The sequence below is a fragment of the Drosophila guanche genome, unplaced genomic scaffold (assembly GCF_900245975.1).
Source record: "Drosophila guanche unplaced genomic scaffold, DGUA_6, whole genome shotgun sequence".
Taxonomy (NCBI): Eukaryota; Metazoa; Arthropoda; class Insecta; order Diptera; family Drosophilidae; genus Drosophila; species Drosophila guanche.
The window spans coordinates 5323701-5375506 of record NW_022995748.1 but is presented as its reverse complement, the minus strand read 5'-3'; the positions used below and the strand labels follow the sequence as shown (position 1 = coordinate 5375506).

The 51806-nt window shown below is 41.7% G+C and overlaps 3 protein-coding genes across 6 annotated transcripts; 1 reads left to right on the top strand and 2 right to left on the bottom strand.

Annotated features, from left to right (window-relative positions):
- Positions 1-10521: 10521 nt before the first annotated feature.
- On the bottom strand, positions 10522-11480 carry LOC117584134. Its single transcript, XM_034272888.1, has one exon. It carries the CDS (start codon positions 11435-11437, stop codon positions 10559-10561), a length of 879 nt encoding a protein of 292 aa, XP_034128779.1. The 5' UTR covers positions 11438-11480; the 3' UTR covers positions 10522-10558.
- A 23259-nt stretch (positions 11481-34739) lies between these two features.
- LOC117584257 lies at positions 34740-35872 on the bottom strand. Its single transcript, XM_034273062.1, has 3 exons — positions 35721-35872; positions 35131-35660; positions 34740-35076 (listed from the first exon to the last, which is right to left on the bottom strand). Exons 1-3 carry the CDS (start codon positions 35825-35827, stop codon positions 34961-34963), a joined length of 753 nt encoding a protein of 250 aa, XP_034128953.1. The 5' UTR covers positions 35828-35872; the 3' UTR covers positions 34740-34960.
- Positions 35873-46644: 10772 nt separating this feature from the next.
- On the top strand, positions 46645-51429 carry LOC117584444 (proton channel OtopLc). Of its 4 annotated transcripts, none has more exons than XM_034273356.1 (6): positions 47751-47860; positions 48747-49193; positions 49286-49438; positions 49492-49709; positions 49769-50713; positions 50777-51429. In XM_034273356.1, the coding sequence occupies exons 1-6, from the start codon at positions 47751-47753 to the stop codon at positions 51292-51294; spliced, it is 2391 nt and encodes a 796-aa protein (XP_034129247.1). In that variant the 3' UTR covers positions 51295-51429. The 4 variants fall into 4 exon arrangements, with proteins under 4 accessions (XP_034129251.1, XP_034129247.1, XP_034129248.1 ...); XM_034273357.1 differs by lacking the exon at positions 47751-47860 and adding an exon at positions 48575-48681 and having other exon boundaries at positions 50777-51294; XM_034273359.1 differs by lacking the exon at positions 47751-47860 and adding an exon at positions 48608-48677 and having other exon boundaries at positions 50777-51294.
- The last annotated feature ends 377 nt before the right edge of the window (positions 51430-51806 follow it).

Sequence of the window (51806 nt, the reverse complement as noted above, 5' to 3'; positions counted from 1 at the left end):
CTGAGTATAAAGCTAACAAAATGGAGCAACATGTGAACAGAATGCATTTACAATAAAGCAATATCCATCGAGTGAGAGACAGAAAGCCCGAAAAAGTATTTACTCAGTTTTCGAAAGTGCATCAAAAGTTGAAAATAAACTTTTATTTGGACTTCGTTTGCATATCCGTTGCTTTGCTGAAGTTGCCTTAAAGTTTAGCTAAACTTTCCTCAGCAGCTGGACAGTATTTTTTCAACGTTGGGTCAGCTCGAAAACACGTTTATCATTGATGCGACATCAGAAACAACTATAAACACAACAAGCAGATGAAGTTAAAAGGATTAGGATGCATGTTTTCTTTGGTCACCATTGCTATCAGTCCACTGACAGGTTTTGTTGCTGGTAGCAAGAGCCTGCAAAAGTGGCCTTCCTCTGCATGGGTTTGTAATGAGTTGGTGGACTGTTTTTTGTGCTGAAGCCTTTCTTTTTAGCACTTCCTGCCACAAAATCAAGCTTCTCGCCATCTGTTTTCAGTTTGGTTCTTGTTCGGTTCTTTTTGTCATGTGCACATTCCGTTAAAAATGTATCCACTGGCTGGGCGTCTCTGACAGCTGCAAGAAGTATAACGAAAGAACAAAACAAAAGGAGCGAAAAGAAACGTAATACACACCACTGATGACGCACCGTTGTGTGCATTTTCCACGTAGCTTGGGCTGAATGCAGCCTGCTCTTTGGAGCTGTTTCATATCTGTGTTCTGCCGTCTGTTAAGTTTTTCGGCTTATATTTACTATGCGAGTATCTTCTTTTTTCTTAAAGAATTCGTTTTTTAGTTATCTTTAAATTATATAGAATTATAAATTACCATTATAAAATACCATATTTTTACATTTAAAATTGCATGGGCAGTATGTCCACTTATTTACCATAAACAAAGGCAATCTTTTATATTTAATCTCCAGTTGTATCCGTGCTTTGATATTTGTCATCATCGTCCCACACTATAAATCAGTGGTAAAGGCTAAGGAGCGCAACAGCCCGGAAGAACGTTGGCTCCTTGGGGTTACTGCTATAGTGGGAGGTGGGGCTCGTGGTTGCTTTTCATACAAGTTCATGAACAATTTGTGGTCATAAAGGGTATGTCTGTGGTTTTATTGCTGCCATTAATTTGAATTAATTAGCGGAGGATGGGCCTGCAGAAGGATGAATCAGAGCGAAATATTCAATTTTGTTAAATTTTAGATTAATTCAGGGAAACGTCTAAGAGTTTCTAATATCAACATCGGCCTCCTTTTTGCAAACGGATTTCTTTGATTTTAGTATCAAAATTAAAAGAGAAAATATTTGTGAGTATACACAGAAATTCATAAGAAGGTAATTTGACTGACATTGAAACTTAGAATTGTGCATGTCCGATCATGTCCGCGAACACCTACTACCCCACCTTCCACACATTCACGCACTCCCGCGTTTGCTTGCATATCTTGGCACTCCCTCGGCTTCGTTTTCTTGAAAACAGCAACAACACGAGGCTGGTCTCTCGCTACCTGCTCTCTAGAAATATGCAATTTTGGTTTCTTCGTTTTTGCTTCACTTCACCCAAGGTTCCAACGGTAAATATTACATTGAAGCAGGTAGCTACAAACCAACCTTGTGTTGTTGTTGCTTTGCGGAGAGGGTGAAATGAAATGCTTGCAATTGCGGGAGTGAGTGCGGGAGGGACAAGCAAAGCTCGCTCATGAAATGAAAAGAGGGATTCCAGAGGTTGCATATGTACATAGTTATGTACATATGGACATAAATAAATTCGAGGGCTGCATAGGCCCATTTTCAGTACACTTAAAGTCGCAGCCTGTGGGCTTTTTTCTGCGATGGACTTTAAATGCGTTTATAATTACTGAATGTGAATACTCGGCCCTGTTTAAATGTTTCAGTGAGAGGATTGTTGAGCGTGCGTGTTTCATGAGGTCAATTGCGACCACTGTGCCCTGGTTACCGATGCATACTTTATTGTTTGTTGCTGCTCTGCATCGTTTGGCCCAAAGGGACTAATTCGCAAGGCGGGACTATAGGAGAATCATGTTTGTTTTAATAGGCATTTACATGTTAAAAGCACCCAAAGGATGAGAGCCAGTCGGATGAACTAATTAATAGGAAATGACACAGAAAAATATGTGGGATCGAGGCATTTAAATTTAATATCCACTGAAAAGTCTGGATTATGAAAAAGGAAAGTAATCACTTCAAAAGTATATTTAATAGAAAATTAAAGTGAAACATAAAATTATAATAAAACATATCAGTAAAACACGAACTCCATTATACGGAAATATTTATTCAATCGTTGTATGCATCTGAAAATTCTATCATATGTGTATGTATGTACATATGTATGTGCGTACTCGTATTTATTGCTAGCGATTTCACTCCTCAGCGCATCCATTGAATGAAAAATAAATACATATTTTTTGAGAAGATAAATACTGTTAATGGGCCTTTTTTAAACGAATTGACTTTCCATTAAAATGATTTTTAACATCGCTGCTTGGCACATAATCATTTGTTTGGCCACTCTGCGGTTAATTACATTTAAAACATAAATAAATATAAATGACTGAATGAATTTTCAAACGAAAGCCAAGTGCGAACCCAAATTGCTTTTGGATGTTGATGCGGGTTCGGATGAGGCCCAGAATTTTATATGGTACTGGACTGAATAATTTGTTCTGAGATTGAGCTGAGAAACAATTGATTAAATGGGAAATAGTAGTGTTCGATTTTTGCTTTGGTTTTTTATTTATATCCCAAAATCCAACAATTTCCACAAATACTGGCATAACAGCCCAATCATTGGGTGTGCCCAATGCCGTTCTTTGGTGGCTACTCCGCATCGTTGTCGCCAGCAACATTCACACTGGAAGTGCCTGTCACACTCGCACCTAAGTCTATTGCTGTGGTAGCTCCTCCTTCGGATGCTGTTGATGTTCCTTCTCCACCTTTTGACGACTTGTCCTTAGCCTGCTTATCAGTCTTGAGATTGACCCTGTTTATTTAAGACCTTTGCCTTTTTCTGCCAATTCTGCCATGCAATCCTGTTGTTGGCACTTCACTTGCAATTTTCTCCACTGTAAACAAATCGAAATCCATAAATGAACATCATTTGTAGTTGTTATCTTGATAGGACCCGACCCTGCTCTGCCCTGACCTTCCCACCATTTGATTTTCTGTTTTGTTTTCCTTCTGGCTTTGTGGATTTTTGGTGCTGTAAAAGTTTATGGTGTTGTTTGTGTGAGTTTTATGTTTGTAATTTGTCGAAAAGCCTTAGATCGAATTTTATGTGCGACATTTGGTCTCTCGCTGATAACATATTAATTAGGATTTCAAAAGGCATCATGGGAATACCCTGGGGCGGGTTTATAGTCATTAAATGCTGTGTGACCCGACATAAAGGGGAATCTTTAAAGATTTTGGATATTCATTTACGACTCATTCATCTACCATGAGGAAAACCAACTTGGAAGGAAAGAAATTTATTTTCTGCTGATACTTTAAATGTCTTTTGGCAACACTTTTGGCATCGCCCAATGGGGAGAGTCATGAAAATTTCAGCAACCACTATAGAAATATATTTTCATATACAGACATCTCTGGTACACAATAGATTCAGACACGCCAACGCCCCAAAATTCTCCACAGCTACCATTTCGCATAGTTCTGTAAGCTCATTCAATTTCTATGCATTTTTTATGTGCAGTTGGAATTTTTATTCAATTTTTCTCTCGTTTCGCATTTCATTGTAAAGGGCAATACAATTTATGACCAAGGAAATGCAGCAACAATGAGGATTCTAAATTAAAGTAGTAAAGGTTTTGCTAATGCCAGAAGTACTTTTATGATCAAATTGTTTAAAGCTGATGAAGGAATTACACTATAATCTTCACAAGTACTAAAAATAAAAATGAGAATAAAAACATGCAGCTTCGTTATGAATTAAATACAAGCCAGAGGCATTTAAAGTGACAAAAATTAAGAGTAAGTAACTTTTTCCAACCATGTTTATAAATGGCAAAAGAAGCCAAATCCTACTGTTAAAATGTGCCGGCAACAAAGGGAAAAAGCGCACGAAAAAGAGTTAAGTGAAAAAACTCGGAATTCATTAACTAATTAAAAAGTTTTTCAATGAAAACTAGCTTTGCATGCCGCTGAATGCACGGCAACACGCTGTGGTCTATTGAAGGAGTGCTGGCAGATGGCAACTGGGCAAAAGGTCTGAGTGAGTAAATATGCCAGTTATATATGAGTTTGAGGAGGGGCAACTACAGAGAGACTTTGGTTTTTTGCTTTAATTCTTTTTTTCGAGAGGTAAACAAAACGGGAGAACTTCAACAATAGAGGCACAGATGAAGGACACACTTAATGGTTAGCTCAAATATGTTTTCTATTTAATACAAAATTCAACAAACCTATTGCCAAAAAATCAACATAATTCAACTGGATATCCATTAAGTCTTTCAATATTTCACTAGAAACTAACAGGCAAAAACCCAAACTACATATTTTGGGCTCCTCTACACACTAGACTGCATAAATATCTGCTGTCACGAACAAATATCACCAGGCATAGGGTCCAGCCTCCTCCAGCCTAAGAGAAAAGTATTGAAGAAAGAGAAAAAGCAAAGAGTCTTATGGAAAATAACTTTTTTTCATGGCTATGCTCTTCATATGTTCCAGATCCAGTGGCACATGATTCGTTATTGTTATTTATTTCTCTTTAGCCTTAAATCTTTTCGTAAAAGGAGTACTAACTTTCCATCCTATATAGAAATGTCATTTTAATTTAAGTCTTTCTGTAATAATTTTCAATTTGGGTTGACAAGAGAAATACATATCAGTGCAGCGCCTCAACTCCAATTAAAGTTTCACAGCACCATTTGCTAAGATATTATGACCGAGCCAAAGCCATTTCGCCGCCTTGCCACGTAGTTTGACCATAAAATTGTAGTCTGTTTTAATTTCTAGCATTTATTCCCCAAATTTATGTTGGCGCACGTTCCTCTGATTGTCGTTGGTTTTTGTCACGGTCTGAAACTGAGCGAAGTCTTTACGCAAATTGGTCTGAGAACTTGAAAAGTTCAAAAGTTAGGCAGTATTTGCTCTGAGCGCTGAAGACTTGGTTCCTTTGAATATCAATTTTGTTTTAATGAAGAAACTGTTTGCCCTGTTGTTGCAGTAAAATTAAGAGACTGGAAGGAGTTTTAAGTTTTATGCTAAATCCCCAAAGAAAGATCAGATTGGATCCTTGTCATAGCCAGAATAGCGAAATTAAGTGTCTCGTGCTTACCCCCGACCCCTTGCAGCAGCTTTATGGTTCTCTTTATGTTTGCTCATTCTACATATTTGCTCGCGCACTTTGCCTAGATCTTGTCTTGTCTCTAAAATCGTTTGCTTGCACAAGTACAGTGCGCACACTAATGCACATGCAAGTGAATTCTATTTATAGATTTCTACGCTCTGGCGACCGAAACTGGGGAGGGTTTTTTGGCTTTTCGTTGTTCTTGCTGCGAGTGCCATTCGAATGTATGTATGTCCGTACATATGTATGTATGTATGAGCAGCTTACTTATCTTTGGTTTTTGTTGTGGCTCCATTGGTGGAGGGGGTGAGCTGAAAGTTCGTGTTGGCGTGAGAAGTGATGTGCTGGGCCGCGCCACTCCGATGCTAGGCAGATTATTCTCTTTCAGAGTTAATGAAGAGAAAAACGGACTCTTCTGCTGCTCACCTGGCAACGATATGTTTGGCATGGCTCATCATGCGCTCATTCCCATAGTCATAGGGAAACTTCAATGTCCACTCAGCCAAGAGGGCTACTAATGATTCTAGTAGTTCATGGGGCGCAGACATAAGCTTGACGATAAAATTCCTGCAATAAAATAAGGGAAAACCCAAATGTTGCTTTTAGTTTGAAGATGTCAGCAATTATCTTAATTCCTTGTTGTTATTGCTGCCCCATCCCAGCATTTCTTTTGCCGAAGGGCATCTCATCAGCTCCATCAAATTAGCGCTAATCTCAGGATTTGTTGGCAACGAATTAATTATTTTGGCACTTGGTCCTTGGGGTCCCAAGACCGCTCTCTCACAAACAGGACACATGTCCTTGTAGCGAGTATCCGAGCCCTTGGATGTGCCTGCGTTTTAGTCTTGAGGTTGGGTTTGGTGTTTGGGGTCTGGGGTCTGGGTTTGGCAATTGTTCTGTTGGTCCGTTGGCTGCCTTTTGGTTTGTGGTTTATTGGCTCGTGCCAGAAGCCACCATTTGGCAACTGTTCAAAAGCTTTAATTGTTTACGACTAAGTAAGAGAAGATTTGTGTAACATTTTGCGTTTAAAAACTGGGAGTTGCATTTAAATAAATATATTTACTTAAGCTCTGTTTGAAGTTTAAGAATTTTCCCAACAAAACCTTTTTTTCTGAGAGTTTTTGCACATTTTCTTATTTGCATATTCAGGATTTTACCACATATTTTTTACACTAATAAAAAACCATTCATCCATGAATAAAACCCAAAGATTTTAAACAGAATTGTAATCTAGAATTGCATTTCCATTTACCATACATTTTATTCGTAAAAATTACAAAGAGAAAATAACATAAAATGTGATTCATTTATTTTGCGGCAAGGATTTACAGCAACACTTAAAGTGTTTAAATTGCAATATTTACTAGGCTCGTTGCTGCAAATTAAAATGTATTTCCCATTTATTTGCTATTTTCATGTAAATTGGAAATAAATGGAACATTTATGAGTAAAGATTTTTGCCCATTCTTAGGTACGAGCACCTCGACCAGGGAGTTCTTTCAAAAAATATGCAAACAATCAATTTATATTTTAATTGAACATATTTCGAGGAAAAGCCAGGAAACTAAAATCAAACCAGTTGCTAATTAAATTATGGGTATTTGCCATTTGGAAAAACGTTTTTCTTAATTAGCGCAGAGAGCACCTCAAAGCTAAAGCCACATTGGCTGCGCTTGGGACGTTTCCAGCATACACCGACACCCACACGGTTGTGCCCACCCGATTTTGCGGCAAACTGCATACAAGCAAAGAGTAAATTAATGGAAAATAAAGCGTAAACAGCTACATATGTATATGTACGTGTAGCAGAACAGCTGCATAGCTAAAACGTTTAAATTACAATTTGGGGAAATCATCAGATTTGCCTGTTGTTTATTTGTCAATGCGCTGAATCCCGTCAAGTATTTACATACAGGAGGAACCACTCAACTGCTCCGCGCTGTGTCGCCGCCTGTACCGTACTTCCACACCCCCGCTCCCCCGCCAAGAAAAGCTCTCTCCGCCGTCAGATTGCCGGCATCTGTTGGAATTTGTCACACCCAGAGAGGGCACCGTCTCGTGTTGGTTGTGTGCGTTGGCTGCCTGCGTTTTGGTGTCTCTCTCGGACTGTCTCCTCACCTTGTTTAATGCATGAGCACGAATCGGTCTGGTGCAAAGTTACCCATCCTCATGGCCGGACACGCAGGTGACAGCGGGGGTGGAGGTCGTGCAATCAAACGTCAATTTCGAGAAGGATTAGATGCTCGAGTGCTGGGCATTGACCAAAGAGCCCTCCTATTCCGTTCTAATCCTTTGGGGTAGGCTTAGTTGACACTTCATTCCGTTTGTCCTATCTTCCGATTTTCCAGTTTTCACACCAGGAGGACTAGTTCGCAGTTTTCTAGTTTTCTCCTTGGCTGCAACTCACTTTGCGGTCAATCTCGGCACGTTACTCATAAGCCTCGTCGCTCTCGCACAAGTGCTTAAATCACTGGCCGCCTTTTATGGCTGGCGGGGGCTATGGTTAGGTTTTTTATCCCTTTGGGCCCACTTGCCACTCATCAGTCCATCATCAATAAGGGCGTAACCGAAATGTACGTATGGGAAATACATACATAAATTATGCGTAGCTTGGTTGAAGGTTAGTATGCATTTTTGGTATAGATTTTTTCTTGGATTTAATCTTTGCGCTTGTAACTATTTAAATCTGATGTTCATCCACTGATTTCTGTGCTCTGCCATGCGCTTCAATTCCTTTTACACGTTCTTGGCTTACATACATATTTACATAAATCCATACATATTATGTACATTTTCAGCTGCCTGCACTTTGGGTCAGGCGTACTCAAGTGAGCGTTAAACAGGCGGAAACACACACAAAACTTATGATACACACTTGCACACAGTTAACTTAAAGTTATGGCTGCCACGCCCACATCTTTTTTTACCCTTAAATATTAATCAATGATATTCAAAGCAATAAATATGTGCCTGAGGCTTGGATGCTGAATATTGCATATTGCAAAATAATATTAAATGAAGTTTCCAAGTTTCAATTTCTAAGCGATAAGAATGTAATTTTGACACATTTTTGCTTTCCATAATTTAGTTTTCGCTGTCGCAAGACCACAAAAATATCTGTTGTTATTTTTCCAGCATTCATTTGCTGTTTTTGTTTAGTCTGCCACAATTGAGTAAATGGAATTTAGACCACAGCAACAGAGTGCTGATATGCGACCATCTTAGAGCATTTGCAGCTTGATTTGCAAATGCTTTGCATAACTTAAGACCAAACCGAGCTCTGGCTACACTCCAAAACAAGTCCCCACGTCGACAGTTGGGTACAAGGAGCAGCTGCTGCAAGTGTCCTCGAATCTATTAGCATAAAACTGATAAAAATAAACTGATGTCGTTGTTGTCAACAAGCAGCAGCAGAAGTGACAACAAGGGAAGCCATGGCAGTGCCAGAATTGGCAACCATTTAGCTAAAAAGCAAACAACAAAGCAAACCAGCAAAGTGGCTGCGAATTTCCGCTGTTCTTGGCTAAGCGGTTTTCAAACAAAATGTGAGTTACATTTCTCTGGAGTTCCACTGCTTTAGTTAACTAATGATTACAGCATTGATATACAAAACATAATCTTCAAATCATTATTTTATTATTTATTATTTTGTTCCCCTTAGTTGGTGAAATATTTTTGATAAAGTTTTTTAATTAAATTTATTTCCAAATGAAATTTCCGTTCCGCCATTTCACTTTGAATTGTTGTGATTGTTTTTATATTCAAAATACTTTTATTTATTGGGAATTTTTTGATGATGAATGTTTTTGAGAGAAGAGGAAAAAGGTACCAATGTTTTTTAGGTATCGGAAAATGTATTATGATGGAATATTTTTCGTTACTTTATAATAGTGTTTGTTTTGAGATATTTCATTTATTTTATTGGGGACAATTGTCAGCCTTTACTTTCAGAAAACCATTTCGTCCATCACTTCAACTCGTTGCACAGCCAAAGTGCTTAAATTAAATACAACCTTTGTGTTCATTTTTTCTCACTGTCCAGTATTTACATTAGATTTAATTAGCATTTTGTACGCTTTGTCTGCGGACTGAACCGAGGGAACGTGCGCTAATAAAAGTCCTTTCAAATTACACAGACATTGTTTCTCAGCTTGTTAACTTCTGGCGCCATTTGTAAGGTTTTAATGAAGGCAAATTACAAAAAAAAATACACTTGATTCTGGCCCCCTGGTGTCGAGATCTCTGCCTGGCTGACGATTTCCACTAGAAAGAGGATTAAATAAAAACGATGGAAACTCCTTCTTTCTTACATTACATTCTCCTTTTTTACTCCACGAATGTAGGTTAAAGAGCTGCAAAATTAAATAAAAAGGCGACATAAAAGTGTCGCAAAAGAGAAACCGAAATAAAATTACTTTAACCTTTGATGCTGTACCATAACAGAAAATGCATTTTGTTCCGACTTTAAGTGTGTAAAAGAGAGGAACGCAGCAAATAAACGCTACGGGCAGCGAACATTATCAACATTACCATGAAAGGTAGCGTGGAACCTAATCAGGGAACATGTTAAAAGCTGTTGGAAGTCTCCAAAACCTTAACAGCAAGCAGAGCGCAACAAATGTTGTAAGGGAATTTTCAGTGTGCTGCCATCGAACTTGCTCGAAGTTGCAGTTGCAGGACATGTCTCTCAACGGTTCGCTTGTGTGGAACAAACACAACTTCCACATTCCATTTGTTGTGAAACTAAGGCTCTTTTTTTTATTGTCTGCGAAAATGTGACCTTAGGCCTAACGAAATCAATTTGAAATTTTCATTGAGCTCTCCAACTTTTTCTGTGGCCTAGCAGCACTCAACGCTCAAGCGGAGGGACCCACAACCACATTCGTCCTTGACCAAGCATTTTTGAGGCCTTGGGGAATTTTGTGCTCTAGAAACTTTCCCATGCAAAAGGCAAAAGTTTTAAGTAGTAGCTTAAATTTTATATTTCCACCCAATTTTATTATTTGCAGCGGTTGCTGCCTTTGCCTTTTGCCTTTTGCTGTTTGGAAAGCTTAAATGTTTGCAGAGAGAAATTTAATTCAATTATAAAATATGATCGGTCTCTGAGCGGCACTCTGTGGCCGGTTGGAGTTTTAAAATAATGAAATTCTGTGTGTGCTTCAATTAGCAGACTCTGCAACAAAGTTGTGACTGCATTTTTAGCTAGATTTATTATTTGATGTACAAAACTATGGATCTGTGCCCTTGCGGTCACTTTGCATTATTCCGCTGCTGTTATTTTTCCTGCGCTTTTGCCTATCCCCATGGGCGTACCGCACGCAGCCGCCACTCGGACTTAGGGAGTCGACCTCCCGCGACCTAGGGATGCAGTAGTTTAGGCTGTTGCGAGACTTGAACGCAGTCTTTACAGGCTCAACATTAATGTCTGTAGCGCCCCTGGCAAGTCGATTGCGGTAGCGTATGATGGCATTTTTATCGGTGGTGACCACGCGCTCGTAGAGCTGCGACAGTTCCTCGGACAGCTTTGTTTGGTACGCGTTTAGGTTGTGATGATGGGCGAGACTGTAGACGAACTCTTCGATGTTGATGGAGGCCAGCGTTTGCAGCAGCAGTTCCAGATTGACGCGACGAAAGGCCAGTTCATTGAGTTTCTCCAGCATGCGCATGAGGCCCATTCGCTGTTCCGGCACTAGAGCCGCGCTGAGGAACATCAGCCGCAGCACCTTGAACATGTTGCATGGATCCAACGGATCGATAGCTATGCCGCAGCGATCATACAAACTGTCGTAGATCTCCAAGTCATGCACTTCGGTGTACGGTGCCTTCACCCGCTGCAACACTCTCCACGCGGGATCTCGCGCGAAGCCCCTCAGCGGTTGGCCCTGCCTGTACGCCATGTGCCAGAGCGTGGACAGCATGGAGAGATTGGTGCAGCGGAAGAGGTATGCCAGTGCCACCAGCAGGCAGCGATTTCGATGACATTCACATTTTTCCCTCTTTCTGGGCATGCAAATGAGTGGCTCTGTGAGCACCAACAGCTTTTCCGTCTGACAACGTGAAGCAAAGCAGCAGCCGCCGCGACAGCAGCTGTGGCAGCAGGCGCACATTATCTATAATTTTGTATAGTCCAAAAAAGGGTTTTAAAATTGAAATCAGAAAAAGCTACTCAGTTTCTCTTATTTGTTGCCTTGTAAGCACTAGAGTGCAGACCTGCTGGCAGCATTAATTTATATTCCAGCTGCTGTAAAGCGCTTGAGCGACAATCCTTGGAGACGACACGTCAGTGGGTTGTCTTACCAACACATGCAAATTAAAGTGCTCGAGCAAAGGGCGAAAGATTAATCCACCATGACTGACACTAAGAGCGAGCTTGAAAGATGGTTGCCGAGGGGGGCGTGGAGAGTGTTGGCCGCACATCAAATACTTGGAATTGCTATTGCATTACGCACATGAACCCATCTATGTCTGTATCGAGTTACATTTCGCTGTGTGTGAAGATGAAGCAGGTCAAAGGCCCTCCTCCGTCCGGAAAGCAACTGCAGTAGATATTGTACACAAAATCACAATGTTGACCCTTTTTTATAGCCAAAAAAATATAAAGAACCTCAAGCTGTGTTTGCTTAAGTTTTCGGTGCGCACAGATTTTACGACGAGGAGAGAACCAGAGCCTGTAGTTTACTGCCACATAACTCTTAGTGGGCTCCAAGGGATTGTGGATTGCACTTTAAGCGAAATGGCAGCCCCAGCCTGACATGCAAAAAAAACGAAGCAATAAAAAATCGAATGAAATTCATTAAAAGTCTTTTAAGGGGTAATTGTTTTTCATACTCTTGCCAGAGGCTACTGTCCATATCAGATGCAGCTTGGGCACCTCAGGGAATTAATATATTTTTGTATAAACTTCATTGAATTTTATTCCAGCAACTCCAAGCAAATGTTTGCCTGATCTTATTACAGAGTGTTCCAGCATTCGTTGCATTAATCCCAAAACCCGCTGACCTTATTTTAAGTGTAATTTTTACCAATAAAGGACGCTGCCAGGGCTGCTGACAGAAGCGCAATGCGGTTTAATTAGTGCAACTGACAGCGCGAAAAAGGAGGAAATGGAGCGTTGCACTTTGCTTTTATATGTCGCCCAGTCTGCTGCGGTCAGGACAGTGTTGAAAATGAAGAATTAAATGTTCAAACTTAAAGGGGATTGGTCTTCAGCTGCTGTTCCAGTACGGGCAAATGGCATGTGTCAAACAAAAGCCGCTGACAACAAGCAAACAAACAACTCAGATGCCAAAAAACACTTCTGCTGTTTATTATTTATATTTATATTTATATTTATATTTCATTGAACCAACGAAAGCACAACTCTTGCAGCTCCCCCCCACTGCCTATTTGACTTTAATGCATTTTTAATTCTTACATGCGGAACTTTACGACTGCATCTGTAGCTGCTTGAGTGTGAGTTTGTCTGTGTGCGTGAAATTACCGCTGGGTTACTTTGTAGCCTCCACGAAGGCCAGCGCCAGGCGGAAGCAGCAGAAGCAGGCACCAGAAGGCTGAGCGAATTCCGTTTATGACTATTTTATGCCAACTGCAAATTCGCATGCACTTTATTTTCGTCTGAGCTTAACATGCAAATTATTATTTCCACCCTGTGTGGAATTCAGAGGGCATTTTATATGTGCTGGCGCCCTAGAAAAAAAGACTTTCTTGTGGCGCCTTGTGGAGTCGGCCTCTCATTCCGTTGCTGTTTCTGTGGGTCCCTGTGTTGCATACTTACATTTTTAATTTGCTTTACTTTTGTTATTTCATTTGCATGCCAACTGTTAATTAAGTTACGCCTTTGTTTGCTCTTACCAAAGTTACTTTTGTTTGCAGTGTGGTTGCAGGCCGAACCTGCGATGATTACAATTTTGCAACAGAGTTTCAAGAAAAATGTTAATGAAAATATTATGAACATTATTTTCCCATTCCCATGAACCGTTTCTTGTCTGTCTTTTCAGTCAATCGCTTTCCATCAGCAAAAAGGCGTAATTTTCCCAGCGGAAATGAGAAAATCTCTTTGGCTACTTCTTCCACTTTTGCAGTGGTCTATCGGCAGGTAATTAATTTTTAATTGATTGGCGCAACGTCAATTTCTAACTGTTTGAATTATGCAAGTTCAAAGCAAATTTTACAATTTTCTAGGCAAAGGCAATGTCACGTCAGGTTGCTCCTCTTCGCTCCACAAGTAACTTTTTCCTTCAAATATAACTTGTTGCAGCAAAGCTGTTGCAAGTACGTTGTCTTTGTGTATATTGAGGAGTGTGCTTACTGCAGTGAAGTGTAAAATGGAAAATGAGTTTGCACTTTAGACTAAAGTCTGTGAACATGAGACGACTAGAGTAAGGTTTTATCGCTGGGCTCTCATTGAATCCATCAGATGGGGTTCCTCGATTTCTTGATTTCCTGTGATTACTGATTAGAAACCTCTAATTGTTAGCTTAATGGAAATCGAATGTTCACAAGCTCAAAATGGACACGGAAATCAACCGGAAAGAACATTTTCCAATGCATAAAGTCGGTATGGAACTGCCAGAATGTGTGGTAGGGGCAGCACCACAAACTTTAGCTACGCGGAGGGGTGTTTGTTCTGCAGGCACGCAAACAGTTTTATAAATTAATAACAGTAATTTATGCAGCAGCAACTACAGCACTCATAATAAATTTATTTCAACTTTTGTACATGCTCAGCAGCAACAATATCAGCAACAATTACAAAAAACAACAATGGCAAGTAAGTTGCATGTGAAGCCCCATAGGCAGCTCGCTCGGTAATTCTCATCAGCTGTGCCGCTGCCACTGCCATACGCCGGGCAGAGGCAGAGAAAAAACAACTGTAACTATCCATGTAAATTTATAACCCACAGCCAGTCGGGTCCCGTTACACACCTACACACATGCATGGGGTGCCGTGAGAAGCAGAAGAATAAAACGGAAACGAAAAGTGAGATATTTGGACTGTGGGATACCCTGTAATCAGTTTACTCTGTTGTTGCTGTCAATATAAAGTTATCTTTCATTGTTAACAGTAGTGATAAAAAGGCTTCGTATTACTTATTAGTGGTCGCATAAGTCTCAGCCTGTTGAATCTGTCTGGTTTTGTTGCTTATTTGTATCATAATTTGTTGGCTTAATCAAGCATGAATCATACCCTTCCTCTTGCCGAGAAGTTGAGGAGATTTTTGCATGAATGAAGAGGTGTTTTTGCGACAATAACAACACGTAAATCTGGCAGCAGCTGACAAGTACAGAAATTTTGCTTGTTACGCTACTCGAAAACTCCATCGGATGGCTGAAAAACTTGCGAAGCCCATGGCACCCGAAGGCATTGAAATATTAATGCTAATGGCTGGAAGGAAACACATTTCCTCTTGGTGTTGGGCCATCGCCTGATTGTATTGCTCGTCGAACTTTTGGGTCTTGCTTAGTGCTGGCATCTGTGGACGAACAGAGTTTCCCCAATAAATTAATGAAAATGCAAAAAACACTTGCAGCAAGCAATTTTCCTCAGTAGCAAAGCAGCAGCCAGCCACCAGCAAAGGGAAAAAATTCAACAACAAAATGTTCCTAGCCCCAAGCAGCAGTTTTTGTGTGTGTTTGGAGATGTTGCAAAAGTTCCCTTTTTAGGCAGCTGTAAAGCTTAAGGCCATAAAGTCCAAGAGTTTTGCTAAACAACCGTGACAGAGACACCTGAACGGACTTACCTTACATGCCAAAAGCTAAGAACTTTCGACACTTATTTGACCAACAGAACACAGTGTCATATTGATGACAGGAGGGGAAGTTGCGAGAGGAAGAGGGGAACGCATGAATACGAAAATGTGCACCCAGTTGCCTCCTTTCTTCCTTTTTTTTTTGCGTAAAGTAATTCAATCGTAATGCAGTCATGAAATTTTTATTATTTTGTGGCTATACAAATTCAAAACCTGTCACCAGGCGCATCTTTTGTTGCTGTAAAAATGAGCATAATTTTACAACTGCCTTGAGAATTTGTCATCACAGGGGGCACTACCACAAAAGTATAGCAGAGCAGCTGTGTGCCCGGCCCTCTGGCTGGATGCACTCTTATGGAAGACATCAAACTGCGCTTCAAAGTTTTCGCCCTTCTTCGCTTAAGGATCCTGTACAGCTGCTGCTGCTTGCATCTTTTATGTCCTAGTCATGTGGAATGTCCCTTTACCCGTCCCGTCACGTCAGAAGGTGTGCCAAACTTTTCGGCGCTAAAACTTTGTCGTTTGGCAGAGACAGAAAAAGTTACTGCAGGTCCGCTTAATGCAAGTCTCGGGTGATTTTAATGAGCTTTTCCTGGAGCACAAGGGCAAAAAAAAAAACTATAATTAGTACAGGGTTTGGTTGTATCCCAAAAATCCAACAATTTAGAGGGAATTTAGTTGAAGTTACATAGAAAATATTTTCATGTATGCACAGGTCATATCATGGAGCTGCCTTAAACATTTTAGATTTAGATCGTCTATGGCTAAGCGAGAATCCCAGCCCCAGAGAACTTTCCGACAAGTTGCCGACAAAAATGAACAAGTGCCGTCGCGCCGCTCCGTCGAGGATGATTATGATTGTAAATGGATGAAACCCCACACCGGGGAGGCAATCGTTGTCTAATAGCAGGAGGCCCAGGCACCTGCACTGGAACGTGGCGAAAAGTTTGGCTTGTGCAGCCGAAGAGAGTCTTGAGAACTTTTACACTTTTGCTAATTAGCTTCGTTTATCTGCATTGCACTTGAAGTTTTTGACAGAGCCACAGCCGTAGCTAGACACTTCTGGAGCTGCTGAAAATGAAGATCCTTTCTCTGTGAATTATATTTAATTAATTTCTGTTGGTCAAGTTTATTGAGCAGGTTTCTGAATTAAATATATGTGGGCTGGGTTTTGCCAATTGCGATCCCTAGACAAAACACCAAAACGAGCAAGGGCGAATTCGCTTCATTGTGAATTCCAAACAAGAGAGCAAACGCAAAGAGAAGACGGAGGAGAGCGAGATGAGAGCGAGAGCGGACAACCGATTGGCGAGAGAACGCTGAGAGGGGGAGTTTTCTATCCAACCTCCGACGTAAAAGGTTGTGTGCGAGACCAGACGACGAACGACGCAGATATCTAATTCTTGTACCGTTATACCATACTTAATCACTTATTAACCTTTACTTATAAACAATAAACATAAACCCCCACATATATTTTATAGGAAGCAAATGTTGTTTACAAAATTGCATTGAATATATCCTACAAAAGTATTAATTGTATTTTGTACACAGCTGATTTATCTGCCGCTTTATTTATGCGCCTCAATAGGGCTACTTTATGTGGCTGTAGAATATTTCCACACTTTTCATTTATAATTAAGTGTCTGCCGCGTAATTACAGTCATTATTCAATAGTGAATGTGGACCAATTTGGGTGTGTTTAATTTGTTATCTAAACGAAATGAAATTTAAGTTTTCCAAGACTACTTTTTAGTGGGAGTGTGAGTCCCATCTGTGATTGACAAAACCACAAAGGTCAACCAATCGAGCGGAGATAATTTGCAGTCAAATGGATTCCATCAATTTCTGTTTGTATTGGTATGAAAATATTAAAGAGATTGTGGCCCATACTTCCCTAAGGAACTCATCTCGAATGTGTTAATCACACAGCCAATTAGCGGTGAGCCCCTAACATACCCAAGGGGCTTTCGATAACCCGACATTACTGCCAACAAAGCCCGTCAGAAGGTATCAAGTGGAGTTTGCTGTAGCTCCGGGTGTTCACGGGTGGCAAAATAATAGCCTAAGACCGGGGGCTCATTTGAATAATTCAGGGATAAGCTGACAGTTGAACAACAATTGACAGGAGCACAATTTTCGATGAATTATACACACATATGAGCACACAGCGACAGAAGTTAATCAACAAATAGATCCATTTACACGGAAAATATTTGTTTAAATTACCAGCAACGCACTCGACATCGACAAGATTAACTTTATACGAAGAAAAAACTTTAAATTAAACAAAACAAGATTACTTCCACACAAAAAGTGCACCAAATGGCAGTTTGGAATCGTTTGTTTTCCTTGGATCCGTGGGATATATTAATTTCTCCCTATATAAATGGCTGACAATCATAAACCGCACATGTCTCTGGCGGCTCTGTTGGCCATTTTAAAAGTGATAAAAAATATATATAAATAAATTACATGTGTTTTCTGTCTTTGTTTTACTTTTACAGCAATTTATTTATATTTTCTGCTGTGGTGCTGTCAGTCCTGTCCTATAATTTCACATCCATAATGGGGTTACACCCTCATCATCATTGGCATTGACAGGGAAATGGGCCTTGTTCCAGTGGTGGCTCTGACGCTGATCAGTTTAATGTCTGCTTGACCTTTGAACTGTGTAAGTGCACTTTAATTTGACAGCTTTCAAGCGGAATGGGCTTCAAGGAAAAGGTCACTCGTGGCAACCTTTGTGGTCCGTCCACAGGGAAGTCAAGCATTAAAAGTGTTGCCAATTAGGCACTGATTTTGGGCATCCAAATAGAGAAAATAAATCGTAGGGAAAAAGAAAGTTTTCATTTCTAATTAAAATCGCATTAAAGCGAGCGATAGGCAAGTGAAACGTTGCTAAGCCTCAAAGTTCTGGTCGAATGGTTTCTCCTCAATCCACAGAATGGAATACAATTGATTTTGATTATTTTTGCTTGTCCTGCAAAGCTTTCCCACACAAGTAAATTGGTTTCTAATGCCTTCCGGCTGTCGTCCACTTTCTTCCCCATCTGCCACTTGTTATTAGTCGGGCCAATTTCTGCAAGTGTTTCGGCTTCTATTGTTGTGGGGCTTTCTGGGAGGAAACACTTTCGGCTACTTGGGATTTTGGGCATTCTCGCTGATTTCATTGTGATGGATCCATTCTGGCTTACCCCGAGACTCTTGTCATGCCATTTACTCTACTGCAAAGAGGTTTCTTCAGATTGAAAGGTAATTTCCATTGCCCAGAAAGCCACAGTTATCTGACTAGAATGCTTCGCTTCACTTTTATATAGCTCTGGGCTAGAGCTCTGGGAAAAAAAAGGAATGGAAAAACTATTATTTCACGCTAAATTGCATTCACCGGCAAAACAGTTTCATTCAACGACTTCGCACAGCCTGATAAATGGGCTTCCCGACAATGGTCAGACGGATGCCCATATTTTTTGCTAAAAGTTTTGCCTGCCGAGCGTCTCTCTGGTTTTTCGCGTCATCCCCGTGCATTTCTGTGTGCAGTTCATCAGGCGGAGAGGCCTATGCCTCATTTGAGCCAGACTATTGGAGGACAATGGGACCACGTCAAAAGCAATAACAATGACAGTTATGAGTTTTTTTTTCTTCTGATGTCCGGTCGATGGGGATGAAAAAAATGGCATGGAAATGAGCGTTTGAAATGAAATCAATTAAACGGGCAAATGGAATGGTGGGGATTGGTCACGTTAAGGGTATGGAGATTCATCAGACAGTAAAAACTTCAATGTTGGTACTGAAATTTCAAACTAGATACATACTTTTTTTTTTTTAAGTACAATTGAGTTGAAGTACAAAAGTTAAAGACAACTTTTTGTACGCTAAGTTGCCATACAAAAGAGAAACTTTAGTTTCAGATGCAATTTTTCTGAGAAAACCAATCGAAAAAAATGAGAGAGAAAGGAAATGCAGATTGCATGAAGAACATTGAAATACGGAGAAAATAAATATATTGATGCGAACCAATTAAAAAATGGTACCCAAGGAAACACCGCCCAGAGTCGTGATTCAAACAAGCTTTGCTGGCTTCATTGAATTACATTTATACGCTGGCAGGATGTGGTCTAAAAATGACAGCCATTCCTGCCAGTCAGCCATCAAGTTGGCCACTAATGAAAGGCATTGCCCATAAACAAACATCAACGGCATAGCGGAGTTGACAGCGCAGCCACGGGGTTGGCCACAAAATTGCATTTGAGTTTGTCCTGTCCCAAAAATGTACGCTCTTTGGCCTGTACTCCCCTTAGGCCTGCAGTGGGATCCCACTATCCAGTGGGATAACTGAATTTCTAACCCCAAATGATGAGTGGGAGGGCAGACACAACTGGCACTTGAATTTAGTGTGTGGAGTTGTTCGTTCATTGTACTCTTTCAGAGGGTATGATTACTCTGACCAGATGCTTGCCATCTACTGAATTAGCAGATCTGGAAGAGTATCTAACACTTCGACCCAAAAATATTTCCCCTCTTGCTGGTTCAGTTGTAATTAAAATTGTGTTGTGTTTTTGTGCTAACCCTCGTCACATGTGATAGTTAGCATTACGATTTGCGAGCCACACAGCCTCATAGTGTGGCAGCGACTTCTCTGTTTAATTACTGTAAATATTTGTACCATAAATTTCAGTTTAATGTTTAATTGAATTTGAATTTATTTCCGCTTCATGTAGAAGTCGAAAGTACATTTTCTGTGGGTGGCAAAAAGCAAAAGGGACAATTTACACAATTGCAAAAAAAAGAACGTTTTAATTTTTGAAATTTTCTTAGCTCTGGTTATACTTATTTTTAATTTTCTGAAATTTATTTGATTTCAAACATACCTACATATGCATGTAAGTACATACATATGTACATAGTTTGGGAAATTGCTTGGGCATTCTCATTGCCTGCAGCTTGTAGCTTTGCATCTTGTAACTTTCTCTCGGTCCATATCCCTCTCTCTCTCTCTCTCTCTCTCTAACCAAGCAGCTTGCAGCAGAGCAAGAAGCTCGCACGGAGCTCTGTTACCGTCTCCCTTTTGATCTGTCCTTGAAAATCATCGCTCTCCCTACGCTCGCTCTCCAAACACTAACAACAACGCAGCTATGAGACAGACAGTGGACATAGTGCTTCTCCGATCCATGATGAAATTAGGCAACGTGGCGTTTTGCGTCTCTCTACCCACCCTGTTTCTACCTGCGCTGGCCAGGAAGAGTGGCCAAAGTTAGTCCAGAAGAGAGAGCGCATTGCGGTAAAGTGCATCTCCGATCCACGATGAAATTAGGCAACGTGGCGGTTTCGGTCTCCTGAAGAGAGCGCTTCTCCAATCCAAGATGAAAGTAAGCAAGGTGGCGTTTTAGGCATCTTCTCAGTTGACAGCTTTGACATGCAGTTTGCGCTTTAAGAACGACAAGGCCAGACAGTCCCTTGTACATTTTTAAAATGTATACTACATGAATAAGTAGGAAGCTTAAAAAGTTGTCCAGTAATTTCATGGTGGCTGTCAGCCTAGTGCCAGAGGACCGAAGACGGCCACAGAATGGTGACAATAATGAAGATGATGGGAAGAAGCAAAGTCTCACCGATGCGGAGCTTGGCTCCCCTTGGGTTCTGTGCGTATTTTCTGGTGTGAGCAATTGCGTGGGCAAATTGCCCTTGCTTCTGCAGTAACAGAAGACAAAAAAAACAATGAACGGGAGTGCCAACTAACAAAGCGTTTAAAAGTGCCATAAAAACTCGTTTTATTGGGTCGAATCTACCGCCTCTCGCCTTTTGTTTGTTTCCTCTGTTAACGCCTGGTCTGGCTGTTCATTTTAAAGCTTAACAAAAAGTTTTCCATTTAGTTTGCTGGCCAAACAGTCCCATTTGTGCATGCAAAGGTTGAGGCTGAATAAATGTAAAACATAAACATCTAACCTTAGATTTCTAGAACCTGGTTGTCATTATATTTATTTACTCAATGCTTTTTGGTCATCAGTGAATTGGGAAACCCCAGCAAAGTCTACGTGGATAACCCTTTAATGGTTTTTCTTTTGATTTATAATACCGAATCCACACAATGCGATATATCAAAACTTTTTGTCAAATGGCACGAAAACAACAAAAAAGGAGTGAGAGACATGAAACTCACTTTACTAATTGCAACTTTTAATTGAAAATCGACCTTTATGCCAGTGGACGAGAAGGAATGTTATCAGAGCATGGGGAAACCACATTGATTTTTGGCAAAGCAGAAGTGCCAAAGGCGGAGACAGAAGCAGGAAATAAAAAGACGGAATGGGAGATAGAGAAAAGGAATCCAGGGATGGATCCAAAGACCTTCTAAGCAACACAGACCGACAGTTGCTGCAAAAAAAAATGTTTATATATGGTTTGGCGTTGGCTTTTCCGGTTCTGGTTCTGGTTCTGGATCTGGCCGAGGTAGGGTAAACAAACGTTTCCGCTTTTGAAAAATTGCTCACATTTTTTGGCTCAATGGCCGCACCGACCCACTGGTAGTCACGAACCGACAAAAAATGGAAACCGCTTCCCGGCGTTGTTGTTTGTTATTACACCCACAACTGACGTACAACAGATAAGTAAAACTGACCAACAAAAATTGCAGCGCCGCCCCCTCAGACATTTTGTTGAACTATAAATAACAGTTACAAGCTTGTTGTTGCCCTTTTTTATGGTCATGTTTTGGACACAAGATCAACAAAGTTGAAGTGAAAAGGTTTACATATGCATAGTAACGAAAGAACTGGAGTTCCAAAACCAAAATATGCACTTTTAAATCGAGGCGCAGAAAATTCAAAAGGAAACAATGTCTGCCCAGGAGTTAGAGTGTAGGGAACTGAGATATGTTTGAAATGTGTGCCACAAGTTACTCATTATTTGTAATACAATTTTATGCTGAAAGTAATGCAATAAAAAATCTCATGTTGACATTCATGCAATTAAGAAACATTTGCGGCCATTAAAATGCCATTTAGTGGGCTTCATCCCATTATGTTGCCATTAAAGTCATTACAATTTTGACTTTGGTACCTGCCAGCACTCTGTGTGTAAATCTCATTATGTGGAACGAGGACACGTTAGTGGGGCCAGTGTGACCTTCAACATATCTCAGTCTGAAATAACCAACGATGCTCTTGTCGCACTGAAAAGCTGAGCTATGCGTTAATCAAACGTCAATTAAGCTGCGGATGGGCCTACCGAGGATCCGGACACCCCACAAGCCAGAGCCCCAATACCGCTAAATCTTGACGCTTGTTGACTGCCATTGCAGCTGGCATGCACAGATAGACACAGAGACAGCAAGAGAGAGAGGGAAGTACATGTGTGAATGTAGTGCCAATCACACTCATACAGGGAGACAGGCAGCCTCTGCTGCAGTTTCTTCCTTCGCTGCCCTTATCCTTTATGCAATTTGTCTTCAAATTTGTCCCTTTTTGCTCACTTTGTTCGGTTTTGCTCTCTGTTCTGGGGCTTGCAACTTTGAGTGCTTGGCGGTGATGAGATATGCCCGACTTTACTTACGTTGCCTGCATTTTATGTGTTCACTTTTTACTTCATTTTGATAGTCTTTAAATAACCCCGAAACAGGCAACTACATGCACAGTGGGCAGCTCCTGTAGTAATTTCAAGATTATAACTCACACTCGAAACATGCTGCTCCCACCCCTGGGGGTGCATTTGCCCATGGTTCTGTGGCTTTCCTATCGGCGCTCAGCCAGTTGCTAACGTTACACATTCATCATCCAGTTGGCTGCTCGAATCCATTGACATTGTCTATAAATGCTTGTAGCCACTCCCTTGGCACCTTGGGGTGTAAGTCCACCAAGCAGATTAGCGATTCAATCATCAAATTGCATGCAGAGTCGGACCTGACTTGATGATAGCTAAATTTATGGATAGGTTAATTGGGCTTTGAATATTTCATAAGCTGCATTCCAATAGAGCCTCAGATAAACACTGCTCTAGTTGGGTTACTATTTTCCACATGGCATCCACATGCATGCCCGTCAACTTTTATTTGCACACAAGCTGCGGCATAATAAACTGTTAAACAATTGCTCTCGACTAGCCAGGACTTTGTTTTGTCTTCTTCTAGCTGAACATCTATTAAAGTTAACAACTGAGTTAATCAATCTCGCAGTTTTGAAAGTGTATTTCATAATTCGGCAACCAAACCTGTGTTCTTTCTTGGCAGGTCTTTGTTTTTATTTCTTGGAACATTTACTTTTATTGCAGGACTGGTTCAAGGATCAGGCACTTTGATTATGACGTTGGTTGTAGTAGCAAACACAACGATAGCTGCAGGGCGAAACGAGACTCCTTTATGGCCGTTAGGATCTGCCAGTGGCTGGCACTTGCAGCAGCCAAACAGGAAATGTTAAGTGGAACTTGCACTTGAGAACTAAGGATGCACGCTCTCTCGCTCCTTGGCCTTGTCCGTTGCTATGTTATCTTATTACGGAAGTTACCCAGCCCAGAAGTGCCGCAAAGAACTTCAAGGCAGGGCAATACTCCAGCCAGTTGTCGGAGTTTTAATTCTTGGTTTTATTTGTCGTACATGCCGGCGTTAAACGTTTTATGTGGCAGCTACCACAGGCAGTGGCCAAATGTCAAGTGCCCAAGTAGAGGAAAAGTATTCCTCAGCTTATTAGGAGCCCCAGCGCAGAGACGGGTGGAAAACGTTTGCCTGTCTTTTAAACGCAACAAAAACATAAACCGCAGCGGAGAGCAAGAGCAACACAGCAGCATGAAGAAACTAAATAGTTGCTTCATATACAGGCCCAGGAAAAGAGAGCGAGAGCGGCGAGATGCTTCGACGGCAAACGGCGAGAGAGAGAACGCTGGGCCAAATAACGGTACCTCGGACCAAAGAGAGCCACGCTAGGCATGAAACCACCTCCACATCCCATTGATTATGGTAGATGGAGAGCACCAGAAATTAAGCTGAAGTTCACCAACAAACAAATCTCAACATAATACAAATCATAGAGTTTCGTCACTTTGATAATTTATTTCCTTTCGAACCTGTCGAACAATCCATATTTCGATACTTTTTCCTTTTTATACGCTGTTTTCAATGCACTTTTGTTTCTCGTTGTCACAAACTAGTCCAATCAGTTGGTAAATTCATTTCTATTTTGTTGCTTTCCGCCTAAACCCTGCGGCAAGTCAGTTTGTTTCCCATTAACACAACAATTTGGTCGCCCAAATTTGATTTGTTCTGATTTGCTTTTTGGGTAGAATTTACATTGAGTGAGAAGAGTCTGTCTGGGATGTCTGTGCTGTCTGGCTAGCCGTCTAAATCTGTAAACCAATATTAATAGATTGCGTGTGGGACCATTTTCTTTGGCGTATTTATGGTGTCTGCCATAATCCAATTTGGCTACGTCTGGCCTTGGCCTTTTTCTGCTGGCTCTTGGCTGCAGACTTTGGAATTTATAATATAATTGTTTTTTGTTATCCGAATGAGAAGATACGTAATAAGATTACCTTAAATAGAATGTAGACTTTATGTAAATAGAATCCTCTTTTTTTTTTGGGTAAACATTCACAGCCACTTTTTGTGGAGCAAGCAATTTTTAGCAGCGCCAAGAATGTGGCAGGGTTTTTAATTAAAATTTATGTTGTAATCCAGATTAAGTGTCTTCCACCCAATTTTCATAGCAGAGCCATGAATGTGTGACCTAAAAAAGTTGACAACTTTAGTGCTGGTTTCATGTTCCCTTTGCTTTTTCCTAATTTAGGTCACTTTTTTCCGATTCAGTTTTTGTGCGACTGTCATTTCCATAACCATTTTAGGTTCATAATGAAAGGTGAGTTTTCGTAGCTTTTCGTGCAACTAAATCCCTAATTGTGTGTACCTTTCCGTGAAAAGGCAGTCTTAATCGGATGTTGGTTGTTTGACGGACGATTTTGGCTCAGAGTTGTTCTCTGACTACCTTGGATTCTAACTGGGATTTGTGTTCCCTTTTGGCACGATTTTCCTTTAAAACTCTGTCTCCCTCGAGTTTTCCAAATAAAACAAATAAATACGGGGCCATGTCAGTAACTTTGTGTGTGTCTGGGCCCCTGTGTTGTGCCCTGTCGTATCCACTGGCATCGGGATGGCAAACAAATGCACTTCAGGCTAAACCAGTGTTTATGTAAGCCCCTGTTAGGCTGTGTGTTTGTTTGTACGCGGGCTAGCACTACTCTTGGTCTCATTCCTCCTCCATCTCCGAGTGACATTTGCTGTGGAAATGGTAAATACTCAAAGGCGGTTGACAATGCCAGAGCCTGTTGGAGCAGGTCGAGGTCCTCTGAGTCGCACAATGGATTTCCATGCTGCAGTACGAAAAGTTGTGTGTGCCATTCCTGCGCCGTACTATTTCTGCTCGTATTCCTTCAAGTCAAGGCTTTCTTCGAGAACCAATTGTGCGAGAACCAATACACACAATTTAAGCAACACCAAGCCGAAGGTCTACTGCAGAACTTTTAGGGGGGAGGAGAAACGATCGAACGGTGAATACTGTGAGGGGGCGAGCAGGTATCATATTTCGGTGCTCTCAATCTTTTTCTCATGCCTAGCGTGCCTCTCCTTCGTACGAGGTCCCGTTATTTCTCTCCCAAGCGTTCTCTCTCTCGTCGTCTGCCGTCGAAGCATCTCACCGCGCTCGCTCTCTTTTCCTGGGCCTGTACCTGCTGCTGCTGTGTTGCTTTTGTTCTCCGCTGTTTTGCAGCCCGCAATCTCTAGCTTTGGGTGTGGTCGTTGTAATAAGTTGACTTGCATGGCAATTGGCAAACAAATGTTGCTGTCACCTTTCGGCAAATTATTTTGTATTTGTTTTGGGGCTCATTACCATGAAAATGTTGTCACTGCTGTTGCATGCAAATATTTGCAATGATGTTTATGGGAATGTTGGCAAATATCGGAAGAAGGAATTTAATTTATAATTAATAAAGTTGGACTTGTTTTATTTATCTGATTTGTTTGTGAATTTTAATTATGGTTTTATTTAAGTTTTGTTTTACTTGTGCCAACTTAATTTAATTTGCCATCCAACTGCCAGGCTGTTGTTCTTGGACTCTCTTTTTCTCTCTCTTCTCTTGTACGAGTATACGGTATGGGACAGGAGGCATGTCAGGCAACACTTATTAAAACGTCAATTACTCATTCACATTTTGTTCGCCCGCCTCGAGTGTGCTCGGCAGCCTCCTGTCCAACTCAACGCATGCCCCAAAGGATGACAATGGGAGTGCGTGTGTAAAGAGCCGTTAACAGGTTTGCTAATTGAGTGAGCGTACACATCGCTAATTGGACAGCTCTCAGGTAGGACGATAGCTCCCTAATTGCCCCACATTCAACAGTTATCGCTATCCAAGTTGTTTGACGACTTGCCCACTGGTCATGCTTGTTCTCTAACCCAAAAAACGACGAATTTCAAAGTGAAAAACTCAACTCAAAATGCATTCGCCGTGAGAGTGTCCTTCAGCAACGTGCGGCAAATAGTAGCCATGACATCTGCACCCTTCTGCTGGCTATGCAAATATTCCACTTCATACGCCCACCGATATAGGCGAAAGGACACGCATTTGAAAACGATTTGGCAGGGTGTTTTTTGCTGAGCCCAAACATTTTCCAATCGAATTCAGCGATGTTTTTCGCACTTTCCTTTGGTTTTTTGGCGCCTTTCCATTTGGCTATCGGCTGGCTGTAGGCGCTGGCACTTGAGTGGAAGGAAAAAGCAACTTGAATGCTCTTTTTAGCTGAGCAGAAAAAAAAGGAAGTGGAATACTTTAAAGAGAAAATCATTCTTAAATCCAAAGTTTCCTACACATCACAAGCCAAAAATCTTACACACAGCTGATGGCCTCCTTGAATTGTGGAAAAATTAAAAAAAAAATACAGCAATGAAGTCGGACCAAACGTATATCAAATAAAATTAGAACAGAGAAACTCTGACAGCAGAAATGTTGACAATAAAGAAAGGAAATAGAAGTAAATAGACGGAGCCACTCACTAACTCAACCACTAACGAAACCACATTGCACCAAAATAGAAACAAAACAAAAAGAAACACAACATTGTCCTTGTGACCAACTAATTGAGAATTCTGACCAAATTGCGAATGAGGTCACATGGTGACCCTGCAACAGACACAGAATTTAGTCATATGACTGGAACAACCTGTGTGGGAGGAATTGTTTAGGACTGGTTTCATGTGAAACAGTTGTTTATGTGCTCCAAATCGTTTAGTTTTAATTCAAATTGCAAAATGTTGCCCTGTGATTTGTGCTCTCTTGCGTCATGACAATTTGTTTTGGTTTATCTGTTGATAAATTGTGCAGTGTATGATGATTGCCAAACAATTTTTTAGACATTTTTAGATTGCCTTTAATTTGTCGCATATTCATTTTGGTTTGTTGCGATTCATGTGATTTGATGTGTCCATTTACGCAGTTTGTGATTTATGGTAATCTATTAAATACAGACATTTTGCCATCAGAGAACTATGAGCTCACAAATCTGTTACGAAGAAAGTAACTAAAATGTATTTTAATTTCACGCAAGGCAGCAAATTTTCAGAATTTCCTTGTATGTGCTTTTGCAAAATGTTCGCATGGAACACCAAAGTGCACTTTAAGCGAGAGTCTTGAGGCAATTTCAATTTACTTACAGCCACGCGGATAATTCCACAAGCATCCAGAACCCACTGGAGTATGCGTGTAACAGAGATCCTTCAGCTTTTTGCGTATGTGGGTTAATATTAAGCTGGATGCAGAACAAAAGTTAACAATAAATTGCCATGGCGATGAAGGCAAAGAGAGAACTCAAAAGAGGGAGAGCATTATGGAAATATTCATTTTATGATGGGCCGTGGGAGCGCCTGGTTTATTGTGGATTATTTTATTATTTCGCGTGCGTCTGCGGCGTAAATAATTGGAATCTTTCGTTACCTGTTGCATTGTTTGAGTTTGGTCTGAGAAGCCTCTATTATTTCAAAGGCTCCATTGTTTCTGTTTGATTGTCCTTCGGTGGCAGGACACAAACCTGTTCTCTTGTTCATTGTTCAATTCTCTTTGAGAGACGATAAATATTTTTCATATCGCGGCACTCCGATATATTTAAGAAACACGTTTTGTGAGTGCGTGCAATTTGTATGGATTTCTGAAGTGTCAGCAGGTGGGACTGTTTTTTTTTAACATTTTTAAAATTCATTCAGGCCACGCACATTTAATTGTCAATATACTCAATAATGTCAAGGGGTATCGATTTCACTTGAATGCTTCGCCTCTCCACTTTGCCTGATTGCAGTCATCGTTTTCGTTTGCCTTTGACTCATTCACATTTTCTGCATAATTGCAAATTTAAAACCCGAATTAAGTGCACTTGCACTCGACTGAAGACGGGAGACAGCAAAGCTCTCTCTCTCTCTCTCTGTCTGTCATTATTCGTTTTCAGCCGAATGGCCCATGCCCCCAGTGCAAGCGAGAGCGACAGATCCAGAAAGCGATAAGGAAGGTGAAAGAGAGTATAGGCGAACGACAGAAGCGGGCAGCGCTGCCGCGACTGGAGCGCGAGAGAGCGATTGAGAGTACGAGAGAGAGCGAGATATATATATATACAGTTTCTTCATGGGCAAAGGCAAGAAGGAAAGGCGCGAGATAAAGAGACGAAAGAACGCTTGCATATGAATATGCAAATAACCGAATCTACTGTAATGCTGCACCATTGCCTATGAGCTAGAGATTACTCTCTACTATTAGGCAGTGAGACCAAACAGGTATAAAGGTATAAATGTTACTATTTTGCATTGCTGGTTAGCTGTTACTCAACGGAACGTAAAAATAAAAATATAATAATTACAAGAATGTTGATTCTTTACCCCTATCAGCTGAGACCTTGCCCAACAGAAGTTAGCAGTAAATGTTTGGCCCAAGGCTGGTCCACTCTGACTCAGCAGGTGCATAATATTTCTCCCACAAGTGGGCAGAAAGAAGGAATAAACCACATAAATATCTAGCTATCAACATTCCCCCTTTGCTCTGTGGCAGCACCTAACCGAGCGAGGGAAAATGAGCTGAAAAACATTCGGAAAAATACATCTTATTTTCGGGGTACTCCAGGTGTTCACCGGAAAGCTTGTTCTTTCCTTTATTCATAGCATTCCTGTGAGCCTGTTCTACCTTTAATAAATCCACTCCCAAATAAATATGAAAACGAGCTCTGTAAAATCGCTTATGCCAGCATTGAATCCCTTGCCAACCATTAAAGTATTTGCCAAATCTTTGGCACACAAATTCTATGCATTCCGAATGTCTCGCAGCGAAATGGCAAACAGACTGAGATCCTTTAATGCGGCTGAGAGTAAAGCAAAACGAATAAAACCAGAGACACTGGAGGCAGGCCGATTAAGGATTTTCTGGCATTGTCTTACGGAACCCATCTGGGGGTTCAGGGTGCACAAAATATCATCCACATCCCACATGGCATTCCCCTGCTGTGTTGGGGCGCAACTATTAGCATATTTCTGTCATTCGGCTGCCACTTAATGATGCAGAAATGTGGCCAAAATCTCGCTTGCTTCAAACCAATGATTATGCGAGCTCGTACCAGATTTTACACTCTCCTCTGCAATGCATACTGTATACTGTGTATCCCCATTTATTCTTTTTCCCGCTGATTCCATTCGCTGCGATTTTCGCTTGACGAATGAGCACGAGCACGAGTGGGAAGCATATTGATCCTGGCTTTATTCACCAATTTATTCATGTCGAAAACGTGAACTGAAACTACAAACTATTGTACAACAGCTACACATCCCAGTCTCCAATGAGCGGTTCAGGTTTGGGGTTTGGCTGCTTTCCCATTGAGTAGACAATTCCAATGCAGAGATTTTCATCCGTTTCTGGTTCAGGTTCCGTTTGTTACAATATCGCATTCACCCAAGCTACTGCGAGTGTGTGCACAAAAGTTTCCCCATTCAGAACACTCACTCATGCCGAAAAAAATCAAAATCAAAACGAATCACGTTGAGGAGCCGCATTCAAATACAGAAACTTCTGCTGCCTGTCTGTGGATTTCCAATTAAAATATAGCTCAATCACAGACACTGATTGTGATTAATCAATCATTGCAGTCGCAATGCGCTAATCAAAGTCAGATTCTTATTGGAAGCTCTTCTTCAAAGGCCTCCAGATGTCGACAGAAATTGTCTTTGAATTTGACTAAGCTAAAAAGAACAAGCTGTAAATGCGTAAACATACGCTCCAACCAGGTGGAGTCTCTGGTATCCATGCTATGCCTGGGAAGAGACACGAGAATGTGCAGCAGCCGCTACCACCTCATTGGCTATGCTGATTTTTGCAGCTTTAAGCAGGAGCCTGGCACTCATACGAGCACAGGCAGCGTTGATTAATGCAAACAGCCAGCCTGATGTGAGTGAATTAACGCTTCTGAGGGTAAAACTCTGCTATGGCAGTGGCAACAGCCAACAGCCAACAGCCACCAGGCAGAGCGGCAACGACTTTGAAACTTAAATTTTGTACTTAAATGCCAGTGACTGTGCCTGGGAGTGGTGCAACCGCATACGAGTAGCATTATGGCCAGGCATTGGGCTTGCATCTGCTGCAAATGAGCCGGAGAATGTCAAAGGGAGTCGCAAGGGACAAATCCAATGCAATGTGGCAGGAATTTTAGATTACCTACACGAGCAGGAGCAGTAAAAGTATCCATTTATTTACAGGAACTTACACTTACTCCTCATTCAATAGGGAAATGTTGTTCTGTCAAGAGAAGAGAAAGGGATTCTGCCTGTTGGAATGTTTTATTAGAAAAGTTTAGCAAGGGAAAGCTCTAATAAGGAGCTATGAAGCCATCAAAGAAATTAATATTTATGGGAATTTCTATCAATTAAGCTTCTTAGACACTGAGTGAAACCTTCAGCTGTTTCGCCACTGAACACTAACTTCAGCTGCAAGTCAAATGAAACTCGGACCATAGAAGTTTCTATTGTGCTCCGTCACTGGGTTGTCTGTTTTGACAACAATTTTCGTCACGTCAACAAAAGAATGTCTTGGCTTTCATCAAACAAAACAAAGGACTCAAAGTCAGTCATAATATTTGCAGTCAACTTGTCTGCACTGGCACTGGCAGCTGCTGCTCCTCTTGCAGCTGAATTGTTGACAGTACAAAAGAAATGACAAAAGATACGAAAAGCGGTGCCTGTGCCAGTTTCCTAGCACCCACAACACCACTCCCCTCTGAGCCAATTGGAACGTGCAATTATTTAGGCCACTTTGCGGCTGCCGCCACTCCGGCAAGGTTAACTGGCTCCACCGAAAGGGTTAAGGGCCATGGCATGGTGTGTTTTGCCTTGGCTTTGGCTAAAAGTTGCCCATTGCTGGGCCATGAAACGCCTGAATGCGCAATGAGGGAAATTCAAATACAAACGGAGTTTGAATGAATGCGTCGAGAAGTGGAACCAGGGCCTAAGTCAATGGCAGAACTGTTGACTGCGTAAATAAGTGAAGAAAGAAAAAGTGAGGAGGGTGCTGGCTGCACTTAGATGTATCCTTGGCCTATGTGGCCCTACGTGGCAATTGACATTTTTCTTCATCCAGCTAATGTGAACTTAAGTTCTCTTCCACTGCTCATGAAAGCTGATGATGCGTTTATGCACCACATCCCCATCAAATTTGATGTCAAATAGAAGAGACTTCCCATTGACGATTGCAATTGAAATACATGGCCCAAGAATCGAATGGAAATGGCGGAAATGTGGCTGCGTTTGCCCATCAAATTTTAGTTGTTGTGAAGTAGAGAGAGAGAAATAAAATCTAATGTCGAATAAGAGATGGACATAATCGGAGCTTTCGCAAGGAGATGCTCGTGGGATGAGACTGTTTCTGCACTGACAGAATATTTAATGTGCAGCAGCGAGAGGTTTTTCTCATTTTAGTAACAAAATTCTTGAATTGAATTTCTGTAAAGATTTGCTTAGTCATAAATTGTATTTTCCTGCAGAAAATCAATGGGGAAAATCTCTGAAACAAACAATAAATAACTCATGAGCAGCGTGTGCCAGCGGCACTTGAACATTCCACGCGGGGCTAATGCAGCCAAGTGGAGCATAAAGCATTTGTCTAAGCCGTGACTTTTGGGATAATCCAGCACAGATTCCCCCACACACACAACCCCTTACTGTGAGACTCTCATTCCCTGCTGTTTTACCAGTTCCCAGCTCCACAGCTCCACAGCTGTGGTGCTCCCCTCACAACGCGTGTGTTTTGGCATTCTTTTGTCTTTCATATTATGCGCTGACACAGCGGGGGACACACAATTATCCTTTGACGTACTAAGAGTGAATTTTCCACTGTCCACGGATGCTTTTTACTAGGCTCTTCAGATGGCACCATCCAGATCCAGATACAGATCGCACACCTAATTCACAGGGGATACAAGATGAAACCCCTTGGGAGGGATGTGCCATAGACGAGACAACAAAGTGCACAGCTGGCACTAACAGCAGCAATTGTTGGTCATACTTCAATTTCAGAGTGTGGTTTACGCTCCATGATAAAAAACGAGTGCAACCAGAAACCGCAACAAAGTGCGAAGTACCAATGAAAATTGCATACAAAATGGGATACAAGTGGGAGCCAAAATAAAGAAAAGAGTTATGTGGGTTTTGCTGGACGAAACACCAAAACGAGCAAGGGCGAATTCGCGCCACTGCGAATTCCAAACGAGAGAGCAAACGCAAAGAGAAAACGAAGGAGAGCGAATTGAGAGCGAGAGCGGGCTGCCGATCGGAGAGAGAGCGCCGAGGGAGCTTTCGACGTAAAAGGTTGTGTGCGAGGCCAGACGACGAACGACGCAGAAATCGAATTCTTGTACCGTTATGCCATATTTAATCACTTATTAACCGTTACCTATAAACAATAAATATAAATTAGTGATTTGTGTTTAAAATATTAAGTACATATGGAACAACATTCATCTCGGATGTGTGACAACTGGCTGCTGTTGCCACCTTCGATCCGTATATTCAGAACTTTCCCTAATATCACGGATTTGCACACACAAAAGTTGAGTGACTCTGCTGCGCGGACTCACGGAATTCATTAGCATGCAAATTTCAAAGTGCAGCAGTTGGGCGGCAGCAATCTCTCTCTTTTATTCCAGCGGGGGCTATAAAATCCTCAGAGATAAGTCTATATTTATGCACAAATGCAGATAGTGGAACAAAGTATTTCACACACCCGCACAGAGCCACATAAAGGATGAAGTTGGTGGAGAGATGAAAAGAAGATAAATATTTTGCACAGCTAATAAACTAGAACAACAATTCCTCAGAGCACTCCACGAATATTTACCTGACCCAGACCGAACATCAAAGGTGAATCGGTCGGGCGCTGAGTAATGTCTTCAATCAACTGCTGTGGAATTGCTCTAGGGGAAGTGGCAACTGGGGATGGTTCTGGGACATGACATGGACATCTCCCTCTCATATTTACACTGTGTGTCCAAATACCATCGCCTCGAAGAGGGTAAATAAATGTGGCCACAACAAAAATCCAATAAGGCCAGGGGGCAGACTCTGACACTGGTTTCAACGCCATCCATCCATCCATCCAGTGGCTGTCGAACTGTCAGCGGCTCTCGTGCCCCAATTCTGAGGTAAAAAGCAAAAATATTGACGTAACATTATGGGTCACGGATTCGCTTTAAAAATATTTCAAGCAAAATTCTCCATGGCTCAGGGAATTGTTTTCTAGTTTTTCTCCTTTCTTATTTTGTCTTTGTCGCCCCATCAGTGTTCTCCAATGAATTGCCGCAAACACTCTGGGCGTCATTCTGTTGCCATTTCAAATGCTTTCTGCTCTCGTTTCCTGACATTTTGTCTGCAGTGCTTAGACAATGGTTAAGCGTCGCCTGTTGTCTGGTTAGGATACCATTTCCCCAGCCATTTGCGGGGTCTGCCGCCAGGGGAATAGCAGCCCTTTTTAATTCATCGCTCCTTGGGAAGCTGCTAGAGACTTGTACGCATTGTTAAAGCCCCGAAGCCACCAGACGCATTCGTATATTCCCGCAGGATGCAAGAGGAGTCGCAGATGAGAGTTGGAACTGGCGCAACGATATAGAACTGAAACTGAGGTTGACTTTTGCGACATTTAAGCAAACCCAAAGCACGTCAATGACCACGTGTTGACACAATGGAAATGTCATCTGCACACCACAAAATTAGTTTAATTTAATTCCCATCTCGCTGCGGTTGTCTAGCACAAGAAATTGTAGAAATTAATGAAAATCTTGTCCTATCTTTTTTCATTTAAATTAATGCATAAAATTGTCATAAAGTCTGGCTGGACATTAGTGATTTGGCAGAATAGAGAAGTTCGAGTGACGGCCATAAATTGTTCCCAAATTAAAACAAATCTCTGCCCTAGCCGCTGTCAAAAATTGGATCTCATTTGCCTATCATGAAGTGGCACACTAAAATGCTTTTAATTATGAAAAACTAAAGACTAATAAAACAGGGAAAATTGTTCTATTTGTTGCTCCTGGCTCCACACTTCACCACAGGCACAGCAGCATTCAAGATCCCGAGGGGAAGCTTTGCTACTGGTTTTGGCTTTGGTCTGGTTTTGGCTGGACTGGTGTGGCTCTGTTGGAGCCATTATTATTTAATTTAATTCAGTTAGCGACAGCTGTTTAAAGAGCATTTCAGGGCTAATCATGTTGTGGTCTGCCCTCTTTGTATGCCAAAATATAATCACGAGCGATTCTCTGCCTTCAATTTGTATCAGTGTAAAGTGTTGTGTAAACTTTGAACACAAACTACTAAAATAAATCAACTTTCAGGCATCTTAGCGGCGTAGAAGCTTAGAAGACTCCTCCACCGAGGCATCTATGCCGTAAAATAATATGGAAATGAGGCAAGCCAGGCCCAGGAGCAGAAGCACTTTGAAGACATCGGACTGCACTGCAGTGGGTAAGAAAATTGAGTGAAATGCCACGAAAAGTGATCGATTCTTACCCATTTGCTTCACAAATTTGACTACTTTCTGGTGTGTGGCTTCTTGGTGGAGTTCCTTGAGCTTACTTTTGGTATAAGCCGCTAAACGTGCATTGGCCCAATTCTTCTTTAGTTTCTTGTGTTTATTTTGCTTCATGGTTGGGGACCAGCTGGAGTAAATCGGTAGCCGAACGAAATGCTTTCCTTTTGGAACTTTTCGAAGCTTTTCTATCTCTTCAGGCTGATCGAGCTTCTCTTCTCCTGTCTCCTCTGTATCTGACTGCTGTGCCTCATTGAAAGAGGTAATCCCAGTGTCGGCTGCTTTCTTCGTGTCCTTCACACCCTTTGGTGGCATTAGTCTGGGCGAAGTCACTGCCAGCCGCTGGGACAGTTCGTACAGACCTTCCATGGACGACATGGCTGCCCGCTCCTTCAAATCGGGAAGCACAAGGACTGCCTTCAGCTGGCGATCTTCAATGTTCTCATCACAGGGCGTGCTCACAATGCCATTGGCTGTGACCTTTCCCACGCTCGGATAGATCATGACAGGGCTGCGTTGGATGGAAGTCAGAGGTGGAATTTCTTTCGAATGCTGTAACAATTCCACTTACGAATCTGACTTAAAGTTTTTTCTTATGAAAGTGCCAATTATCGGTTCCTCATCCGAATCATATTCGGCGGAAGATGTGTCGCTGGGTTCGTCGCTTCCATGAGACATTGTGTGACTATTTCAGGATCCCATTCGAAACGAACTGAATATTGTTTATTTGAAGGCATGCTTTGATGGAGAGTTTACTTCATAGTTTCTGACCCTCTTCTGTCTGCCAGATGACAGCCAAAAGTGTCGCATAGGGGGGCAGACGGGACAGCACATGCCCCGACCTAAATATGAATGTAAAACAAATGCTGGAAATTGAATTGACTGCAATTTTATGTACCCACCACGAGCAGGGCAGCGAAATGTTTGCATAATTTGTGAACAATTGCCAAAAAAACAGAAGAGGAAAAGACGAAAATGTTTCCTTCTTCCATGCCTAATTCCGTTACCCAAATTAGGACTCCTAAATATCCTTTCCAATTACCACCACGAGCTAAGAGAAAACTTAGTTTGATAAACCATTTTCGTAGCAGTTTCCTCACATGTTCTTCTGGCTGTGAGGTTCCGCTGACCGCGAGACTTTTGCTCGTCAGAAAGTACCCAAGAATGTGTCACGTTCAGAGTTCAGAGTTCAGAGTTCACATGTGTGGATTGTGTTGTGTTTCTCCACTCTAGGGAGAGTCGTGGCACTGTGATTAGACCGCCAGCACGTAGAGGAGACTTTGCATCCAGCCAGAGGCTGCTCCTCCAATCAGATGTCAATTACAGTGCAGATTACCAGGGATTTGTGGCTCCTTTGTTGACTGCTTTGGGGGGCTTTGTGTCTCCATGGGAATATCATTCATTCTTATCATTCCTATCATCCCCTTGGGGCCACTCCAGCATAGGAGGCGACCTTCGAAATGACTCGCATTTTGGATCGAATAATTCTGAATAATGTGAAGTGTTTCTGGAAAGATAAATTAGGTTAATGAATACTTTTGGCTCTGCACAGTTTTCTTTTCGAGATGCACCTTTTAAGAGTTCTCCAACATTGTACGCAGACAGCAGCAGCACAAGCTGCCACATCCTGTTGTTGAAAAGAGAGACAGTCCCATAAATTCCACAGCATATTGCCAGCAACAGTTGGCTTTAATGGAGCTGATCCACATCCATATCCGCCAGCGTAAAGTTGCCAACTTTTCTGCGCTTTTTGAGCATGGACAAATATGTGCTCCGAAAGGTGCACCTTAGTGTACTTTGATTCTGTTGGCTGCTCACCTGGCGACTACCAGCAAATATAAATAAGCGTAAAATTCAATTTTCTGTTAGCTCTCTGCATGTTTGCCAGGCTTCTTCGTGTTCTCATTCTCGCAGTTGCCTCTCATGTCTTGGCAGCCTCCAACAGAAGGCGGCAGGCAGGTGATGGCAATTGAAGGCACTGCTCTTTTCCTTTGCTCCACTTTCATTCGATCTGACAGCCAAAAGCTGAATGAGATTTAACCAAATTGGGTCACCACAAGCACGTGTGGATGCTGGCTTCAACCTCATGGCAAAAAAGGGAAAATTGCGTGATAGTTTACGATTGGGACACAGCAAATGGGGGGGAAGAACTGGGCAGAACTGACTGCTGACTTTTGCCGCTAATCTGCATAACATAATCAGTTGGGTCCAGCAAAACAATTCTGCCAGAGAACTGACCACAACTCGCATATGTTACGCATGTCGGACATCATTTACATATTTGCCTTGACAAAAAAAGGATTGCGAGGAAGGATGGGGGTTTGGAAACAGCTGTGAAATATTGTAACCAAATTATCCTCGAGTCTTCAAATTAGAATTAAAGGCAGAAACAGATTTGAAGAGAAGCAAATTGAAGTTCGCATCCCTGCTTCCAAAAATAAATATTTACAAATTTTCAGTGCTGAAGCAGCTGTTGCCAGAGTCTCAAAATCGATTAACATAAAACTGATAATAAACTAAATTTATGTCGAGGCGGCAGAAGGTACAAACACAAATTACACGAATTTCTGTCAGCTCTGCTTAAGTTGAAGGAATGTCGATAGCTGGAGACAGAAACCAAGGCTCAAAGTCTGTGCTGCTTCAGGGTGCTGGCCACGTTTCCAGTCAAGAACACTTTCGCCTGTCAAGTATTGTCAGCTCTACTTTAAATTGTTATGATGCCCGCCCTCGAGTCCACCCAGCGAATTAGGGCTTGTCCTTGAGCAGAGTATGGAAGTGGAGACAAGACAAAAGCCATTCTTTGGATACCCTTACAGATTCCTTTTTTCTCTGGCATAGATTTTGATTCTATTTTGTGGACTCAGTTCCAATAATCCTTATAAGAAGAAATAGTCCTGCTTCCTCTTCTGTGTGACAAGCTTCACCTTCAAGTCGTAATACTTTCTGAAAGGGTATTTAAAAGGGGAACGAATATCAATTTGGGGTTGCCTTTCGCGCGCTTATCTACGTTTCTGAGGCAGCATTGGGGTTGGGCGTTGGGTTTATGGGGTCCATTTGAGATTTTCTATTTTTCTCTTCTATCTTTCTTGTTGTTTTTCACAGTCCTTTTCCCCGTGCAATTCAGTTGAATAGCGGTTTTATTTGTACATTTGTTTCCATTTTCTGCTTGATTTTATCGGTTGTTCGCGCAATTTGTTTGCTTTCACCTTGCCCCGCTTTTGTTGCAGTTTTATTGGTTGAATTTCAATTATTTGACGTTTTTATTTTCGTTCTGGTTTTGGGGCGTTCTACAGGTAAATGGAACAATTTGTTGTTCAGGCCTTTGGCATTCAATTCGATTTGGTTAGGTATACAGAATACAATTAACAATAACGACAATTAATAAATTTGTTTAATTTTTTATCGAAATTAGTGTTTATGGGAGTAAATTACGTAGAGAATGACAAGCGAAAACATTGTGAAATGCCTAAATAGAACCTTCTGCTGGTTAACAGTGCAGAAAATAAGGGGAAATTTTACTGAAACAGAAGCCCTCCTATTCATGCAACATGTCGCGTTCTAACCTGTTGCTGATATGTTTGTATATGTATAAGCTCGAGCTCTTCTATAATTTTCTGATTGACAAGTACATATCTAGTTTTTATAAATAATTTTAATTATGTGCAGAGATTGAGTACGAGAACCGCTGGCTGTGGACATCAGTTCCCGCCTAACGCACCGAGAGCGACAGATCGAGAGAGCTATAAGGAAGGTAGAAAGGGAGGCGAGATTCATACATAGACGGCGCTTAGCATGTCAGCAAGTGACCGAAATTATGCGTATGTATTGTAAGTATGTACAGATGTATTCGACGACAGAAGCGGGCAGCGTCGCGACGCTGCGTCTGCGTCACGTGGGAGCGTCAGCAGAACAGAGACGGCAGAGGCAAGAAAGAAAAAAAGGCGCGAGATAAAGAGACGAAAGAACGATTGAGAACAACAACAATTGGCAACAATGTGGCTCTAGGTTAGGCTGCTCCGCTAACATTAAGCTGATTAAGGCAATTTCGGAGCCTTTGATATTGGGTTTGAGTAATTGCCGAAAATTATGATTATCGACTTTAGAAAATCAAATTCTTGCCTAATACATACGAAGACCTAGGCCAATTAGACCACAATTAAGTCACTTTTCCGTCAAGTTTTTAATGCAAAATCTGAGTGCATAAGAATGTTGTCTGCTCAAATGTCTCAGCGTCGGTCCTTGGTTTGATGTGCGCACGGGTATGGAAGCCCTGAGGAACGCAGCGACTCTGACAGACACGCAACAGCTTTCCTGGGACACATTGCCATGCAAGGCCCGACCACATTTTGCAAGCAAAACTTTTTCCCTTTTTGCCCTCAGAATGAAAGTATGCAAGTGGGAAGAAGGTCGCCTACTTATGTGTGCGGCAGGCACTGAACTGTGTGTGTAAGAGAATGGAAAATGAGAATGGAACGTCTCCAGAGATGACGCTGCTTTCCATAGCTCTCGACTTTATATGAGAACATCTTGAAATTTGTTATGGCAACAAATGAAAATATATGTTGGCTGCCTCATCGCTCCTTTTGCTGCATATTAAATGCTTTATTCATGTCTGAAAAGCAAAACTAACAGCACCCAGCAACCATAATTTGTGAGATAATTTATATTTTTCAGATTCAATATTCTATTTGAAAGTCAAGTCAATGCTCCCAAAGGATTCTCAGACATATTTGTAGGCCAAAGCTGGAATATTATCTAAATTATATCAACATTTAGGCACTCGAATAGAGCTTGGTGACCGCAGCCATAATTTAAATCAATTAGTGCGAGACCCGAGGACAGCTTCACAGGGCTCTGTTGGCCGCAAATTTGTAAATGTCGGGTTGACAATGTTCTGTTTGGGTCTGTGGTTTGTTTGTATCTATGGCCAGGACTGAGATGTCGGCCAATAGCTGCACAGTCGCCTGTTGTTGGGCGTCTAATCAAAACATTGTGCCAGAACATTACGATTCAATGATAATTAATTACCCTTGGGTTAACGTTGTGGGTTTGGGTGTTGGATGGCCAGTTCAGTTATTAGTTCAATGGAGTAATGGAGTTTATTTTCCAATTGTAGCTAAATTAACTGACACTTGAACGATGCCAAAAACATTTTCATATTTATTTGATCTTTCTGAGGAAAGCTTTTGATTCATTTCCTTTGGCCTAGAAGTGCCTTGCTCGCTCCTCAATTGCAAGTTCCCTATTCAATTACATCAACTTTTTGTCCTGCACCTGTGCACAGCATCCAAAATGCACTTTAGTGGCCAAAAACCCTAACGGCACCTCTGGGAGATAGAGCGAATAGACAGCTGACCTCGGGGCTGGCACAGAAGCAGCACCGGACTGGGCGAAGGTTCTCGAAATTTGTTACTCATGTGGGGAAGAAGAAAGTTAATTACTTCCAGCAGCGCCAAATGTAATGGAAAATGTGATAGCTATGAAGTAGGTAATTTAATTGAAATGTTTTTAAATTTTGCTGTAAACAAACTGAATGGGTGTGGCACTGGCCTGTGTCTTCTGTGCCTTTAAGTGAAATCAAACAGAAATCATTGCCAAATAAATCTTCTAGAGTGTCACATTTGTTGACTTGAAAAAGGTTCCCATACATTTAAATTTTGACCCATTCATTGTGTACGTGATGCCACCCTTCTATCAAATGTCCATCACTCAATTGCATGTGTCGCAAGCGCACCCACAGGGGGTCAAAAAGAGCAACAAAATAAAGCAATAGCAACCCTAAACTAAAACCATATTTTGGATTCCATTTTTCAAGTGCATTTTTGCGCTCAAACATTTATCTCTAAAAAAATATTCACGCAGAATAAATATTTGTATGTGTCCAGAACTTTGAGTTCCCGATCTGTCACACGTCTGCACTCCAACCAAGCAAATTGTTTTCCTTTTTATGCTTATTGGCACATAAAATTGATAAACCTTAGGGGCTGGTGAGGATTGAGGATTCGATGCCTACGAGTTTGCTGCTTTATTAGAGTGCTCTTAATCTGGAAATAAAATTTGGTTCCTTTTATTATACATAACTATTGCACCTACACCAAGTCTAAGTGCTGATCAATCATTCGACATGGGTCCCACGAAGCGAATAAAAATGCGCGAAAATGATTGACGCGTTTCTCGCATCGCAATTGAATATTTTGTTGGGGTAACTCCCATATAAACTGTCGTAAAATATGCCTGTAAAAAATAGTGCAATGAATAGATAGAGCCACTACAATTTGATGTGTCCGTTCATTGCGGAAAATGTAGGGAATTTTCTTTCTCATTGGTGATTCATGAGGGACCTAACGAGCTTTGGCATCCAATTTAGAGAGTACCATAAAGTTTTAATGATAGGGAGCAAGGCTTAGTTTGCTTCTAGGCAAACAATGACATATAAGCTAATCTAAGATTTAAGTCTCAATAGACATAATGATAGCATTCCGGCTGCTGCATCAATTTCATGTCAAGGCTCTGAATTCGCTGCCTCATTGATGACATTTGACCGACAGAAGCTCTAATATAAAATGTGTTTATTAAGCTGCAGCAACATTTGCAATACTATTGGGTGTAGCTTTCGTTTATAATCTCTTAAAAAGATGACAAGGATTTATGGCATTTTTGCAGCCGTCGTCTAGCACACAAAACTCAAGCACAGCATCATCAATTTAAATAAAATCTCTTTGTCTCTCGTTCCAGTCCCAGCATCACATGTGCGGTTTCATTTTTAAGGAGAATAAGTTTCTGTAGTAGCAGTGGTAGTAGATATCCTTAAGATATTAAAAAGCACTTAAATGTAACTCCTTTTATACTGCAGCTAAGCGAGAAATGGAGAATCAAAAAACTATGAATAACTGACGTCAAAGTGTAACCAATAAACCGAAAAATGTCCACTGAAATTGTATACCCATTGTCGGACTTTTCCGTTGAATGTTCCTAAATTTACTCTCCGTTGGCCGTTTAAGCCGTGTACAGAGAGTACAATGGCACTGGACGCCAATAAGAACCGGAAAGAGTGCAATGAGAGTGGACAAAAGTTAAGAAAAAAGAAGAGCGAAAACAATTAAACGAATTCACGGACAAACTGTGCAAAAGAAAACCCACAAACGGTAAACAATTTTATAGCCTGCAAAGTTTTGCACAGCAACGAAAAGTAAACCGCCAATATTTAAGTAGTCTGAGGAATAGTTCGTGTAGAACAGGAAGCCACATTGAAAGAGCACAAGCCCCACCACTATCAACAACCAACTAATTGACACTCTCGGGTATAAAATGGGAATTAGTTCACTGCGCAGCTAAATTCCGAGTGCATTGCTCAGACGATTCTCTCGGGACAGACTCAACTCCAAATTGAATGTGAAGATTTCAGACATTTGTGTTAAAGTAAAAGATTTTTATAACTTATGACTGAGATTAATTGAAGTGAAAGTTGCATTGGGAGTAAAGGAGTAAAGTCTTCATAGATAGCGCGGAAGTGAAATGGAATTGGTAGTTGAGTTTTGTTTAATGTTGATTTGAATTTGCTTAAGTTGAAATTGCATAAAAGAAACCCAGAATAGTATGTGTAACGTTTTTTCTCAGGTATTTGCAGTCCTTCCAGCAAACGTAAACACAAAGTCCAGTCCAGAGTTCAGATTTTCCCATTCACACCTTTAATTTCTACAGTTAATCAGAAAATTCCTTTGGTTTCCGCTGGAAAGGGGTCCTTTGCTCTCCTTCATTTTCAGTATGAAGCGTTGAGTCGAAGGACTTAACTGGGAGAAGCAGCAAGCAATGCGAATAATCTTTTTCATTCGCTTTTTGTTCATATTTATGTGGGCTGGGTTTTGCCAATTGCGATCCCTAGACAAAACACCAAAACGAGCAAGGGCGAATTCGCGTCACTGCGAATTCCAAACAAGAGAGCAAACGCAAAGAGAAAACGAGGGAGAGCGAATTGAGAGCGAGAGCGGTCTGCCGATCGGAGAGAGAGCGCCGAGGGAGCTTTCGATCCAACCTCCGACGTAAAAGGTTGTGTGCGAGACCAGACGACGAACGACGCAGATATCTAATTCTTGTACCGTTATACCAAACATACCATAATTGTAAATTATATATGAGCATAATGACGCCAGAGTTATATCTGGTATGGTTGTTCAAACTTACTATTACTATTAAATATTTATTACTTATTAATTCATTAACATTAAATTGCAAAGCAAACAACTAATGTATCTCTGCAGTTACATTGAGTTACTTGGAGAATCATTGCTTAAGAAATTCTTTAATTCCGTAGCCAAAATTTCAATTATTTTGCCTGCGCGAATCTCTAGAACATTCCCGATTGATGTTGCAGATTTCTTGGCATTGTTTTTTCCGCTCCTGGCGGTATGCGTAAATTGCAACTTCTACCTCAGGAGATGCTCCGGCTCCTCTCAAAACTTGTGCAGTCATGCTGGAGATTGCACTGAAAGTGGAAGCCCTGTACTCCAAAAGGCAGCTGGGTGCCAAAAGTTTTCCCTTGAACTTTCCCGGAGAGCAGCTCCTTCAGGTGCTGCAGCCCGCTGTTTGTCTAACGCCAAATTGTTTGGCGTGGAGAGAATTCAGCTCAAATATTTTCGCTTACCAATAAATACAGAACTAAAAGGGTCTTGAATATTTGAGTTTAATGTAATAAAAGGTAGATGGACCGAGCTCCTTAAGTACCCTTAAGCCTGTCGATGTTACCGTATTAAAACCCAAGTCTATATTATAGCCAATAACTCAATCATGAAGAAAGACTTACACCGAACTGTGATTGATGTTCCGCCCTGCTCTTTAAGCTTTGAAAGGAAATAAAAGGTGATGTCAATTTATGCATTCACTTTGCCAAATCCAATTACATCAAATAGGCTTAAGTCTACACGCTTATAAAAAGGCAAATTGAATCCAATGTGTGAGCAAAACTTCGAATTTCTTGTGCCAATAAATTTGACAAAGGAATTTTTTTGCGTCTCAGAAAGAGATGATCAATCCGTAGGTTTTTCTCCTCTCGTAATCAAGTCTTAAACTGCCATCTGCATAATAAACTAGAACTGCATCTGCATCTGCTCTTAATCGCAGATAGAGTCTCGAGTTAAAAGGTCTCGTCATGGAGTGGAATGCAGTGAAACTCAAATGGAAACCCATCTGAATGGCTGCAGCCTAGAGGCTGCAGTAAATGCGTCAACAGTTGACTGATTCAATAAGTGCATGAAACACTCAGCGAATAGGCCGTTTCCTCTTGAAACCCCTTTCAAAATACCCCTTGTATAAAAAGGATGTAGAAAAGCTATTAAAAAAGAGTTTAGTGCTACAATTAAACAGTTAAAGGGATAAATTCCTTTCTTCAACAGGAATTATTAATTGATTTTGCCATAGATGTGCATTTGTTCAGAATGTTAACAACTCTTAATTAGCTGGCGTGAAATACACCAATCCTTGCTTGGCTGGTTCTTGTCTTTTCAGTCCATCGTTAATGGTGGAAGCCGCTCAAAGTTTGACGTGCAATTAATGCTGCTCAGCTGGGAGAAGGATGCCACCTCAACACGTCCGTGTCAGCGCTTCTGGCCCTGGGATAAATCTGTGAACAGACTTTACCTCCGACCGCACAGCAGCGTACCAGAGAATGCATCCAAAAGCTAAAGCTAAAAACTTTGCAGCAACAGTTTCATGGCAAACCATTCATTAGCATGCAAATTTGAAAATTTATCAGCTGGTGGTCTCCGGCTCCAGCCAGGGTGCTGGTTTCGGTCCTCGTTCTGGCTTATATTTTGAGGCAAGACCACAGCTGGTGGAAGCTTTACCAACTGGCAGAGCTCGCATGACTAACTTTGTCGCACAAATTATACACAGATAGGAATCGAGGAATCACCAGCCGTATGTTAGCAAATTTCTTGGTTGGCCTCGTCGTTAACAGCATCTTATGCTCTGGGAACAATATATTTGTCGCTATAACATGAAAAATATGCTGGCGTACACCGTTGTTAAAATATGCTCGATTGGTATTTTAGAAAAATTAAAATTTAACAAATTAAGTTTGGGTTTCTTCTACTTTGAAACAATTTAATTAGCTCTTCTTGCAACACAAAAATCTCAGCAAATACTTCTCTCTGAGCAGTCCTCAGGCAAAAAGCTAGAAAGCCAAAGAAATATTTCCAAGCTTTTCCATTTCCATTTGCTTTTCGGGTTTGCTCGCAGTCTGGTATGCCATTTCCAGTTGAACAATTTAAAAGGAAATTTCAAATAACAGTTTTGTTATTTGCTGTTGAAATGAAAATGCCAAAGGGCAATTATTGTTTGACTTGCAATTAGAAAGATAGGGAAGATTTTCACTGAAAAGTCTTTATCGATTGAACATTTTCAGAAGTTATAGATGGAAAGTTTCTATGTGGAAGCCGGCTGGAAAAGAATTTATTCATTGGATCTTTAAAAGGGACTCCTCTTATTCTTAGTTTCTAAACAGGGTAAATTTTAGCTGAGACTGGCCATAGCGCAATCGGCAAGACGAAAAAACAAAAGTGCCGGGAAGAGGTATATACCTGTCCCTGTCTACCGCGTACGAAAGCATATGTTGCTTGCAGTGTTCCCTTTCGTTGTCTTCTTTGCACTTTACCGTTTGTTATTGTCCGCTGCCTATGCCATCGCTGTGCACGCACCGTCTTGTCCACTGTCTGGCTCACAGCTGCGTTGTTGTTAGTGTTAGAGAGAGCGAGCGTAGGGGAGCGATCAAGTACAGATCAAAAGAGAGACGGTAACTAGAGAGAGTCGTGCGTCGTGCGCGCTTGCTGCGCTGCAGCTGTACAGGGTGTGCAAGGAGCAGATAAATCGCCTCTTTTGAACTTTGTTCCTAAACGAATAATCTGATGACACACATTCAACCATCTTCCAATGACCGAACAGTTTTATTTTGGTATTAATGATGAACTTGGCCCGTCTTTCATTGTTGTCTATTGATATCTTCAAGTGTACGGAGGAACATCCGATAAAAATAAGAATGCTTACGAGGGCACAAATATTGACAGAAATAATTGATTACAAGCGTAAACAGAAGCGCCGTTTGATATTACTAAACTGATTTTAATGTATGTTTGTATGTACTGATAAGCGTAGTACTAATATTTATTCCTAAACAAATGTTCCTCAAGAGAGTGCTTCAGCTAACAATCAGGGGCGGAATGGAGACTTCTCACACGATAAGGCAATAAAAGTTATGTACCTTCCGTCCACAGCTGGGCAGGGTTTCCAACTGTAACCGTTGCTAATATCTGGGTATTAACTAGCCACCAAATTACGTGTATGGAGGCGGGGTCTACATAAATGTGTGTTTGTATTATAAATATTTAGGAGACACCAACAGAGTCTAGCGATAAGAATCGATGTCTGGTTTCGGCTTCAGTTTTTCCAGAGCTGTGCTACCATCTGCACAATGTTATTCGAGGGTGCTGTAATAACATAAAAAACATAAAACATCAGCGAAAGTCTTTGGATTAAATGCGATATACACGCATACTTTTATCTATAATAGAAAATATTAAGAGTGCGAAAAAGAGACATTTAAAGATATAGTGACAAAATTAATGGTGGAACGTAACAGTGCCATTGAATACCAAAGAATGCCTACGGTTACTTTCAGGTAAAGATATTCAATTTATTCAAGGTCAAAAAATACTCAAAAAACATTTGTATTTTCGTACATATTTAGTACCTACATATGTATTACTTTATGGAACTTACTTGGATTTTAGTTGAGTTGTTAATCGCCTGCGCTCCAGTTTGAAAATATTTTGTACCATGGAATTGTCGTGGTACTGCCAAACACAAACTTTCACCGCTTAATCATCGCATGACTCACGAATATAGTTTTTCCGTGATAACAAGCCAAATCAAATACATCTATGACGTCACATCGGGCGGATCTGTTACCACTTGGTGTTCCAGTGAAAGTCAAATATATGTACCGCTACCCAGAACGTTTCTCTAGAGTCTAGACTGATCGTGAGAGCCACTTCAATATCACATAAATTACAATTGTTTATGGCACTCTTTACATGTTAATTAAGAGAATTCACAAGTGGCTGCAATGACGTTGCAGGTGTTGCTTGTCGGAACGTCATGGAAACGCAGGCAATGCCAAAATCCAAAGATCTCTCTCTGTATGTATACCGGACTATATGCTGCATGGGCCCAGCTTCAAGCCCGCTTGATGATGTGCAAATAGGCTAATAAATTAAGCCAATAATATGGCTGCAATAGATGTACATAAACATGCACAAGATCGTACTCGTACTGGTAAAAATAGCAAGCTAATGACAACGCTAATCAGTTACTCAAATATCGTCTCGCCGATAGCTACTCCGGCAATTGAAAAAGCCGCCGCCTGAGAGTCAGTCTCCTAAGTGACACGGGTCTGGCTAGGCTGTGAAAAGTGATCCCAGTATTCGCCAAAACTCGCAGTCTAGTTCGGCTATTAAACGGTTTAAATAGCGCCTGATCTAGTGACCTTTTCGGCAGCAAAACAGTGCCCAGTCCGTGTGCCGATCCAATAGAACTGCGCAGTGCCTGAGATATGTCATTATCCAATTTAAAATCAAGCGCCATGTATGATGAGCCCATTAACCTGTGGAAAACCAAGCAGCGCGTTCACTACCACGATGATGTTGTGGCCAAGAAAAAGAAGTGCGTTTCGGTTGTAACATTTACCCGTAGAAGCAACTGCAGTGGCACATAGAAATACAAAAATACCCATCTACGCGCAGTTCTCATTCACTGATATCATTGTGCATTTTTGCTATCAGTTTGTCAGTGTGTTGGTGGAACACTAATACTTGAGCCACGATTTTGTGTGGTGATTGCAGCGATTAGATAACAATTATACACAAATAAATCTTGTTTATTCAAAGAGAAAACGAAACTATTCTTCACTAATCTGAGTGAAAAATGCAAAGTCTTTAGAGGATTCTCATTTCCCTGATATTATTTGCAACTAAATAAATATAAAATAAAATATACACAAATTTCTCGCACTATTTGTAGCTTCTCTACTGCAAGTAGAATTCAAATATATTTATTTTCCTTGAGACAAAACATCCATTTGCGAAAAGGTTTTCGCACAAGCACCTCCCAGTTGTCTTTTACTTTCCGTCGCACAAAGACTCGGCTTAAAATCCAGACACTGATTGTGCAAAGAAAAGAAAACGTGATCACTTAATGTTTATATAAACAGAAGCGCTTATCTAGCTACTGATTGATGAGACAACTGCTCTGGAACACGCGCTGCCCTGATACCAGCACACACAGCATGATAATATCACAATTTGTGGACAGAAATCGATCAAAAAGCAATCAGAGGCGGGCACCCATCAAAGTTTGTGGCTGTCTTCAGGGTCGGGCCAACGACATCAAATCGTTGACCATAGTCAAATGTCCGTGGTGGAATCAGTTGAGCGGGGAACATTGAACTTGTCGCAGTATTTTCGCGAGTATTTCAGCTCATGTAGGTGTGCCACTGCAGGAAGCGTTGCTCCTGACTCGCCTTGTAACAAGTTTTTCAATCCCACCACAGCCAGCACATACCCACCGATGTGTGTGAATATATTACCATAAGTGCGCCCAACAAATCGGCATCTTTCTCACGTCTGCCGCCCAACTCGCTGCCGTCTTCGGTGCCGGGCACACCGCCGCACTCTGCAGCCGCCACCTCGAACCAAGTCATCCGCTACGCCCGCACCTCGTGCGACCATTGTGGACATCACAGCATACCCGTAATGTCGCCCCATCCGATCTCGCCGCTGGCGAAGTCCCAGACGAATCTAGACGTGGTGGAGCACGCCAGTCAACGGCAGGCCCTGCTGCCAATGCCCACGATTGGCTTCCACCGCGACGACTCTGCGTGTACCCTTCAGGTCTCGCGGCGGCCATCGCTGCTGCTGCAGGAGATTCTCACGCAGCGACCACCATTATTTGGGCGCAAAGATGGCAACGGATTCCTCTCACCGCGTGCTGCCAAAGGGTACAAATGCGTGTTCTAGCTTATAATAATTGCTCCCCTCCACAGCTGAACGTGCTCTTTGTGAAGCTAATTAGTTTGTTTTGTCCTTTCAGTAATCTGCAAAGCACAGCCAGTGGCAGCACAGCGACCATCAATCTACAGAGCGGCACGGCAAGTGCCAGGAATGGATCCACAGCGTTCTTTGACAATGGCGCAAAAGGCTATCAGGCCAAGCAGCAAAAGGAAAAGAATCGTCGCACGGGAAAGTAATTAGCTATCCGTAATTTAAAGATTGAACACAAATAAACTCTTTCCACAGCGATGCCATAAGTTCAGCGCTCTCGGCCACATATTGCAAGCTGCTGGTCCTGCTGGGCGTGTGTCTGCCCATCACGGAGGTTATTTCGGAACAAATACCCACCTATGTGTATCAGGGCTTCTATGTCTACCTGTATGTGGGCAGCATACTCTTTGTCATCTTCCTGTACATCAGTGCCTTTCGAAATCGATCGCTCTTCAATGCTCTCAAAGACTTTCGTAAGAACGAGCAGAATGTCCCAAGAATGCGTTTTCCCACATTTAAATTCCTTTCACAGATGAGAAGAACAGCAATGTACACCTCAAGCATAAGGTCACGCACTTTGGGAGCTTTTACTTAAGAGTCGGTGCCATTGCCTTTGCCATTGGCACCATGGTTTACTCTGGGCTGGAGTTTGGTCAGTTCTTTGAGCTGAATGGACATCCAGGCTGCCGGGATGTGTTTGTGGCCATCACACCCATCTGCCGCATGGTTCTGTGCATCGCGCAGGTGCAGTTCATCTTCCTGAACACAACCTTCATGGACATGGCGAGACACAAAGTGACTTCTCGGTTCGGACTTATGCACATGGTGGCCACAAACCTCTGCGAGTGGCTGTACGTTCTGGTTGAGGAAACCAAGCACGAGATCTTTCACATCAGCCACCACGATGCTGATCCAGACCACGACCCCATCATGCACAATGGCACCCATGGCCTGCCCAACTGGTCGGCGATGAATGAATCAATGCATCACCAGAAGGCACACTTGGCTGTAAATCATACTCTTATGGCCAATGTGAGCTCCATCATAGCCAACGTCACGGCGAGTCCATCGCCAACACCTGCGGCCTTCACGGGCTGCTCTCGCACCACAATTATGGGTGCCTTGGTGCAGCAGCTGTCTCCATTCTTGTTTCCCTGCACCATTGAGTACTCGCTGATCTGCGCTGTGATCCTGTACGAGATGTGGAAGACTGTTAAATCCATACCGGATATAGATAAGACGCGCAAGAACTCCGTCAAGCCTGTGGCCCAGAAGCCCGCCCATCACTTCTCCGTCGATTGCTCGCAGTCCCACAAGGGTCTCTTCTTCGGCATTCTGATCATTGTGATGACAATCATCGCCATGATCATGTACTTTGTGCTGTACTCCCAGCCGGGCTATGAGCTGGTCGCCACTCAGGAAGTGACTCTCTGGGAGACTTTCATGTACTTTATGTGCGCTGCAGCTGTGATTACGGGTAAGGGAATTAACATTCAGCTCGCTTTTCAGACACTTTTAGCTCTACTCTGTGCCCTTTCAGGCATGTTCCTCATGCGCGATCTGCGTTACATTAAGGACACCAGCGACGAGCACCACTCCATGGACCTGGACAATCTTCTGCTCATTGTGGCCCAGACGGGCGTTTACTTGTACGGATTGTTCAGCATATTGGGCAGCTACTTTGCCAAATGGGATACCGTGCCCGATCGCGTTGAGGGCATCATCGCAGAGGTGTTCGGCGTGGTCCAGACTTCCCTGCAGACCATGTTCATCCTCCATGCCAGCCATCGGCGTTGCAAGGGCGCCAAGCAGGTGCGCCGGAAGCCAGGACGAGAGATCATTACGTTTCTGCTGGTGGCCAATATTGCCATTTGGTTCGTGAATACCCTCATCAAGGGTCGCGCCGTGTTCCGCGAATCCCATTTGGAGTTCTTTGGCGTCTGGGGCTGGACGATCATTACGCACATATCCATGCCGCTGGCCATTTTCTATCGATTCCATTCCACGATCTGCCTCTTTGAGGTTTGGAAAGTCACCTACAAGGCCAAGGCTCATTAGTTTTGTATTTGCATATCCATTAGCTCTTTCTTTTTAGTTCATTTACAGCTTTAGGTGTTTACTGCTTAATTTATGTGTCCATAAGTGCGAGCTGCTGCTTCCATTTTAGCACAAATAAAGATTTAATTTATTCCATTGGGTGTTGTATTTCCTATTGCAACATCTTTGGCTTTTGTAAGCACTTTAAACTACTTTATTTAGCAAATGAAAATTATTTATGGCCCACTTAGGCTTTGTTTATGCTCCATAAAATGCATCATTTTGAAAGCTGCTTTGTTAAGGTTGAGAACTGCAAAAAGCAAGAAAAACCCACACAAACAGAGTTGAGTTATTTTCTATTATTGCAAAAACATCTTACGGCTAGCTGTTCCTGCTTGACTCCCCGTTTGCTACTTTATTTATTACTTTGATGACAAAGCGCCACTTACATGTGGAGGTTTTTTTTCGAGTAAATGTTCGCCATCAATAAAAACAGCGCCTTAGGAGTTTGTATTCCCCACAAATAAAATCTG

Excerpts from the sequence above, each read along its gene's own strand:
- LOC117584134 (XM_034272888.1), bottom strand. The coding sequence starts at position 11,437 with ATGTGCGCCTGCTGCCACAGCTGCTGTCGCGGCGGCTGCTGCTTTGCT.
- LOC117584257 (XM_034273062.1), bottom strand. The coding sequence starts at position 35,827 with ATGTCTCATGGAAGCGACGAACCCAGCGACACATCTTCCGCCGAATAT. Across the intron at positions 35,661-35,720 it reads AAAAACTTTAAGTCAGATTC|CCCTGTCATGATCTATCCGA; the intron begins GTAAGTGGAATT and ends CATCCAACGCAG. Across the intron at positions 35,077-35,130 it reads CAAATTTGTGAAGCAAATGG|TGCAGTCCGATGTCTTCAAA; the intron begins GTAAGAATCGAT and ends TACCCACTGCAG.
- LOC117584444 (XM_034273356.1), top strand. The coding sequence starts at position 47,751 with ATGTCATTATCCAATTTAAAATCAAGCGCCATGTATGATGAGCCCATT. Across the intron at positions 47,861-48,746 it reads GTTGTGGCCAAGAAAAAGAA|CCAGCACATACCCACCGATG; the intron begins GTGCGTTTCGGT and ends ATCCCACCACAG. Across the intron at positions 49,710-49,768 it reads CAATGCTCTCAAAGACTTTC|ATGAGAAGAACAGCAATGTA; the intron begins GTAAGAACGAGC and ends TTCCTTTCACAG.